Source organism: Erigeron canadensis, chromosome 4, assembly GCF_010389155.1.
Source record: "Erigeron canadensis isolate Cc75 chromosome 4, C_canadensis_v1, whole genome shotgun sequence".
Classification (NCBI taxonomy): domain Eukaryota; kingdom Viridiplantae; phylum Streptophyta; class Magnoliopsida; order Asterales; family Asteraceae; genus Erigeron; species Erigeron canadensis.
Genome location: NC_057764.1, coordinates 6,881,691 through 6,953,524, shown reverse-complemented (window position 1 = coordinate 6,953,524; position 71,834 = coordinate 6,881,691). Strand labels below are relative to the sequence as shown.

At 34.9% G+C, this 71,834-nt stretch overlaps 8 protein-coding genes across 8 annotated transcripts; 4 read left to right on the top strand and 4 right to left on the bottom strand.

Annotated features, from left to right (window-relative positions):
• The first annotated feature begins 6,116 nt into the window (after positions 1-6,116).
• Positions 6,117-9,380, top strand: LOC122594842 (lysine histidine transporter-like 8). Its single transcript, XM_043767148.1, has 5 exons — positions 6,117-6,442; positions 7,745-7,878; positions 7,970-8,403; positions 8,599-8,730; positions 8,812-9,380. The coding sequence occupies exons 1-5, from the start codon at positions 6,150-6,152 to the stop codon at positions 9,298-9,300; spliced, it is 1,482 nt and encodes a 493-aa protein (XP_043623083.1). The 5' UTR covers positions 6,117-6,149; the 3' UTR covers positions 9,301-9,380.
• Positions 9,381-11,863: 2,483 nt separating this feature from the next.
• On the bottom strand, positions 11,864-14,102 carry LOC122598386 (lysine histidine transporter-like 8). Its single transcript, XM_043770981.1, has 5 exons — positions 13,796-14,102; positions 13,455-13,588; positions 12,885-13,321; positions 12,513-12,644; positions 11,864-12,411 (listed from the first exon to the last, which is right to left on the bottom strand). Exons 1-5 carry the CDS (start codon positions 14,059-14,061, stop codon positions 11,923-11,925), a joined length of 1,458 nt encoding a protein of 485 aa, XP_043626916.1. The 5' UTR covers positions 14,062-14,102; the 3' UTR covers positions 11,864-11,922.
• Positions 14,103-22,284: 8,182 nt separating this feature from the next.
• LOC122596542 (lysine histidine transporter-like 7) lies at positions 22,285-24,661 on the bottom strand. The gene is made up of 5 exons (XM_043769141.1): positions 24,317-24,661; positions 23,890-24,023; positions 23,332-23,768; positions 23,011-23,142; positions 22,285-22,903 (listed from the first exon to the last, which is right to left on the bottom strand). Exons 1-3 carry the CDS (start codon positions 24,607-24,609, stop codon positions 23,500-23,502), a joined length of 696 nt encoding a protein of 231 aa, XP_043625076.1. The 5' UTR covers positions 24,610-24,661; the 3' UTR covers positions 22,285-22,903; positions 23,011-23,142; positions 23,332-23,499.
• On the bottom strand, positions 22,418-23,136 carry LOC122596906 (lysine histidine transporter-like 8). The gene is made up of 2 exons (XM_043769551.1): positions 23,011-23,136; positions 22,418-22,903 (listed from the first exon to the last, which is right to left on the bottom strand). The coding sequence occupies exons 1-2, from the start codon at positions 23,134-23,136 to the stop codon at positions 22,418-22,420; spliced, it is 612 nt and encodes a 203-aa protein (XP_043625486.1).
• Positions 24,662-34,759: 10,098 nt separating the features above from the next.
• Positions 34,760-36,525, bottom strand: LOC122596905. The gene is made up of 2 exons (XM_043769549.1): positions 35,268-36,525; positions 34,760-35,181 (listed from the first exon to the last, which is right to left on the bottom strand). The coding sequence occupies exons 1-2, from the start codon at positions 36,523-36,525 to the stop codon at positions 34,760-34,762; spliced, it is 1,680 nt and encodes a 559-aa protein (XP_043625484.1).
• An 8,452-nt stretch (positions 36,526-44,977) lies between these two features.
• LOC122596904 lies at positions 44,978-46,221 on the top strand. Its single transcript, XM_043769548.1, has 3 exons — positions 44,978-45,587; positions 45,747-45,952; positions 46,054-46,221. The coding sequence occupies exons 1-3, from the start codon at positions 44,978-44,980 to the stop codon at positions 46,219-46,221; spliced, it is 984 nt and encodes a 327-aa protein (XP_043625483.1).
• Positions 46,222-46,982: 761 nt separating this feature from the next.
• Positions 46,983-50,901, top strand: LOC122598105 (lysine histidine transporter-like 8). Its single transcript, XM_043770711.1, has 5 exons — positions 46,983-47,309; positions 49,089-49,222; positions 49,317-49,753; positions 49,973-50,104; positions 50,186-50,901. The coding sequence occupies exons 1-5, from the start codon at positions 47,041-47,043 to the stop codon at positions 50,672-50,674; spliced, it is 1,461 nt and encodes a 486-aa protein (XP_043626646.1). The 5' UTR covers positions 46,983-47,040; the 3' UTR covers positions 50,675-50,901.
• Positions 50,902-51,747: 846 nt separating this feature from the next.
• LOC122594902 (GDSL esterase/lipase At5g08460-like) lies at positions 51,748-53,291 on the top strand. Its single transcript, XM_043767192.1, has 5 exons — positions 51,748-51,931; positions 52,077-52,213; positions 52,352-52,573; positions 52,676-52,925; positions 53,039-53,291. Exons 1-5 carry the CDS (start codon positions 51,748-51,750, stop codon positions 53,257-53,259), a joined length of 1,014 nt encoding a protein of 337 aa, XP_043623127.1. The 3' UTR covers positions 53,260-53,291.
• Positions 53,292-71,834: the final 18,543 nt, after the last annotated feature.

The following is a 71,834-nucleotide window of genomic DNA, read 5'->3' as shown; positions in this document are numbered from 1 at the left end:
AATATAGACCAGTTTTAGGAAGGAATTACGGAAGCCTAGAACAGTGTCAACAAATGTACCAAGAATATGCATATGGGGCAGGATTTGATGTTAGAAAGTCTAATAACAAAAAGACTAAAAGTGGGAGGATATGCCAGAAGTGGTATATATGCAGCAGATTTGAAAACCCACCAAAAATGAAAGTGGACACACTAGAATATTGTGGAAAGTCGATTAGGAAAAGCAATATAGAGCATACAGGATGCAGGGCGATGGTGAGATTTGATGCCATAGGTGAAAAAGGGTGTTCCAGGCTCGCTATTTTCGAAGAAATACACAACCACCTAATGGTTCCACCTCAATAAAGACGCCTATCAAAGCAGGAAAGGCAACTCAAATATGCCTAACAACTGTTTGTGTACAATGCATCAGTATGCAATAAAGGACCAACCAAGGCACACCAGCTTTTTAGTATCATGAAAGGTTGTGACGAAAATGTCAATGGAACTGTAAATGATTTCAGGAATTGGTCACGGGACCTGAATATTTCGTATACCTTTTTTAAAAAATTGACAAATATAAATAGATATAAATATAAATATATGATATATTCTGCGAATATAGAGATTAAAAATAAAAACCTTTTGTTGACTTTGACCCGATCCAACCCAATATTTGACCGATATTCCGAGATTTAACTCGATCCAACGATTTTTCCAACGTTGACCAGAGTTGACCCGAGATATGACCCGATCCTAGCATCACGTGGCTCCATTTGAACGCACAAAGAAGCGGAGAAGTAAGTCTTGCACGAAGCAATTAAGTACCCACTTCTTTAGGGAGCCAAGGCATCCCGACTTATACCTCTTTTACAGTTTGTTCAAATGGCTGAACCGGTGTATCTTTTGATTGTGAGACACCAATTTTATTATAACAAAATCGTATTTCATATTTATTAGTCTAAGTTTATTTTTTTTTTCCTTAAAACGATTTTGCATCACCATTTACAATAATAGCAAAATAATAAACTTACTAACTATTAACACTTAATCATTCAACGATTAATGGTGGGCAACCTAAATCATGATCTCTGCGGATTAATGTACATGTTTAAGAATGGTTTCCCCTTCATACGGAAGTAGGACCACATACATCAAGTAACCTTGATTGTGTAAGCCTTTAAACAATGTACAAACATACAATTATCAAATAAAACACATAGTTAAGGGGCTGACTGGAAACTTCCAGCAGCTTTACCACCAGATTTGACATAGTAAACGTCCGAATTGGGGTTAGTACAGAACTACAAAGTTGTAGCCCTATGAGTTATGCATCTACAGTCCAAAGGAGAGTTTCTAACTCATTACGGTTGATTTTATATGAATTCTTTAATGCACTGGTGTCAAAGAGAAAAATTGACAGAAAAATTTCACATTGTCACATAATTATCAAATAATAACTCCTCATTATTGGATCTTTAAATAAAACAACATATATCAATCTATAAGTAATAACCATTAAGAATTTTACATGAATTCCTTATGGTTTTACTTGTATTTAAAAAGTTTAAAAAAAAAGATACAATAACTTACAAATTATCAAATAAACATGCTAATTCACATAATTAAAACTTGCATAGAGAGCTTAATTTAACGTTTACTTTAAATGGTTTTTGTGAAAGAAAAAAACAAAACAAACAAAAACCTTTTTTGTTCCTTTTTAGTCGAACAAAACAAATATATATTTTTTCTTTGATCGAACCAATCTACCAAAACGCTCAAAACCCCCTCAACTTTTAAACTTTGTAACTAAATATATCACATAGTAGGCTTGTGATACCACTGTTAGAATTTAAACAATTTGTCACATACAAATAACACGAGTACGTAGCGGAAATAATTTATGTAATATATAAATTAACAATGTTGTGAATGTGTAACTTTTAACTAAGCTCCAATAAAAATAAAATAATTGTTAGGGTTTAAAGTAAAACCCCTCTACCATCGCACACACGACACCACTATGTATGTATGCTATTACTCGATCACGAATCCCACAACCCTTTGTGCTCCTTGATAAAGTCAAAACCCAAGAACCGAAAACCCTTTAGGTTTGATGTTTTCGGCCGAACCAAAGAGAGAACAAAAGAGAGAATTATTTAGGGTTTTACCTTTCAATTGTTATTCAAATCAATAACCCTTAATCCCTTTATATAGGGTTTATTAATTAGGGTTATCTAAGTTAGTGAACAAGTTTGTGTTGGGTTACAAAACCGGCCCCCTATTAGGACAATTAAGAAACATCCCTAATTCATAATTTTCATTTAAGTCCATTTCTTTTCAAACTATTAATTAATAAACTTATATTTAACTTTTAACAAATACTTATTTAATTATTTCATGACATATTAATTAATATACTAAGTTACCATATTAATTAATTACATAAGGGGGGTGAGAGTGGATACCCCAACCCCAATCTTCCCCAAATTTCCACATCACCATTTTTCAATAAAAACCTTCCACCTCAAACTTCCCCAATTCACCCAAAATCATTCCAAAATGGTGGCGCCACTCACCCCAACCCCAATTTCCACATCATCTTTTTTATTTCCATTTATTTTTACTCTATAAATTTAAAACATTAAAAAACATTTATTAATAAATAAAAAAGTACATAATAATACTTAAAAAAAAAACGACGAAATTAAAAACAAGTCCAACAATTATTCAAATGAAAACATTACACGAACGAAACTAAAAAGGGCATTGCCATCCATGTCTTGCGGCAATTTCGCGTTTCTCGCTAAGAACAATTTCCAACAACACGGGATCGGTTATATGAGCATGCGAGTTGGTGAAAAACAAGATGTCCCGCTGTCTTGCGCGCCTCTCATCCGTCTCGTGTTTTTCATCCAAGTATCTCGTCTTCCTTTTGGCGTACTCGCTAATGTCATCCGCCACAGTTGAGGAGGCGGATCCGGATGCGGATGCCTTCTTTTTTCCCTTTTTTGCTGCCGCTTCCAATGGAGGGTTTGGGTCTTCATTCATGTCGGGAATGAAGTGCCCGGTGCTGGCCGTCTCATATTCTCCAGATTTCCTTTTTGAAGAGTCGCTACGTGAAGGTCCCATGTCTTGGTATATTTGGAAACATTCTTGCTCGGCCCATTTGTCGTGTATCTTCACAACATCCCATGCGGCGTGGTGAGGAAATTCCTTCTTGGTGCGGGTCTTGAAATCCACCATAGCGACTCTCATAATATCCAAGTCGTTGCACCCGCTTCCCTTGGCTTGTTTCTACAAAAAAACTATATAATTATTAACAACTACGAACAAAACTATATAATTATTAACAACTACGAACAAAACTATATAATTATTAACAACTACAAACAAAACTATATAATTATTAACAACTACGAACAAAACTATATAATTACTAAAAACTAAGCAAAAACTATATAATTATTAATAACTAAGCAAAAACTATATAATTACTAAAAACTAAGCAAAAACTATATAATTATTAATAACTAAGCAAAAACTATATAATTACTAAAAACTAAGGAAAAACTATATAAGTAAGAGTACCGCTTGATTGTATAGCCTGTTGAAGAGACCCATGGTGGCGTTCATTTGTTTCCACTTTGGCGTTAACCCATGAATGGTCCGTGTGGTCAGGCCGACAAGTGAGGTGTAATGCTCAAGTACACGACGCCAAAAACCATCCGCTTTTTGTTCATTTCCATATTTTTTGCATTCGGAAATTTGAACCTAAGCTTGTGCCAAAGCAACCTCTTATGCCGGTGACCAATTTTCACGCTTTGTTTTCGTCTTTTTCCCGCAATCTTGGACTTCTTGCACGTCATCATCTTTTTGAACATCGTCTTGTTGGGTTTCCGCTACAATTTCAACTTCTTCGTCATCTTGATGAACATCTTCCTCGATCGGAATAAAATCGTTCATTCTAGCCATGTTTAAGAATTGGGCGTTGGTTTGCGTAGATGGGCTTGAACCGTAGCCAAACATTTGTGGAGACGCCGATTGTGGATAATAAGCGGATGGAGTTGAAGGTTGAGAAAATTGATATGGTGATGGATTAGAATAAGATTGATTTGAAAGAGGTTGAGAATATTGATTTGGAGGAGGTTGAGATGATTGAGAATAAAATTGATTTGGAAGAGAATTATTTGGTGGAGGCATGAATTGATTTGGATGAAAATTGGCATGCATTTGTGGATCAATTAGGCGATATTTTGATTTGTTGAAAGGATTTTTTTTGGTTTTCTTTGGATCCATTGGTAATGGGTGTTTATTTTTTATAAAGAAGAAGTGTTTTTTTTTTTTTATAAAAGTGGAGGCTTTTGGATTTGAAGTTTGTGTTGTGTTATGTTGTTTACAAAAGGTGTTGGATATATATAGTGAAAAGAAAAATGAGTGAGATTTAACAAAAAAAAACAAAAAGAACGGTAACAACATTTAGCCGTTAGCTGGGTCCCATGTCCACGTTGCATCTTTTGGTTGGTTGTTTCAGATCCCATGGGCCCCCCATGATTTTCTCTCTCTTCGCTTCTCTTTGCCCCTTAAGTAGAAGGACAAGAAAGAGATTCTTGGTTTTCTTGCTTCCGCTTCCTCATCTGCGCATCCCAAATTGATCGCTATCCTTTTCTTGCTTTCTTGTTGTCTTGAATTGTTATGCCTATAAAAGCTGGCGAACGCTTCTGTTATGAAGTGAAAAAGAAAAAGCTCTTCCCTATCTACTCAGTGTTCCATCCCCAAATCTGCTTCACCAAACCCCACCCCACACCACCGGCGGCGGTGTTCCCATGCGGGACCGCCCTTCACCACACCCCACCCCGCTTCCACTCCCACCACTCTAACATATTTGTGTCAGTATGTGTAACCCTGTAGGCTTTAACATTTTCGGACATGCATTTATTTAACATGATTATACTCCAACAAGTTACATATTGTGCCTATAGAAGATCCGATACTATATTCTGGGTGTCGTGGTATTAGTTGTTTTTGTTGTGTTCAATGAAGAACATGCTAATGTATATTTTGTATAGCTTTATATAATAAAATGGCAATATAATAAAGAAAAAGAAAAGAAAGAAACTTGGTCACTGCCGCCTTATGCGGGTTTTGAGCCTTAATACGTACCTCGACGGTGTATGGAGAGGTTAAGATGTAGGCAGTCCTTACCTCTACCTAAGTAGAGAGGTTGCTTCCATTTCTACCTAAATGGTAGAAAAGGCCCTCTGATCTTTGCATGAGATGAGGATCGAACCCAAAATGGCAATATGATAAAGTAGTATCTATATTTGGTGTTTAGTATAGTTTCCGTTACAAAGATGGACTCATGTCATATGGTGCACCAAGCTAAGGCCAAAGGAGTGTGAGGTTATGGGATCCCCTTAAACTCATGAAATGTTCTATATAGAATCTCACTCGTCAAGGAGTCTTTCAATAACAACTCACTCCCTTTAGCCTATACATGTCTAAGAAATTGCAAGTTAGCTTGTACACCTTATTGCATTATTATTTTAAAAGTTTTTAAGTCCACATTTTGTTTGGGAAAGGGGTGGTGGTGGTGTTAAAACATTTTTACACTTGGAAGATTAAAAAGCGCTTTAAATACATGAGGTGAAATAATGAATTTGAGATGACATAACGTGATTGGTTGAAAGTAAGAAGTGAGTAGGAATGATGTCAAATCCCTTAGAATGGAATTATAATCGAGATGTATTCTACTTCTCAAGTTTGATTTATCATGAGTTTGAATACCGGTCAAAGTTTGATTTATCATAGTTTGAAAAACGGTCAAAGATACTAATTATATATTTTTATCACATAAAATAGAACCTAAGATGTATCTTTCGAAACGACGACAAACATAAATATAAGTTTCCGCTTTTAATAATATTCGACTATATATATATGGTCTTCCGTTTACCTACCAGTAAAGACTGCCACATAACTAAGTGTTTAATAATGGACGATATATTTATTAATTAAACATTTGAATTGACGTTTATAAGGTGGTTATTGAATCCATTTTCTCTTCAATAATTAATAAACACTATAATCCTGAATCCATCTCCCTTTTTATATATTCCTCTCCAAAGCACACAAAGTAGAGTGGAAGTGCCCGTAAGGACATATATACCAATGGACGAGATGGGGGACGAATGTATTCGAGTTGAAGTCGCTTTCGAGAACAAAATTCATATAGTGAACGATGAAGGCGAAATTGTAAGCAAAAGATTACCAGATAACTACGTGATCTCTGAACCCCTATATACCGAGGAAGACCAAAAGGGAAACAACCAAGAACTCGACGAATGGCTTCCAATTACAGAATCGAGAAGAGGGAATTCATGGACATCCACTTTTCATTTGATATGTTCCGGAATTGGAACCCAAACGTTGTCTCTCCCTCTTGCCTTCGTTTACCTTGGCTGGTAATTAAACGATTCCTATCATTAAACTATATATGTCATTCATGTGAAGTACATATATTTATAATCTTTAAATTCTAAAAATGTGTTGAGTAATAGGTTAGCTGAGAAGTGAGAACTATTTCGAATTATTGAGTCAACTCATTTACAGAAAATAAAAAAGTAAGTACTGCTCAGTGCCGCCTTCTGCGGGTTTTGAGTCCCAATACCTCGACGGTGTATGAGGGAGGTTAAGATGTAGGCAGACCTTACCTCTACCTAAGTAGAGAGGCTGCTTCCAGTTTCTACTTAAATGGTAGAAATGTCCTGCAACCTTTGTTTGAACTTCAGTTTTATATTAAAAGTCACTAAATATGCTAACTAGGAAAACTCATCCGATCCGTTGTTTACCCACTGTGAAAGTGTGAATATATCAAATATATATATCTATGTACGTAATATTATAACCTTCAATTATTTATGAATAGAATCATATAGTATTTATTATAAATTATTATATAATATTGTTTATACATATATTTGGACATTTTAATAAGTTAAATTTCATTTAGATTATTTATATGCAATTAGTTGTTTGGTTACTTGTTTATCTTATTTAATGGTGAATTAACTTCTGGTCAATCAAGCATACAATAATGGAGTGGCTCTTTTATGAGTAGCAGTAGAATTCAAATTCAAATATATACTACAGTAAAAATTTGAAATATATATAGATATAATAATAGATATACTGGGCTGGATGAGTACCACGTAATATAGTGACTTCAAATATGTTTTCAAATAACCCATTTTTAATATGGTGGTGACACACTGACACACATGAGGATAGTGATGGTGATGACACAAATGGTAGGACTATATCTCACGAAAAACTAACATCTTTTTTAAGTAATCTATATTTGAAAACTAAAACACCGTGATTTAAATGTTTTTATTGTGTAATCTAAAAACATATTGTGTTAAGATTTTATATGATAGTGTGTTTTTGATAACGCGTGAAAATCAAAAAAAATTTCAAATACACTGTGATACGAACTTAACACAATGTGTTTTTTAAAAACACATTGTGTTAAATTCAGATCACAGGTTATTTTGGCCAGTTTTTTCTAGTTTTCACGAAATTTTAGTTTTCAAATGATCACAACTCTTCTAACATATAAAAATTAGGAAAATAATAATGACAATTATAAGGGTTGTTAATAGCAATTTATTACATGATTAAATATTTATACATTATATTAAAAAACAGAGTATATGAAAAGATATTTATGGACTCTTTTTTAAAATATATCTTTTTTGTTGTAGGATTTGGGGTGTTATTTGTTTGTCTGTGGCATTTGTGTGGCAGCTCTACACCATGATGTTGCTAGTTAGCCTTCACGAATCCGTCCCAAATACTCGTTATAGCAGATACCTTCAACTTTCCATGGCAGCCTTTGGTGAGTACAACAACACATGATAGATATATATGTGTATTTAACTCTGATATATTTCTACGTATGTGATATGACTTTCTTTTTTTCCGATTAGGTGATAGACTCGGGAAACTTTTAGCCATATTCCCAGTAATGTATCTTGCAGGGGGCACATGTGTGATGTTTATAATTACAGGAGGTGGAACCTTGAAGCTTTTTTCTCAACTTTTCTGTGAAGATTGTTCTTCCAAACATCACTTAACTACAACAGAATGGTTTTTGGTTTTTACTTGTTTAGCCATTTTTGTGTCCTTCTTTTGTCCAAACTTGCATTCTGTTGCATTGGTATCGTTCCTGGGAGCGATCATGGCCATTGGATATTGCACCATTTTATGGGTATTTTTAGTTGCTAAGGGCAGAGTAGATGACACTGTATATGATCCCTCAAAAGCTGTCACATCTAATGTTGGTCAAATCCGAGGCGTATTGAATGCACTTGGGATCATTGCCCTAGCATTTAGAGGCCACAATGTGGTCTTAGAGATACAGGTAAAGTTTTCATTATCTAACATATTGTTAAAAAAATTTAGGTGGTTCTCAAATTTATATATATTGTATTCTTAAAATTTGGCTGGATTATTGGGAATGAAGTTAATAACTTAAGCTAACACAATTTTCGGCAGCCATCAAGCCCAAATTGTTGCAGGGCCTGCTAATTATAGCACAAAACTTTTGTTGTTACAGGGCACCATGCCATCAAGCCCAAATCGTCCATCAATGAGGTTAATGCGAAAAGGAGTGGCAGCTTCATATGCAATTATCGCAGCGTGTTTCTTTCCCGTTGGAATTGTTGGATATTGGGCCTTTGGAAACAAGGTAATTAAAGAACATCATGGATATCCAAATAATATATGAATATAATGTCAGATATATTTAATCTTCTAAAAATGGTTGCAGTTTCCTACCAGCGGTGGAATGATAATGGCCCTCTCAAAGTCCCTACTCCACAAGACATCAAAACCAGTGCTTGGTCTCATTTACTTGCAAGTTTGCTTAAGTTGTTTGACTGCTTTCCAAATTTATAGCATGGTTATCTATGACAACATGGAGCATACATATGCGGATATAAAAAAGAAGAAATGCCCAAAACTGGCCAAAATGGGATTCCGGATTTTTTTTGGATGCGTCACTTTTTTTATATCAATGGCATTCCCTTTTCTACCAAGTCTGGCAGGAATCATCGGAGGAATTGCGCTGCCTTTGACATTCGGGTACCCATGTCTTATGTGGCTTGCCATCAAGAGACCACCAAGAAAATCTTTAAGGTTGTGGCTTAACCTCGGACTTGGTTGCTTAGGCATAGGGTTAAGTGTAGTAGTAATTGTAGGTGCAGTGTGGAATTTGGCTTGTAGAGGTTTAGATGCCAACTTCTTCCATCCACGTTGACAAAGGTCCGGTTCAAGTTAAGTGACAGAATCATGAATTTTCAAATCTAGGCTTGAGAAAAAACAAATATATGAAATGAAGGAAGGGAAATAGTCGCTCATCCTGGTTTGTGTTTACATTTTAGGGGTATAAGCAAATATTCAAACTGAAAGGTCATTTATATCTTACCTTTTAAGAAAATAGTGATCTAGTAAGTCTTTCTTGTGACATCCTAGACCGTTAATAATTTTTTTATGAGTAATAGTTTAAAAAAACTTGTTAACACGAACACGAATAATTAACATAACTCTATAAACAATATATGCATTTGAAAAAGTATTAAACGTTTCATTCTCTTTTAAAAACAACTTTTTAGCACTGTTATATGAACCAAACTGGTAATTCAAATTATTGATCAGGTAATCAATCAATCTTTTATATTGATCAATCATATACTCTGTAAACAAGGGCAATCCAAAAATATATCGTATCCACTAGAACTCGAGTCCAATGCAAATTAATTCAGTTGTTAATGAGTTGTTCGAGGGTGTTTAGGATTGCATTATAAAATGATTATATTACGTTTGTAAAGCGTAAATAGTTTTTAAAAAGATGTTTGTATGAAAAAGTGATTATCTGGTATGAAAACGCAGTTTTAGAGAAACATATGCCTGCATGTTTTTTTCAAAACACAATTTTGTAAACGTATAATTTATTCTTAAAACACAAACTTTGTTTTGTTATGGCAATACCAACACCCCTTAATCTGTTATAGGAAGTAATCTCGGTCAAACAATGTCATTGGCTAATTAATAACAGCCTATGCACATTAGCTGAAAAATGTTAATTCCAATTATGAGATGGTGCAAAACTAATGAAGTTTGTGAAGTTACCTTTATTTCCAATTGTATTCGTTATATGCAAATTCTTGAGTTTACATCTATTCACGAGTAACAATCATTAGAACGTTATCTGGATTTAGACCTGAGTTAATATATATTATAAGACAGTTGAACTAATGACTTATTAACCAATTAAATTGTTCAATTTTATCAAATTGATTTTCGCTTATGTCATCATTTAAATTAAATATAAATTAAAAATCCTAATAATCATTATCCAAATGTATTATTATATTACTATTTATTTTAATTTGTAGAAAAAGTCTCATTAACTTATACTTTTTTGTTTTCCATCAATAATTTACACTTTTTAGCCCTGAATATTTAATTTATTTTTATTTTTAACCATCAACTTTAAAACTTTTTTATATATATAATTATATTAACCATCAAATTGAGAGTTTTTTTTTTGTTTTTTTAGAACAACAATAATTATATACTTAATTATTTAATGTTACAATTGTCACTCAAATAGAGTCCTAATTGTTATCAAAGAATATGAAAACAATCCTAATTGACATATAATTATCATAGGACAGGTGATTGAAAATTCACCTATTCGTGTTACGGCCTATATCATGATCAAATACATATACTTGAATGTCAAGTACAAGATCACAAGCATATTTATATTCTAATTCTTAATTATCTTTCATAATAATATCACATTATGAGTACAACTGGTTTCAAGTAATTCTATAATAAGAAAATTATTGTAGCATATGTCTTGTGGAATGACTACGGCAAACAACTTCATCAATATGTCTTAGCTAATAATGACAGTGATGAACATGTGATTATTCTATTACAACTTGCAAAGTATAACATCTAGAACCGTATATCTTCAAAATTATAAGCTTTTATGAATTAAGTGTATGAAGATCTAATATTGATAATATCGTAACCCCGTGTCCAGTGTTAGACACGGGTCTAAAATCTAGTTCTGTATTATTATAGTGAAGCGTTATTGGATTTAATGTTTATTCAACATAGTTTAAGTTTATTGCCCTATGTTTTTTTTTTTTCTTTTTCTTTCTTTTAAGCCCAAAACTGAAGTTTGTATGTATAAAAAGCCCATTAATATATTTAAATTCAGCCCAATAGATTAAAATTTGAGACAAGCTGGCTATTTGGAGGCAATAGGTGATCACCTAACCCAAACCCAACTACCCTATTTAACCGGCTTTGGGTTTGATAACCACTCGGGATTGGAGCGGAGGTTTGGTTTGCTTAATTCTATCAACCTTCTTTATAAATGCTTTTGTTTTAAAAGACTTTTAACTCATTAAGAGCCTTTGTTTCAACCCCTTTTATATCTCTATACCATATCATGAAATTAAGGATTACTGTTATTTATTACTCGGTAATAAAATTTATAAAGTAATAGTAATATATATACTTATATCTAAAATTAAAATAATAAAAAAATCTTTTTTGACGAACTCTTCCTTTCGTCTATCACAAAGGAAAGGACCTTCGGTGACTACATAAACGGTTGTCAAAATTGACCTGAAATTTTGTTTTTGAGGAGACAATTAAACATCAGATCTTGATTCGTTGATAACCCGAAGACTGAAAATCTAGTATAAGACATACATCGATGTAAATTTGCAACTGAATCTTCTCACATTTATGAAAAGAAAAGGTAATACATAATAATTTGATTAATTGTTAGACTGTAATTGTAATAAAAATAAAGAATAGATTCATGGTTCTCTCGCTCTATTAAACCATACATATGTCATCTTGGATGGAAAAAGTTGGCATCTAAACCTCTACAAACCAAGTTCCATACTGCACCTACGACTACAACAACACTCAATCCCGTGCCTAAACAACCAAGCGCAAAATTAAGCCACCACCTTATAGATTTCATTGATGGTCTCTTGATTGCCATCCACATGAGGCATGGGTACCCGAATGTCAAATGTAAAGCAATTCCCCCGACGAGTAGTGCCAGACTTGGCAGAAATGGAAAAGCAACCGATATAAAGAAAGTAAAGCCACCGTAGAAAATTCTTATTCCCATTCGAGTTAACTTTGGGCATTCCTTGCTTTTTATGAGGGCGTACGCACGCTCTAGGTTGTCAAAGACAACCATAGCGTAGATCTGGAATGCGGCAATACTACTTATAATGACTTGCACGTATATGAGGCCTAGCAATGGTTTTGACGCGTTGTATTCAAGGGTGGATGATAGTGCCGTTAGCATTCCTCCATTGACCGGAAACTGAAATCATTTAAGTAAGTTAGATTGATTAGAAGCTAGTTTAATTGGAGCTTGTATATACGAGTATATATTATTATATTAATGTAATTAGTTTCGCTAACCTTGTTTCCAAATGCCCAATATCCAACAATTGCTAGAGGAAACAAACACATTGCGATAATGACATATGATGCAACAACTCCTTTCCACATCAACTTTGATGATGGGCGATTTGTGGTTGATGGCATTGTACCCTGTAACAATAAAAGTTAACATATGTCATTTTGGATTAATATGATTATATACAACTAAGACATTGAGACTCATAATCGGTGAAAGACAGTATTTTGTGTTACTTTGAATATGATTATATACAAGTGAAAAGTACTAAGACCCATATCCGTGAAATATAGTATATGTTTGGTGTTAATTTGCTTTTATAATTATATAAAGGTAGCATGGTAACCATATATGTGCATAATATTGAAATGTACCTGTATCTCTAACACTACATTATGGCCTCTAAATGCAACCGCAATGATCCCAAGTGCAGTAAAGATGCTTCGAGTTTTTCCAGCTTCTGATGTGACAGTTTCTGATGTATCGTAAGCAACATCGTCTACCCTCCCTTTAGCAACGAAAACTATCCACAATATCGTACAGTACGCAATAGCCATCGTTGCTCCAAGAAATGAGACAAAAGCTACGGAATGCAAGTTTGAACAAAACAGAGACACAAGAATGGCAAGGCATACGAAAACCAAGAACCATTCTGTTGTTGTAAAGCTGTTTTTGGAAGAACAATCTTCGGCACACAAGAGTTGATAGAAAAGTTTCATTGTTCTTCCACCAGTGATTATGAACAACACACAGGTTCCTCCCGAAAGATACATCACGGGGAACAATGCAAAAAGTTTTCCCAATTTAGCACCTGAATAAGTCAATTATAACAAACAAAAAATCATGTTAGTAGCATATACTGTATATGATATACATGATTTTCTTCTTGTATGTTAATTAGAATAAATACTAACAAATTAAAAGATCATAATTAATAAACATACCGAAGGCGGCTATTGAAAGCTCAATGTATCTACTGTAACGAACACCGGAGACAGATTCATGAAGATTAAGAAGCAACCCAATGGTGTAGAGTTGCCATATATATGCAACAAACAAACACACTATGCCCCAAAACCTGCACCAAATAAAACTTATTAATTACCTACTAAGCAAATGTAGCCTATGTTTCTAAGTTGTAGTTATTATGATATTTGGATGTTGATGCCAATGAAGCACATATTAACTGATTGACAAGTCTGTAGGGTTTTTTCCTTTGAATTCCTTTGCCTCAGGCCCAAAAAAAGAATTCTACATAAAAAAGATTGGATGTTGATCTGCTTACCAGCCAAGGTATACGAAGGCAAGGGGGAGGGAAAGTGCTTGGGTTCCGATTCCAGAAGAAAGCAAATGGAATGTTGCGGTCCACGAATTCCCTTTTCGTGATCGTGTAATAGGAAACCAATCGTCTGTTGGTTGGTTGATTGTTCCGACGTTATGGTTTTCCTTGGCTTCTATAGCTGGTTGCTCAGTAATCTCTGGCATTTGCATGCTTACGATATCGCCTTCATCATTAATTATATGTATCTTTTTATTATTATTATTATCCATAGCTAGCTCTTTTAAATGTATATACTCGTTCACTTTTAGAGTGAGATTTGGATGAATGTTAATGAGAAACAATGAAGGCAAATAAGACCTTTTATACCTCTCACCCAACAAGGTTGATGAACAAAAATAAGATGAAAAGGACAAACGGGAAGTTGCTACGTGTGTGTAAAAAGTGATTTGTAGTCTTTGGTCAATTTGAGGCCATGTGTAGTAGAGCAAGTAGTGACGTAGTTAAATTAATTCGTACTAGCTTACGTATTGTAAATATAACCATTAAAATACTATAGTGAGAAACAAAAAGCCACATGCATATTCCAGACAGATTCATTAGTGTACAGCTAAAATCCACTTTTCATTATTTTATATTCTATCTTTTAAGGGAGATGATTTCATTTTATTTCATTTGATTCTAAAAGATTCTCAAGTTTGATTCATGAGTTTGAAAAACGGTCAAACATACTAAAATACTACTCGTACTATATTATTTTTATCACATTAAATGGAACCTTATGGTGTATCTTTCAAAACGACACTAATATAAATATTGGTTTCTTTATTATAATATATATTGGATTTAATCAATCGATCACAAATAAACCTGTTTTGTACATAGTTGTTCAGTAAACAATTTTATTTATATATATTCCCCACAAACTTGTAAATTTGTACATTGTTCATCAATTCTTGATCCGTTACCCTTAATAACCGGTTAAATGCATTTTTAGATTTAATAAAATTATGTCGTGGATATTATATGGAAAAAATAAAAAGAGCTTAATCACTAGATCACCAAAGAACTTTTCATTTTGTACAAAAGGGAAAGTTCGTTCAGTGATTAAACCATATAATATTCGACTATGGCCTTCCGCTTACCTACCGGTAAAGACCGCCACTACTAACTGAGTTTTTGAGGTGGCTGTTGCATCCATTTTTTACCCATAATTTAACTAAGTTTCTAATTAAGGTGGCTATTGCATCCATTTTTTACTCATAAATTAACAAACACTAAATTTCATCCATCTTCCTCTCCAAATTCAAGACACAAAATAGAGTTGAAGTGCCCGTAAGGACATATATACCAATGGACAAGATGGCAGATGAATGTGTGTTCGAGTTGATGAAGTTGCTTTCGAGAACAAAATTTATATAGTCAACAATGAAGGCAAGATTGTAAGCAAAAGATTATATTGCCAGATAACTACATGATCTCCGAACCACTATATATTGAGGAAGACCAAAAGGGAAACGACCAAAGTTTTGATGTTACCATGCTATCAAGCCCAAATTGTCCATCAATAAGGTTAATGAGACAAGAAATGGTTGCTTCATATGCAATTATTGTAGCGTGTTCCTTTCTTGTTGGATATTGGACCTTTGGAAACAAGGTTAGGAACATCTAGGATATCCAAATAATATATGAATTTAATGTTAGATATATTTAATCTTCTAATAATGGTTGCAGATTCCGACCAGCCGTTGAATGATAATGGCACTCTCAAACTCCGTTCTCTAGAACACATCCAAACCAATGCTCGATCTAATATACTTACAAGTTTGCTTTAGTTGCTTGACTGCTTTCCAAATGTATAACATGGTTATCTATGACCACATGGAGCATACATCTATAGATATAAAAAAGAGGAAATGTCCAAAAAGGACCAAAATGGGATTTCAATTTTTTTTCAATGCGTGACCTTTTTCTTTGAGAAATTGTCACAAATGGTCCTTGTAGTTTGTCATAATTGCATTTTACCCCCTGTGTATTTTTTTGTTGAAACGGTCCCTGAACTTTTCAATTTCGTTGTCAGCAGTCTCTCACACTAACTTCTTTTAGTCTAAGGTCGCTAGTGAAGGTATAATCGTCCATTTGCATAAAAGAAAAATACTCTTCTTCTTTCTTCCTTTTTTATTCCTTCTTCCTTCTTCAGGCCACCAACAACACCAAAATCCGGCCAAATATTTGTTTTTTCAGGATCTCCATGTTCTATTCATTCCTGATTTCACAAATCTTAACCTTAAGAATTCCCTAAAATTTCTTTTATTTCTCTCTTTCGAATTCAATTACACAGTCATACATATGGATCTATCTTATATTTATACACATACATATATATAGTATGATCCAAATATATCCCAAACTAAAATACAAACAAAATGATAATCTAAACAATTTAGTAATTAAAAAATATTAAAAAGATAAAATGAATAAAATTACCATTCCATATGTACTCACTCCTCCTTAATTACTTAACCTTTCGTCTCACATGGTTGAAAATGTCACCAAACTTTTAATTTCTCTCTTCTTTGATTCATGTTACAATTGAAAATATCCATTCCTTTTTAGCTTATATGGGGCTATAGATTTAGGTGTAGTATTAGTGAATCGGTCGACTCTGATAAATGGTGATACATGAATGGTCCTGGCCAACTTTAACATTTTCTCTTTTTGAAAACACACACACACATACCATGAAACCTCCATCGAATTCATCCTTCTTAAAAAAAAACTCCATCGCCGCCATTGTACCCACCAGCATCATCCTTCATTTTACCCTCTTTTCCTTAGCCACACTGTGAGAAAAAAGACCTTCAATTTGATATTTTAATGTTTTTATTTAGATTTGATTTTGTTGTTGTTATTATTTCGGAAAAAATATATATCATCAATTTGATTTATTTTTTTTGTTAAAGATTGTGGAGATAAGTTTGATGCTTTTTTTATTTCAATAATTTTGTTGCAAGTGTGTTTGGAAGTGTATAGTTAACAAATAAATTGTTATACTGTATATAAATAGATATAGATATAGATTTATATGTATGTAGGTTAGATTGACTTGATGTTATTATTGTTTTATCACATTTAGTCCCTGTGGTTGGTTAAATGACGATTATACCCTCACGTGATATGCACGTGAAGGGTTTTAACGACGAAATTTAACAGAAATTAGTGTTATTTGTTTCTGGCAACGAAAATAAAAAGTCAGGGACCAGTTACAACAAAAAAAACATAGGGGGGAAAATGCAAATGTGACAAACCATAGGGACCATTTGTGACATTTTCTTTTTTTTTTATATATATATCGGTGGCATTCCATTTCTACCAAGCCTGACAATAATCATAGGAGGAATTGTGCTCTTTGACATTCGGGTACCCGTGTCTAATGCAATGTTTTAAATACGGGCTATACCGGCCGGTAATACAAATACCAGAAGGTACTCCGGTACAACTATCCCGGTATTTACTTTTCAATACCGGTTGTATTTATGGTATTTCCGGTATTATATTCCGGTATTCCCAGTATTTTCATTTTATTATTTTATTTTTTATTTCAATTTTTTAAAAAATTATCTTTATGATACTTTATATTTTAATTTTTTTATTTGTGAACTCTAAAACTTATATTTTGTTATAAAATATCTATCTGACATTATTTTTGAGTGGATTGTAATTGTCTTTCTGACTATTTTCGTTAAATTGTAACAACTTTAAAAAACAAACCTTAAATAAAATTAAACTAGCTGTACCAGCTGGTATTTCTGATTATACCGATAATACCTGTTATATAGGAAAAATCACCACACCGGTACGACCAAAATACCGATTTTTAAAACCTTAGTTTAATGTGGCTTGCCATCAAGAGACCACCTAGAAAATCTTTAAGGTTGTGGCTTAACCTCCAACTTGGTTGTTTAAGGTTATGTGTAGTAGTGATTGTAGATGAAGTGTGTAATTTGGCTTGTAGAGGTTTAGATGCCAATTTCTTCCATCCGGGTTAACTAAGGAGTAAGATAAGTTCAAGTTAAATGACAGAATCATGAAGTTATAATAGGCTTGAGGAAACACAATGTATTAAATGAACGGAAAATAACCATCCTGGTTTGTGTTTACAATTTAGTGATACGGGAGAAAGATACTCACACGTTGCGGCGATAATAGAAATAGTGGCGGTGGTGGTGATGTAATGCCGGCGACGTTGGTGGCGGTGACAGGCGATGGTGGCAAGCGACGGTAGAGGCGGAGATGACAATAATGGCGATGCCGGCGGCGGTAGTGGCGGTGATGGATGGTGGTGGCACGTGACGGTAGCGACGGTGGTAACAGTGGAAATGGGTGGCGGTGGCGGTGATTCATGGTTGGTGGCGGTGGCGGCGAGTAATGGAACTTATTGATGTAACGTGGCTATGATGTTTGATACATCATGCATTAGAATGTGTACATTCAATATTGAAAGTTTAAGTTCAATGTTCAAAATCAAAAGTAGATTTGTTTTATAATATAATGAGAAAAAAGTATATGCGCGTTGCGACGGTGATAGAGGTGACAGCGGTGGAGGTGATGTAATGACGGTGGCGGCGGTGGTGGCGGTATCGGGTGGTGGTGGCGAGCGGCAATGGTGGCGTTGGAGATTGATGGTGGTAGCGGTAGTGGCAGCTATGTGGTGGTGATTATATGTTTGCGTAATGCGATGGCAATGGTGGTGGTGACGGGTGGCAGCGGTGAGTGGCTGTGGCAGTGGCAGCGCTAGTGGCGTTGGCGATGGTGGTGGTGGTGGCAATTAGTGTAGGTTATATATAGTGTATATTATTGAATATTGGATGTTAAAAAATTTAATGTAGAAAAGTAAATTTGTTTTATAAAATAGTATAGAGATAGATAAGCAATTCAGTTTTTTCCATGATTCAAACTGGATGGTCATTCAATGTATGTAACTTTATTTTTTATTTTTTTATGGAATATTGAGTTTATATCTTATGGTTTAAGACTTCAAGGTGGCTTAACCTTTTTGATGATTAAAGACGTAACTAATTTTGTGCTGTTTTTCATAATCTCAAACAAAAACCATTCGCTTTAAATTGGCTTAATAAACGGTGAAGTATAATAAACTGAGATGTTTATAAACGGTGAAGTTAGAAAAGAAAACTTTATTTACTTTTTTAAATGAAAATATCGTTTAAAATATTTTTATAAACTATATTTTTCTAACTTTTTTAAATACAATCTCTTTAATCAAATTTTTATGCTCTTTTCATTAAATAAAACTCTTTCAACTGAAAAAAATAATTAGCCCATTTGATGTTTCCTGTGACATTGTATGCATTTGAAAGCATCAAATTTTTGAATACAACTTTTTAACATTGTTATATGAACCAAAATCCTAGTTCAATAATTGAAGTAAAAAAAAAAAAAAAACCAACAACCCTACTTTTGTATTAATCAATCATATACTATGTAAACAAGGGCAATCGAAACTATACCGTAATTAGGTCAAACTATGTCATTGGCTAACTAATAACATCTTACTATCCTAGGATGGACATCTAGCTGAGAAATGCTAATTTAAATTAAGATGGTGTAGAAACTAACAAATTAAGTTAGTGGAATACCTTAATTTACGATGTTGTTTGTTATATGCTAATTCTTGAGTTCACGTCTGATTCACTAATAACAATCTTTAGACTGTTCTTTGCATATAGACTTGAACCGATCTAAAGAATTCCGTATTACTAGAATGAAACGGCTATTTAACTCTATGTTTATTCAACAAAATAACATATTAGGTTAATTACATAAATCATTCATGTCGTGAACCCCTACTTGCAGCTTTCGTCCTTAAGTTTATTAAATTACAGTTTCGTCCAAAAAACTTTGCTCCGTCAACACTTTTGGTCCTGCCATAAACATCCGTTAAAAAAGAGGTCACATGCCAGGCACATGATGGGTAATCTCGTAAGTTGGCTTAGAGTTTATTACAGATTTCGTCCTTATCTTGAACCACCACTTTCAACTTTGGTCCTTAGGTTTTAATAATTATACTTTTAGTCCAAAAAATCTATAAACACAAAAACAAAAAACATAACTTATTTACTAGATTATCATCATCTTCATCTAACTACAACTAAATTTATATAAATCTAGAAAAATATAAACAAAAAAGAAAATCTTTTCCCAACAATTACTTGAAATAATTTGATTCATAAAAAATCCATTGAACTAAACAATAATATCTTCGATCTATATCTACATCTACATCATCGAGCTATATATATCCGATCTAAATCTATATCTTTTTCATTTCTGTTAACAACTCCAACAAATAAAAAAAACTGGTAGTAGATATACATACAAAATATATACCCCTATCAAATTTTTCTGTATTCCATACATAAAATCGTATCTATATCCATATACACTTCTATATCCATATACACTTTCTACCACTAGGTTTTTTTATGTGTTGCAATTGTCACCAGAAATGAAAGAGATATAGATTTAGATCGAATATATTTAGCTCGATGATGTAGATGTAGATATAGATTGAAGATATTTTGTTTACTTCGATGGATTTTTGATGAATCAAATTATTTCAAATAAATATCGGGAAAAGATGTGTTTTTTTTTATATATATTTTTCTAGATTTATATAAATTTGGTCTTGTAATTAGATGAAGATGATGATAATCTGGTAAATAAGTTATGTTTTTTGTTTTCGTATCTATAGATTTCTTGGACTAAATGTGTAATTATTAAAACCTAAGGACCAAAGCTGAAAGTGGTGGTTCATGATAGGGACGAAATCTGTAATTAACTTTAATCTAGTTTACGAGATTACCTATCACGTGCCTGACAAGCGACATCCTTTTTAACGGATGTTTATGGTCAAGACTAAAAGTGTTGACGGAACAAAGTTTTTTGGACTAAAACTGTAATTTATTAAACTTAAGGACGAAAGCTGCAAGTGAGGGTTCACGACAGAGACGATTTCTGTAATTAACTCTAACATATTTATTGTGGTGCCTTATGTTTATTCATTTAATCATTTTAAGCCCAAAATTAAAATTTCGTATATAAAAGTCCAATAATACATTTATCTCAGTCTTATAGATTAAAATTTGAGAATTGCCTAACCCAATTAACCTATTGGACCGCTCTTGGTTTAAGTTATATAAAAATACTTAGAGGTTATTTGGGATTGCGTTATAAAGTGATTACCTGATTATTGCGTTTGTAAAACGCAAATAATCTAAAAAAGTGTTTTAATGAAAAAGTGATTATCGGCTATGAAAACGCAGTTTTGAAAAAGCATGTACCTCCATACTTTTTCAAAAAACCGTTTTGAAAACGCATAATCTATTTTCAAAACGCAAATTTTGTTTTAGAATCGCAATACCAAACACCGGCTTAGATAGTCACTCGTGGATCAATCTGGCCACCCATGGGAAACTTGTGACAAACTGTCAAGATGGCTAAAGATAACTAATCTTGAACCTTATCAGATGAGCGATTGGTTGAATTCTATTGGGTGCATCAAGAGATATAGGCTCGTTATTCAACGCAATATTTTCATTTGGTGGTTGTAAGTGCACGTTTATGTTAATAGCAGTCTAGATTGTTTGGGCTTATTTGTAATATGTCTTTGTCATGTGATTGTCATTAATGAACTTTGTATTATACATAGAATACTATATTAAGTTTAAGTATTGAATGTGTAATAATATTCTGCTATGTGAAATACGACCTCGTATTTACAGGGTCAAATACGAGGCAACTATATGGGAATACGACCCCGTATTTGTAGGGACAAATACGAGGCCAATCACAGAATACGACCTCGTATTAATGACGGGCTGGGCTGGGCTGGATTTGCGAGCTCGACTCGCTGAAGTCCAATCGGGTGTTTTCCTATAAATACCGAACCCTAACAGAGATTAGGGTTGAACATTTGTCGAATTATCAACCATATATTGCAGGTTAATAGGTCAAAGGATTGTTCCGCTAGCACGAAGAAGATCTGTGAGGCAGCAGGTGATCTAGGAGCTTCGTTGTGAATCACCAAGTTATAGAGAGGGATTCCGCACCTCTGGATAACTGGAACAAACTATTAACGATCCGATTCAAGAGGACTTACAGTAGTGTCTCCTTTAGAAATACGGGACCATTAATGGCCACTTTTCAAATGGAGTCTAACATCAGTAATGAGATTTAACAAGCAGTAGTGACGCCTTCTTTTAATTTTGTCGACATCCTTTTTGTGTACTATTTTGTTGATAAAACAAAAAAGTCATCTGATGACAACAAAAGTGAGCGTCAAGATTGATCGTGAAATTTTTGATTTTGAAGAGACAAATTCTCTTAAACATCATATTTTCATCCGTTAATAACCCGTAGATTAAATGTATAAGACAACATCGAAGCCAGTAAATTTGTAACTGGAACTTCTCACATTTATAAAAAAGAATATGATTCGTTTTATACTCGTATATAATACATATTTGGTATTTAATTTGTTAGACTTTAACTATCTATAAAGAATAAAATCATATAGGGTTCTGTCTATCTATTGAACTATATATGTCATCATGGATGGAAAAAGTTGGCATCTAAACCTCTACAAACCAAGTTCCACACTGCACCAACAACTACAACAGTACTCAATCCCGCGCCTAAACAACCAAGCACAAAATTAAGCCACCACCTTACGGATTTCATTGGTGGTCTCTTGATTGCAATCCACATGAGGCATGGATACCCGAATGTCACATGTAAAGCAAGTCCTCCGGCAAGTAGTGCCAGGCTTGGAAGAAATGGAAAAGCAACCGATGTAAAGAATATAAAACCTCCGTAGAATATTCTGATTCCCATTCGGGTTAACTTTGGGCATTCCTTGCTTTTTATGAGGGCGTACGCACGCTCTAGGTTGTCAAAGACAACCATAGCGTAGATCTGGAAAGCCGCGATGCTACTTATAATGATTTGCACGTATATGAGGCCTAGCAAAGGTTTTGACGCGTTGTATTGAAGGGTGGATGATAGTGCCGTTAACATTCCTCCATTGACCGGAAACTGAAATCGTTTGGAGTATGTATTAAGTAGGTTAGATTAGAGATATATATAAGTTTAATTTATTGTAGGTTGTAAGCTAATTAAATAAAATCATTAGTTTCACTAACCTTGTTTCCAAATGTCCAGTATCCAACAATTGCTAGAGGAAACAAACACATTGCGATAATGACATATGATGCAACAACTCCTTTCCACATCAACTTTGATGATGGGCGATTTGTGGTTGATGGCATTGTACCCTGTAACAACAATAGTTAACATATGTGTCATTTTGGATTGATATGATTATATACAACTAAGACATATTGAGACTCATAATCCGTGAAAGACAATATTCGGTGAGATTTTTTTTTTACGGTTATATACACCTAGCATATATAATGTCCACATATATGTGAAATTGTGCATAATATTGAAATGAATAGTACCTGTATCTCTAACACCACATTATGGCCTCTAAATGCAACCGCAATGATCCCAAGTGCAGTAAAGATACTTCGAGTTTTTCCAACTTCTGATGTGACGGTTTCTGATGTATCATAAGCTACATTGTCTACCCTCCCTTTAGCAATAAAAACTATCCATAATATCGTACACTATGCAACAGCCACAGTTGCCCCAAGAAATGAGACAAAAGCGACCGAATGCAAGTTTGAACAAAACAAAGACACAAGAATGGCAAGACATACGAAAACCAAGAACCATTCTGTGGTTGTCAGCTGGTTTTTGGAAGAACAATCTTCGTCACACAAGAGTTGATAGAAAAGTTTCATTGTTCTTCCACCAGTGATTATGAGCAAGACACAGGTTCCTCCCGAAAGATACATCACGGGGAGCAATGCAAAAAGTTTTCCCAATTTAGCACCTGCACAATTCAATAAGAACGTAACAATTAATCATGTAAGTTAATTATGCATATACATGATTCACTTCTTGTGTAGTAAATAGTAACGATAATTAATTAAGATCATAATTAATAAACATACCGAAGGCGGCTATTGAAAGCTCAAGGTATCTACTGTAACGAATACCAGAGACAGTTTCATGAAGATTAAGAAGCAACCCAATGGTGTAGAGTTGCCATATATATGCAACAAATAAACACACTATGCCCCAAAACCTGCACCAAGAAAACGTTATTATTTACCTAGTAAATAACAAGAGTAACCTATATTTCTAAGTTATAATAATTAAAATTTTGATGTTGATGTCAATGAAGCACAGATCAACCGGTAAATGTCTGGTGACTGTGAGGAGACTTCATTGGATTTTACCCACATGTTTTAGGTTCAACTACTCCTTGGAGTGACAAGTCTGTGTGATTTTTCCCAGAATTCCCTAGTTGGGTTTATACTCTCCCAGACTCAAAAATTGAATGTCACATCAAAAAAATTTGGATGTTGATTTGCTTACCAACCGAGATATACGAATGCAAGGGGGAGGGAAAGTGCTTGGGTTCCGATTCCAGAAGAAAGCAAATGGAATGTCGCGGTCCACGAATTCCCTTTTCGTGATCGTGTTATAGGAAACCAATCGTCTGTTGGTTGGTTAATCGTTCCGACGTTATTGTTTTCCTTGGCTTCTATAGCTGGCTGTTTAGACTTGATAGTAATCAAGTTGTTCTGCAGCATTTGCATGTTTATGATATCGCCTTCGTCATTAATTATATGTATCTTATTATTATTATTCTTATTCTTATTATCCATAACTCTTTGAAATGTATAGACTTGTTTATATTAAGAGGGAGATAGATTTTGATCGATGGATGTTTTAATAAAAAAAAATGAAAGCAGGGAAGATCTTTTATACCTCACCCAACAAGGTTGATGATGACATAAAGTAAAATGAAAAGGAGAAATTGGAAGTTGCTACATGTGTGTAAAAGCTAAAAAGTGATTTGTAGTGTTTGGTCAATATGAGGCGATGTGTTCTCAAGCAAGCAGTGACGTAATCAAATTTGTACCAGCTTGATGTGATGTGTATAGTAGTTGAGCAAGCAGTGACGTAGTCAATATTTACGTGTTGTAAATATACCCATTAAAATAATATGTTTAATAAGCCACATGCGTATTCCAAACCGATTCAGTTGAACAGCTAAATTATATCCACATTTCATGATTTTATATTTCAAATTTTCAATGTTTATTCTAAATATATTGCGTTATATATTATGCTAAATATATTTCTTAGATACAGAAATGATTTCATTATCATTATTCTAAATATATCTCGTTCTATTGTTAATTAAAAATTTTTTTTCTTTTTTTTTTATTATTATTCTCATTCTATTGTTAGTTTAAATCTTTTTGTTTTTGGTTTTATTACTCTTCTCGTTTCATTTTTAACTTGATTAGACCTCTCCGATGGACAGAGACACCATAAATAAAATTAACTACTAATTACTTATTATGAGCGTTATTTTATCAAATGATAAATAAAATCTTATGTACGACCAAATAAATCTAATAAAAGATATTAGGATTTAACACTTTATAAAACTTTATTGTATCAATTACCCATATATTTTACGATAAAACCAAAAGGTTTTTTAATCATATTTTTATTATGTATGTAAAATTTGAAAGAAAACATAACTAAGTAGATAAAAAAAAAAAAAAGTAGATATAAAAGTGAGAGAGGAAATATAAAATGAATATAAAAAACATGTGTATTAAAGTATTAAATTTAACATTGTTATTTTACCAAGGTATGATAAAATACCAAAAAATATATATCTTACAATATTATCTGTTAGTAAAATATTAGAGGTAATTATCAATATAATTTAAATTTATATTATATTAAAGTAAATAATATTCCAAGTTAAAGATAATTATATACAAAGAGATCAATTACAAAGATTGACAATTATATTATAGATGTCTTTTAATTAGTTTTAATATCACTGAATATCTATCGTAGTTTATAAAAATAAACAAATATTAAGTTAGATCAAGTGATTTGTGCATTATAAAAAAAAAGAAGTGTTTTGTGCATAATATTAAAAATTAGAAGTCATGAGTTCTAATCTTGTATTTAACTTTTTTATTTGATATTTTAAAGTGTGAAAGAAAATGTCACATAAGCGAAAAGCTTAGTTGACACAAAAAGATAAGTAACACATAGGAAAAAACTATACTCTCTTAGTTATATAGAGATGTCTTAATTTCATTTTTTGCATATTTCTTTTTTAACGTAAACATTTTTGTTTGTGTAAAACATCATGCTATAAAAGACTAGATTTTAAATATATATTTTTTATATATAGTTTTATCAACTATTTCTATATGTAATAAAAGAAGATTCTATGACATAAACATTTTACAAAAATAGCTTACGTGTCACCCTCACATTTTTTCTTAAAGTTTATTTTTTTTGTTTAATTTACTTATGATTTCATAAATAGTTTCCTTCTTAAAATTTATTTTATTTTTATTATTAAATGATGTAATTTTTGTATGACAAATGTTTTTCGTTTAAAAAAAAACTCTAATAATTTTATCACAACTATAATCGTGATGATGAATTTTTTTAAACTTTTTATAAATATGTTCGGGTTAAACCTGGGTTGATTAGTTAGTTATATAATATAAAAAAATATTTACGTCCAACATTATAATAGTAAATTAAAATAAAACATCTTGAACAGATAAAAGAATAGTTTTAAAGTGTCCTGATACTACTTTTGATAAATGACTTTTTTAATTTGTTTCAATCTTGAACTCCAATTTAATATGAATAGTAATGTGTTCATCTATATGTTTGTGGGTTTAATATAGTTGATAAATGTTTCATGAAAAAAATCTAAGATTCAAATTTCAAAAAAACATATAAACAAATTGGTAAAAACAGTCTATATCAATAAAACTTTCATATTTTTAAAAGTGTGAATAAAACTGTTCAGACTAATAAGCGTGTACCCCATCATATACTTAGGGTGGACGGAGTGGGTCTGGTACCGGTTGGCACACCGTGCCGACCCTCCGGTATCGGTGGGGTGGGGATGGAAATGGGGAGGGTGGTGCCGGTTTTGCTGCCGATGTTGTGAACGTTACAAGTGACCGTTGGTTCTGTTTTTTTTTTTTTTTTTTTTTTAAACAAGCTGCCATTTTCATACATATATACACATTTTTGTATGTAGATGTTGCAGGAGAAACAAGACAGACGCCCCACATGTCCATCAGTACACTATTAATATTAATTAATTAAATTCAATTTTACAATTTATATCCTAAAGTTTAAACTATTTGTAATATTGATTCAAAAGTCCTTTTTGTTTTTATTTTTGTTTTTTATACATTATATTATTATTACTACTATTATTATTATTTAAAAATAGTTTTAGTTAATATTTAAAATAAAAATAAATAGAAATTAAATTAAATAGAAAAAGATGGGGAGGGGAGAGGAGGGGTGGCGAGGTGTTCCTAGCAAGGGGGGGGGGGGAGGGGAGGAGAAGAAAAATCGGGGAGGGGAGGAGTGGGGAAGCTCTCCCCCCACCCTTATAAGTGTGATGATGATTTATTCACGGGTGATTTCTATACACAAGGCAAGTGCATAAAAATCACCTTGCAAATAAATGATCTTTATGTTTACAAGCGTGTATAATACTCTACACACTATTAATGTGTAAAATTTTTTCGCGCATGTTTCTGACACTATTTAATGTAGATTATTTGTACATCAAAGGAAACCTTCCTAAGGATACGCTATCACTATGTAAAAGAGTTTAGCTTTAAGTCGACTCATTATACTAGAAAGAGCAAAAGAATTTAACTCATTTTGAATCTTATGAGCAAACTTCGTGATCGCCTAGCCAGTAGGGACATAAATTTGTCTCGTATACATCTTAGGTCATGTTTGTTAAGGACTTAAAAGGACTAAATTAAAAAGTATTTAATCTATTAAGTCATTAAAAATATTTGTTGATGGTGAAGACGTTGGTGGCAGAGACAGGTGGTAGTGGTAGCGGGGACATTATTAAAAGCAATTGATATAAAGGGGCTAATGTATTTATAATAATGATCAAAGGCTTGAAGGATATTTGTAATAAATAATTTTATTAAGACTATTATGAATATAAGCTACATGCCTGCATGATGCGGTGGTGTGGTGGCGATGGCGGCGGTGGTGGCGGTGTCTGTAACGATGTGGTTATTAATGTAGATATAAAAAGATGTAGTTCAGTTATTTTAAGTGAATGGGAGAACGTTGTTGTAAATAATTTTATTAAGGGTATCATATGTATATTATGTGAAGACATTCAAATTATTTCTTTTTTGAAAAAATGGGAGGGGATCAAATGCTTTATAAAGTAACATAGATAAATATATAACTAGATTAATACCCGGTCGGTGACCGGGTTACCAAGTAAACTTAAAAACCTTTTACTCAAAAATCAAGTTTATTATGAAATCGAGCATAATGTGAAAATAAAGTTTTAAATCTTGTACACTTTTCAATGTAACATAAGTCGGTTTGATATATATTAAGATTGTCAATACTCAACCTTACCCGAAATTCGACTTCAATCCGACCTGGGAAACTAACTTAGGGTTGTGAAATCTCAACCCGGTAACCCGCCAACTTTTTTTTTTTTTTGTCGGGGTCGGGTTGACCTTTTGGGTTAATAACTCAACCCATGAACCCAAAAGTTTTTAAATTAATGTTTTTTATTAGGTTGGCCCAACTCATTTGATCTGAAAACTCATAACCCATTTGATTTAAAATCAACTCATCAACCCATATAACCCACCAACCCATTGAACGCGCTAACCTATCAACCCATGTGATCTGAATCGACCCACCAACCAATTTAACTTGCTAACTCGATTTTTTGGGGATTTGTGGTTGGGTTCGGGTAGACGGGCTGGCAGGTTTTGTTTGAGATTTCCACGTCGATTTTGATATCAAGTCGGGTTCGGATTGGGTATTTTTAACCCATCAACCCGAACCTGTAAGTCTAAACCCGTTTTAATTATATTATAATTATACTTTTAGGAATTTTAGTTATTGTTCTATATAAAGTTATCTACCCGTGCAATGGAAATTTTAAAGTCAATGATTGATGAAGTTGATTGTCGCCACCCGTTTTCACAAATATTACCTAGATAAGCCTAGGAATAATAACTTCAACATCTATAATGCATTAAACTTTTAGTGAGTTGTGTTAATTACAATTAAAGAGTTTCAACCCAACAACCCCGTGTCAACATAACATGATTGACATCCCTATCATATTTGATCTTAATCACTAGTATAAGCATTTTACTATATTACCAGCCAACCCCCCCCCCCCCCCCCCCCCTTTCTTTTTCTCTTTCCTTTCTTGGGTTTTTATATTCATGTTATTTATACAATTTAAATTTACATGATAATTTTCATTTTTAAATATTTCACCCATAAATATCTATCAAAGTCCAAAAATAACGATAAAGTCGGTCACAATAACCTATTTAGTGCAAACAAAACTAACATTGATAGTTTTGATATAAACTTGACATGATATGAAGAAATTTAATTTTCTTAATTTGTATAGAAAAGTTTAAAATGTAAACTCGGATAATGATTTTTTCTTGTGACTGTCAATCTGATCTATTTAATTAGTCAACGTCAACTCTCTTCACCCAGAACAACTCATTTGACATATTTGAATAAAATTAACCGACTTAGAAGCATTAAAATTAAATTAAATTGACTCAAAACCAACCTATCTATACTTCTATATTTATACTATATTATAAAAAAAATAGCCTCATGTTGAAAGTTACATGGGGAAAAATGTCTAATATACTCTTAATGATTCAGTCACTTATCTTTTAAAATATTTTTATTAACCATTTACATCGTCCCCCACCATCACACCGCCGCACAGTGCGGGTGTCGTGCTAGTTTAAGTAAAACAAAATTTAATATATTTATTGTACATAAAGAATTTATAGTTTTGTTAATGTTTGGTGTAAAATGATAATGACATTAATTAAGTTGATCATTTATTTAAAGAAAGGCTAATATGAGACGGTATTTTATTAGAAAGTTAATTAAGTATATGAACTTGAGAAACAACAACCCCAATTTTTAAACAGTACACTGTCTTGGTAACTTTTTTTAAATGATAATTAAAGCTTGAATATGTAAGCTCCTCGCATGTTAGTTTAAAACATGTACAGAAGTTGTTTTTAACGTCAATATATTTAAACATCAGACAACTTGGAACTAGGTTAATTTTAGTAAGTTTGATTTTTAATTTAAAAGGCTAGGATTGTTTTGTTCAATCAATTTCAATGGTTTAGATATAAAGTTCAATTATTTTTTTCTCTTATCTCTACCAACAATATATATACTAGATTAATACCCAGTCGGTGACCGGGTTACCCGGTAAACTTATTTTTGTACATCTTTTGATATAACATATATAGAGTCGGGTTGTTATATATTAAGATTGTCAATACTTGATCTTACCAGAAATTCGACTTGAAACCGAATCAAAAAACTGGGTTAAGGTTGTGAAATCTCGACCCAGTAACCCGCTAACTTGATTTTTTTGGGCTGGGGTCAGGTTGAATTTTTGGGTTAAAAAGTCAACCCGTCAAATCAAAAATATTTAAATTAATATGATACTGGTACCGACCCATTTGACTCACCTCACCCAAAATCAACCCATTTGATATGTAAACCACCCAATCTTGACCCATTACTAAGCCATTTTCTCACACCCCGCCAAATCATTTTGGTGAGTTATGACTAATGCGGAATCATAACACAAATTGTACAATAGAACGACCACTAAACGTGTCGTTTTTATTTATTAAACATAATAATGTCTTTAAAACGTAACTTCTACAATAATAGTAATTTCAAATTACATAGGAGCTTATTTTTATTAACTAGTGCCAGACTCTTGAACGATCCATACGAGTTTCTTACTTTGCTCCATGATAATCCAACATACTAGTTACCTGAGAAATACATGCTAAAACGTCAACATAAAGTTGGTGAGTCATAGGTTTATCATATCAACATAGTTTATGGATCACAAGGTTTCCATAATATATATATATACTATAGCACTGAGCTCCCAATACCGAAGCTACGCGACAAAGAGCAACACCCTTAGATTAGCTAATTATTATGGCCATAGTGATGATGATTTAATAGTGTTTTGGGGATGTGGTTATTCTGATCTCAAACTAGTAAGAAGATAAAATTATGACTTATTTAAATGTGTTCAAATAGATAGATAATATATCAGTACAAGAAGATGTGGCTAAATGAATAAGACTATTTATAGATGAAATATAGTGTGTTGATGGGGGAAAGGAGCTGATTGACCAGGGGTGTAAGGAGAGTTTTGTCATCTTTTGCTTGTCTCCTATCACTAATTCCCTAGTTCCTAGATTGTGTCATACTACCTCTATCTAGACTATGCTGATGGACTATAACTATCACAAGTAAAGAAAGATCTTAGTTACCTATAATTGGAAAAACCTTCATGAAGTTTGCCTATCTTATTTGTTCCCCTCCACATGTACGGTTAGGAAGATGAAGAGAAATATTGGTGTCATGTCTTTTGTCTATAGCTCATAAATGTCATTTGTCTCAACACTCTTGTTCCCTAATGAGGGTTAGATACTTATACAAAAATGGAAGAATCTATATCTCCAAGGATGGAGGAGCTTGGTTGTAAACTAGTCAAAAGTGTATATTCTTTTTTTTCTCCATCTCGTTTCTTAACCAAGAAATTGAAGAGTTTTTGTTGTTTCATGTACCACTAGTTTACAAATATAGTGAGGTAGAAAGATGAAAGTAAGTGTTTGTATCAAACTAGATAGAACCTTGTATATAGTTATAAAAGTTTCTTGACTAGTTTCTTCATTTGGATATCATATTAAAGTAAATTCCCTTGACTTATTTTATGCCATTTCGTGAGTATTTTACTATGGTTAAGACCATATGGTCGATTTGGATAACAAGGGAAATGGACTTTGCATTTTTAATAGAAAGGCATATAAACATATATATTTATATATATAAACATGAGAAATTTGCGAATCACAACTCAATATAATTTACTAAATGATTTTTATATAAAATGTTGACCTGAAATTTGAGGGTTGTTACAGTATCTACTCGTTAAAGGAACTTTCGTCCCGAAAGTTATGTTGTGGACTCTGGAGAAGTTGGAAAAAGATGAGGATATTTCTGTTTCATCTGATCCTCACGTTCCCATGTAAACTCTGGGCCTCGCCTAGAGTTCCACCGAACTTTAACTATTGGGATGCGACTTTGTTTCAACCTCTTGGTTTCTCGGTCCATTATCTCCACCGGCTCTTCAATAAAATGCAATTTGTTATCCAATTGGAGTTCCTCTAGAGGAATAACCAGGTTGTCATCAGCTAAACATTTCTTCAAATTAGATATATGAAAAGTGTTGTGAACACCACTAAGTTCTTGTGGCAACTTCAACTTGTATGCTACGGGGCCAATTCTTACGATAATTTCAAACGGTCCGATGTATCTGGGATTTAGCTTTCCCCGTTTACTAAACCTTATCACACCTTTCCATGGTGACACTTTTAACATGACTTTGTCACCAACATGGAATTCCAATGGTTTTCTCCTAACATCAGCATAGCTTTTCTGGCGGTCTCTTGCTGCTTTCAACCTTTCTTGGATTTGAACAATCTTCTCAGTGGTTTCATGTATAATTTCGGGCCCGGTTATTTGACTATCTCCGATTTCAGTCCAACAGACAGGCGATCGACACTTTCTCCCATAAAGTGCCTCAAACGGAGCAGTCTTAATGCTAGTATGGTAACTATTGTTGTATGAAAACTCTGCTAAAGGTAAGTGCTTATCCCAACCATTGCCATTGTCGATCACACATGCTCTGAGCGTGTCTTCTAGAGTCTGAATGGTCCATTCACTTTGACCATCGGACTGGGGGTGATAAGCGGTGCTCATATCCAGTCGAGTTCCTAGACCTTCTTGAAGTGACTGCCAAAATCTAGAGGTAAACCTACTGTCACGGTCGGAGATGATAGAAATGGGAACCCCATGCCTTGAGACAATTTCCCTTAAGTACAATTGGGCTAGTTTTTTCCATTTTGTCAGTCTCTTTAATTGGCAAGAAATGTGCTCACTTAGTGAGACGATCTACTATCACCCAAATAGTGTCGTAACCTCCTTGTGTCTTTGGCAACTTCGTTATGAAATCCATGGCTATACCTTCCCACTTCCACTGCGGAATCTCAGGCTGTTGCAATAGTCCAGACGGCTTTTGGGTCTCTGCTTTTACCTTAGAACATGTGAGACATTTACTAACATAGGTGGCGATGTCGGCCTTCATATTAGGCCACCAATATAATTCTTTCAACCCATGATACATTTTATCAACTCCAGGGTGAATTAAATATCTTGTTTTATGTGCCTCATCCATTACTAACTTTCTTAGTCCCTCGAAACTAGGTACCCAAATTCGATTCATAAAATAACGGCTTCCATCTGCTTTGATTTCAAATTGGTTGTCCATTCCCCTCAAAGCTTCACCCTTTTCATTTTCTTTCATTAATGCCATAAGTTGTATATCTCGAATCTGAGAAGTGAGATTTGTACGAATTGTCATATTTAGTGCCCGGACTCAAAGTGGTTTGGTTCTTTCTTTTCGACTTAAAGCATCTGCAACCACATTTGCCTTCCCTGGGTGATAACGGATTTCACAATCATAATCATTTAGCAACTCTACCCATCTCCGCTGCCTCATGTTTAGATCTCTTTGATCAAAAATGTGTTGGAGGCTCTTGTGATCTGTAAACACTGTACACTTTGTTCCATAAAGGTAATGCCTCCACATTTTTAGCGCGAACACTACGGCTCCTAACTCCAAGTCATGGGTTGTATAATTCTTCTCATGTACTTTTAGTTGACGGGATGCGTATGCAATAACCTTCTGTCTTTGCATTAATACGCAACCCAAACCTTGGTGCGAGGTATCACAGTATACCACAAAATCTTCCGTTCCTTCCGGCAGTGATAGAATTGGTGCACTGCAAAGCTTTTGCTTCAGTAATTGAAAAATTTCCTATCTTTTTGAGTTAGTGAGGTTAAAGGTTGGGCTATTTTTGAAAAATTTTCTATAAATCGTCTATAATAACCCGCGAGGCCTAAAAATTGTCGAACCTCAGTTGGAGTTCTTGGTGCCTCCCAATTCTTAACAGCTTCAATCTTAGCAGGGTCTACATGGATACCTTGACTGTTGACTACGTGATCCAAAAATTGCACCTCTTGCAGCCAAAAATCACATTTTGATAATTTAGCATATAGTTGCTCATTTTTCAACAACTCTAAAATCATTCTCAAGTGTTGTTCATGTTCATCTTTGCTTTGAGAGTATATTAGTATATCATCGATGAACACAATGACAAATTTGTCAAAATATGGCTTGCACACTCGATTCATGAGGTCCATGAATACGGCTGGTGCGTTGGTCAAGCCAAATGGCATTACTAAAAATTCGTAATGACCATAACGTGTCCGAAATGCTGTCTTTGGGACATCCTCATCCTTGACTCGTAATTGATGATATCCAGACCTAAGATCAATCTTAGAGTAACAACTAGAACCTTGCAATTGGTCAAACAGATCGTCGATCCTCGAGAGAGGGTATCGGTTTTTCACGGTTAACTTATTTAATTCCCTATAATCTATACACATGCGAAAAGAGCCATCTTTCTTTTTCAAAAATAACACTGGAGCTCCCCATGGTGAGGAACTTGGTCGTATAAAGCCTTTATCTAATAGCTCTTGTAATTGACTCGATAACTCCTGCATCTCCGAAAGAGCTCATCTATATGGGGCTCATGCAACTGGATTGGCTCCAGGCACTAAGTCAATGCCAAACTCCACTTGTCTCGATGGAGGGAGTCCAGGTAAGTCTTCAGGGAAAACCTCAGGGTAGTCGCGTGCAATGGGCACGTCTTCAAGTCGTTTTTCATCCAGCTTCTTCTCTTTTATGTGTGTCAATATCGCATGATTCCCTTTTCTTAAGAACTTTTGAGCCTTCATGCACGAAATGATGTTCAATTTCGTGCCGCTCTTTTCACCTTGTATTATTAGTGTTTCACCATTCGAGAGAGGAATACGAACAATCTTCTCATGACAAGAAATTTCCGCACGATTACTTGCTAACCAATCCATCCCAACAACTACATCAAAACTTCCAAGTTCTACCGGTATTAAATCTATCTTAAATGGTTTGTTTGCCAAATCTAAGGTACAACCTTGAAATATACTATCCGTTTTTATTAACTTACCATTGGCTAGTTCTATGGAGTACTTAACATAGGGGAAATATTATTTAATGTACTGAATTCCTTAGCTATAAAACTCTTATCAGCACCAGTGTCAAATAAGACAGAAGCATAACAGTTGTTCAGTAAGAACGTACCCGTGACCAGATTGGGGTCCTGACGGGCTTCTACCGCTGTGATGACAAAAGCTCGCCCACGAGCTGGGCCAGCATTCTTGTTTTTCAACTTTGGGCAGTTGGGCTTGAAGTGACCCATTTCTCCACATCCATAGCATGACCCAGGGGTCACATTCTTAACCACTCCACTTCCTCCAGCTCCTTGTGCAAGAGGACCTTGTACAAGATTACCTTGTGCAGGAGCTGGACTCCTACAGTTTCGTGCCATGTGTCCCATTTTCTTACATCTTGCACAAACTATGGTACATGGACCAGTGTGGTGTTGATTGCATTTATTACAATAGGGGTGGTTTCCAGTGTACCCCTTTTTCACATTGGGTCCAACATTATATGCCCTGACCACATCTTGTCTCTTATTGGGGAAATGTCCAAAGTTTCTCCTATTATTTCCAACATTTCCTTCCCACTTCCTCTTTATCTCAACATTCCTCACTTCTGACGACTTCACTGTTGTTCCCTGGCGGATAATTTGTTCCATGAGGTCATGAGCCATTCGGACAGTACTTTGTATGTTATCTGGTTTTGAGGAGGTCACCATTCCTTGAACTGGTTGTGGAAGTCCCCATATGTATCGCTCGATCCTTTTATACTCTGGACTGACCATGGTGGGACATAAAAGAGCTAACTCATTGAAGCGGTTTGTATACTCCTGCATATTTGTACCTTTTACCTTCAGATTCCAAAATTCTACCTCCAACTTTTGGATTTCTGTTCGGGGGCAATACTCCTCAGTCATCATTCGTTTTAAATCTACCCACGGTGTTTCATAAGCAGCATCAATTCCCATAGTTTGGGTATAAGTGTTCCACCAGGTTAGGGCACCGTCTAGTAGGGTACCAGTAGCATACTTAACCCTATCTCCATTTGCACAGTTACTTATGCGAAAAACAGTTTCCATTTTCTCAAACCACCTAAGCAACCCTACTTCACCTTCTGTTCCATGGAAATTTTGGGGCTTGCAATATTGAAAATCTAGGAAACTACAATTCTGTGATCCATTGTTGAGCCTTGCGGGGGTGCTGCCCGTTCCATTCTGACTCCCTGATCCAATCTCTCTAGCTGCTTCTGCAGCTACCAATGCTTCAGCTACGCGTTGAGCTATCAATTGCTCAATTCTTGCAGTGCTCATGGGTGCCATTTTCTTCAAAAATTAAATAGATGAGATTTTAAATAAATGTAAGGAGAGTAACCAGCTTCTATGTAATTTCTGATGTCCTTTATTCCTTGATGATATGATTATATTATATATATATATATATATACATATTGTTAAATTTCACTACTAATATGTGCATCTACTCCTAACGTGAGGGAATAGAACTGATGCAAATGAATCTAAATCATACACCGTATAAGTACTCATATAGTTCCGGTTATTTCACTACTTTTGTCAGTAACTCTTCGCAATATGTCATCCTAGTAGGGATTAGTTAATCTATTCTTATCATATGACTATGAAAGATTACGACCTATCTCATGATCTAAGAGTTAGATGTACATTTAACATGTAAGTTCTTGGTAAAGTATTTTCTACTGTGATAAAAAAAAAATTAGTCATAAGGCTTTAACTAGACATGAGCATATATTGTTTAACTTGAAGTGCTACAATTCCTTGTCATATTCTTATCACATGTAGTCATGACTAGTTAACTGGACTCTTAAATTATAACATTTGAACTTGTCATGCTACTTGGAAGTTTTCACCTACATACATCCCAACAATGCTATTCTAATTAAACATGAATTATACTATCATGTCTTTCCCAAACCAGCCCATATTATGATATTCATTACAGTTTTGACCATAAAATAAGGCATCATGCGACATATAAAGTTGGTCATTTCACCATTAGTCACATATGCTGATCAAATTAAATCTTTAAGTAAACCATTAAGGCTTTACTTCTAAATACCATGTATGAAGACAATTTAATCAAAACGAGCTATTATAACTCAATTATTTCATTTTTAGTCAAGCTATTGTCATGAGGAAATTGTTGTACATTAAGAGGTCAACTTTTTGTGCAGCCATTTTAACCTTTTTATGACATTAGGTTACATCGTATTTAGGCAAGCCTATACCTTCAGGTTCTTCGAACTGATTTTTTTTTTTTTTTTTTCAGATGATCCTAACAGTTTTACAGGTGACAAATACATTGATCTCGTATTACCAATCAACCTTTATAAGGATTAAGTAACTCAAGATTCAATTTATGGCAGTTTGTTCTTCAATTATCTATAGTACAGTTTATTAACCATATGCTGTTAGAAAATTTTAATCTCAGGTGGCTTATATAACACTTGTAACATTAACTTGACAATATTTATTCAAAGATTTTTCCAAGCAGCTTAACCTTATGCCTATTATTTGTGAGTAGTTAGATAAGCAGAATTCTCACAAGTCATAAAAAAATTACTCTTGCGAAATTATCATATCATGGCTTGCAAGTTACACGCATTTAGATATATGATATCACAGAATATAACCTTCTCATCAGTCATAATACAAAACACAATCTGATTCATAATACATGATTCATAAGGACAAGTAATTGACGAAAAGGTTTTCTACTACAACACCACAGAATTACGTCCAGATTTCATACATCATTGAAACTAGTTAACGGCAATTTCCTACGCACACAACTTAGCCAGAACACGAGTATATAAAATAAGAAATAAGTTATTGGAGATTTTCCTACAACTACTTATTTTGAGTACTGAGTGATAGTGCCAAAGTACTTTTAGTCCTACATCATTCTTGATCCTGCTGTGTTCTTCTTCTACCTCCCATTGTACCCCCTTGGAACCACATCCCATGCATGGAGGAACTCTTCGAGGTCTCAAAAATTTGTGCTAAGCTGCTCCATCTGTTGCTCTGCATTCCGAATTCTCCAGTCCATTTCTGCTGCCCTTCTTTCCTCCGCAATCCTCCTGTTCCTCAACATCTCCACATCATTCATGTTACGCATTAGGCGTTCATTGGTAGCCGTCAGATTATTTGAGAGTTCTACTTCTCTATTGATCATATTATTTGTTGCCTGCTGGTACAACCCAAGTCTCTTTTCCATGGTATTGGTTCGACCCTCCAAGGCATGCACCTGGTTAGCGACGTGCTGCAGTTCTCCATATCCCGTCATCGCCATCATTCCCAGCTCCATGTGATCCATCCGCCGCTCCTGCTCATGAGCTACTGCCGCAAGAAGGGGCAATGTATGGTGTGGCTGTTCTTGGGTAAGCGGGTAAAGATTTCGGGTGTTGGACGATTCGCCATTGTCAGAGGTAGGAGCTGGCAGGTTAAGAGCGGTTCGCCATTCACTTATGTACTTTGGGATTTTTGTACTCCAATCCTTGTTAGTCTGTTTCCATTCCATTGGCTGCATCGGAGGAGGAGTTTGATAGCCTGATTGTTCTTCAACGGGCCAGAAGTAAGACCCGTTTGGGAGCGGCTCGGGTAATTGGTCTTGCACAATCTCCTTGTGACGCGGCTGTATCACACTCATTCGTGCCGTGTGGGTAATACGGGTTCCTGTTCTTGTTGGAACAGGAGGTAATGGCGTCACCTCGGGTACGATTGTAGGTTCATCCTCCGGGAACTCTTCTGGATCAGACTCTTCTTCGTAGAATCCCATTATGGCTTCTCCTTGCTGCTGTCCTGAATGGTGTGATTCGGCATCCGAATGGTTCATTGCTATGGGGTTTGCTTGGTGTTGTTCGTCAGAATCAGTTAGTATAACGTAAGGATCCATTGCTGTAAGAAAGATGTTAGTCAAGAATTACATCGATTTAGTACATAATCATGTTATAGTTCATGTTCAAGTTACGTTAATTCTTATATAGGTGGTGATACAGGCTCCTTCCATACAATAGTTAGGTAATTCGATGTGTTATAGATGTATATTGTGACTTAGATTAGACACAATATTCAGAATAGTTATGATACATTTTACATGTCCATGACATGTTCTAATACTCTGCTATAAAAAAAATTTCTATCAATGTTGAATTATAAAGTGACCATGTATCTAATAAGAACATGAGAGTTGATTTATTACCTGATCTCGTTTAACAACTAATCCTGTAACTAAAATAGTAGTTCATCATGAGTTCGAAATATATATATATATATAAATATATATTGTAGTAACAGCATCATGAAACTATACCTATATCGAAACAAAAATCTTTTAGTACTATTTTATAAGTGTTAATTTTCTACTATATTTTTGTAAAATTACTACAATTGAGCTTATCAGAGTGTTTATATTATGCTTATTTTATTTTGGTAGTTTAATTAGTATCTACCCGTTAAAGTTCACATCCAAATTCCTATCAAGCATTTTTTTTAAGAGCATCTACATGAAGTCATCTTATTAGGAAGTTCCGTTATAGTCTAGGTCTACTAATGCAATCCAACCAAATAAATTCTTAGACCCCACTAGTGCAACCTAGTTCTCTATAACAACCTGGCTCTGATGTCAATCTGTCACACCCCGCCAAATCATTTTGGCGAGTTATGACTAATGCGGAATCATAACACAAATTGTACAAGAGAACGACCACTAAACGTGTCGTTTTTATTTATTAAACATAATAATGTCTTTAAAACGTAACTTCTACAATAATAGTAATTTCAAATTACATAGGAGCTTATTTTTATTAACTAGTGCCAGACTCTTGAACGATCCATACGAGTTTCTTACTTTGCTCCATGATAATCCAACATACTAGTTACCTGAGAAATACATGCTAAAACGTCAACATAAAGTTGGTGAGTCATAGGTTTATCATATCAACATAGTTTATGGATCACAAGGTTTCCATAATATATATATATATATATACTATAGCACTGAGCTCCCAATACCGAAGCTTAACAATGATAAAGTTACCCCATGCGTAATACTTTCATCCTCAAGTACTATGGATCAAATAATTGTACACCCGTTTGATCATGCCGATCAAGTTAGTGCTACTAACTCGGGTGGGGGTGTCAAACCCAATAGATCTATTCACAACTACTCGCGCTTAAGTCCATAACTAACGGTATTCAAATAAGGGATTTGATAGGATGAGAAATAACTAAGGCAATATATAGTAACAAAATACTTGTGTCCAATCTTAAAACAAGTAAAAGTAATGCATGTATTCTCACCCCAAAATGAAATATTTAAAAAGGGGCTATGAACACACCTTAGAGTGGTAATGAGATTATGACGGTATCCGAGTTACGAGCTTCCTAAATAAACCATACAGTTTTTATTAATTATAATATTTACTTGACAACTTGCCATGCTAGATCGTTTAAGATTTATAGATTATAGGTCGACTGCCACTTTGTCTAGATTCTACATCTTTCATACATTTTTTATGTAAAATTGGAAGGTGTCTATTTATACAAATTTACGACAGAATATACATATAGAATCATAAGATTAGCATTAACTAAGAAGTCCCAATTACTTGCATTTTATCATCCTTTCTTTTGAGAGAGTTTACCACCACATATACTTCATGCTTCTTAGTGTAAATATGTTTATATATATAGATGCCACATGATATATGTATGAAAATATATTCATGTTCAGTGGTTTTATATGACATACAGATCGATACTACATTATGCATATCATATATTTATTCATCTAGAATCTATAATAGAAGTAGCAAAGTTACCCCATGTCTGAAAATCCATAAGGAGGTTTTAAAGAGCTTTACTTCATTTAGTTACTGATTGTATGTCAAAACTAACCCTTAGACATTATTTCATTTAGTTTTCTCTAGCTCGCTTAAGGTGTTGAAATGACAATATTGTGACACGATCGACTTTAGGATCAGGTTATCAAGTGAAGTTTGCAGTACTTGCAGTAAGAAGGGTCGAAAAGCGCGAGGGTGACGAGTCAAGCTCCTGAACAGTGATGTTCGAAATGGTACTACTAGTGAACAAGAGAAAGAGGTTCGAGTTTAAAAACACACTAAGAACATGCGAGAATTTGAAGGATGCAGAGCATGAGTTTACTTACATAAGTTTAGTGCTATTAAACCTCTAGATTACAACCCGAAACCGCAGCTACGCGACAAAGAGCAACACCCTTAGATTAGCTAATTATTATGGCCATAGTGATGATGATTTAATAGTGTTTTGGGGATGTGGTTATTCTGATCTCAAACTAGAAAGAAGATAAAATTATGACTTATTTAAATGTGTTCAAATAGATAGATAATATATCGGTACAAGAAGATGTGGCTAAATGAATAAGACTATTTATAGATGAAATATAGTGTGTTGATGGGGGAAAGGAGCTGATCGATCAGGGGTGTAAGGAGAGTTTTGTCATCTTTTGCTTGTCTCCTATCACTAATTCCCTAGTTCCTAGATTGTGTCATACTACCTCTATCTAGACTATGCTGATGGACTATAACTATCACAAGAAAAGAAAGATCTTAGTTACCTATAATTGGAAAAACCTTCATGAAGTTTGCCTATCTTATTTGTTCCCCTCCACATGAACGGTTAGGAAGATGAAGAGAAATATTGGTGTCATGTCTTTTGTCTATAACTCATAAATTTCATTTGTCTCAACACTCTTGTTCCCTAATGAGGGTTAGATACTTATACAAAAATGGAAGAATCTATATCTCCAAGGATGGAGGAGCTTGGTTGTAAACTAGTCAAAAGTGTATATTCTTTCTTTTCTCCATCTCGTTTCTTAACCAAGAAATTGAAGAGTTTTTGTTGTTTTATGTACCACTAGTTTACAAATATAGTGAGGTAGAAAGATGAGAGTAAGTGTTTGTATCAAACTAGATAGAACCTTGTATATAGTCATAAAAGTTTCTTGACTAGTTTCTTCATTTAGATATCATATTAAAGTAAATTCCCTTGACTTATTTTATGCCATTTTGTGAGTATTTTACTATGGTTAAGACCATATGGTCGATTTGGATAACAAGGGAAATGGACTTTGCATTTTTAATAGAAAGACATATAAACATATATATTTATATATATAAACATGAGAAATTTGCGAATCACAACTCAATATAATTTACTAAATGATTTTTATATAAAATGTTGACCTGAAAATTTGAGGGTTGCTACACATTTGATATGCTAACCTACCTAACCCAACAATAACACGTTTGACCGATTTGACCTAAAATCAACCCACTTAACCCAAAATCAACTTATTTGACCTCTCAAATAAAACTACAATTTAAAGTTTTCTACAATTTAAAGTTATTTTTAAAAATTGTCACATAGGTTTTTATCCTATGTGGCATCTCTATATATTTTTACAATATATAAATCTACAAAATTATATTATCTAAAACTATTAAATCAAATAAAACTAAAATTTATATATAAACAAAATCTTACAAAAATAAAAGTAAAAAATCACATTCTATATCATAATAGAAACCGTATGAATTTAAAATCTATTTTTAAAATTGGAAAATATTTAGTTTTCAAATTATTTATTTCTTAATTTTACTATCCAATATAACCAATATTATATATCACATTGTAATATAGTTTTTTATCCTTTTCGCGGTGGCGATTTTACGTTTTATAAAAACTATTATCAATTACTAGGTGAATTCAACGTAATTTGAATCATAGGTTTGTTCTTTGTAATCTAATTATAATTTGGATTTGGTTTCTAACTATATTTAATTAAAGCTTTTCAACTTTTACGAATTTTATTATTTGATGAAGTAAGTTTTATGAAACTATTTTCTTTGAAAGAGTGTGATGAAATTCTAATAAGTCACATATCACTTTGCAAAAAAATAAAAGATCGTTATGATTTTACATTACATTTACATTTTAACTTCATTTTATGTTCATTAGTATTGCATGAAGTATAATATGTGATAGTTAATATGAATATTTGATAATGTATGTTTTTATATAAATGCAAAGATTTTCATAAATAATAACAGTTATATTTTGAATTTATCTATTTCAATAAATATAAAAATTTCCATTTAATGATAATATAGATTTATATATACATGCCTAAATAATGTATAGTTGTTAAAAGCTATTATAAATATTCATATAACTAAAACAATATTTTTAAATAACCGCACATCGTGCGGGTAAAAGACCTAGTAAATATATAATTATTTAAGTGATCGAGAGATATTATTATAAATAATTTCTTTAAAAGTATTATCAGTATATTAAAATGTGAAAATATTTAAAATAGGAGCCTTATTTAGATTCACAAATCTAGTCGAGTTTAGTATTAGAAGTTGATCATATTAGACTTGAACCGGATCACTTAGCCCAGTTGATCGCTTTATTATAATGAGTTTCATATTGGGCTTGATCTTCATAACTTTTGATTTAGATCACTTATGCTCGGCTTGAATTTAGAATACTTTTTGGTGGGAGAAATATAGAGAAATGAAATAAGTTAGAATTGACCTATGAAATTACACAAAAAATCAATTTCTATATTTGATAAATAAGAAACAAAGAAATGAAATCAAAAATTTAAACATGACAATGTAATCAATATTATATATAAGGGTTAACAACGATGCTTCTAGCAGCAGCCTACTTCCAGGAGTTTGTGAGGAGGATGATTTTGTATTTACACATGTGCTTTTCGGGGAGAGGGGGGGGGGGGAGTTTGTAAGGGGGAAACATATCTTCTATGCTTCTAACAGCATATTGGTTTTTCCCTTTATTTAATTTTAAAATTGGCACAAATTTCTAATACCCATTTGAGATCTCCTCCCTCACGAAGCAAACCCGGTGACTTGAAATACGATTGAGATGAACTTTTGATCACGAACCATAGCTGGATGAATGGAAAATACACCTCCGGTCAATCCTGGCAGGTGATGTTGCTTTTAAGTTTTCGAATCGTCAGATCGCTTCGAGAGTGATATGGGACAAAGCTGTACACATTTTCTATTTTCTTTTTGGCATGTGGAAGTCACATGACTTTAGCTTTTATACCCTTTATTTTAAGAATGAAAATACAGGGAAACTCATCTTCCGTGCTTTTTATTTTTGCCTTAAAATGTAGAGAAATGCTTTTCTTCACAAAAAGTGAAGAAATTAGTTTACATACAAACGCTTTTCTCGTGAATTTGAACTCTCCGTGTTTCTATTTCTTTAGATGTACAAAACGACTGAAAGGAAATCTTTTCCTTTTGTTTGGTTTCATCTCCCTTTACCAAACATACCCTTAGAGGGGTGGGAGTGGAAGTGGGGTGGTGAACGGTGAAGCCCGGCCCCGCGTGGGAACACCGCCACCAGGGGGTCGGGGTGGGGAAGAAAGGATCGTAAACGGGGTAGTGAGACCGATGAGAGAGAAACGAGTGTGGGGACCGCGCGCAAGAAACAGACGAATGGTGGCTGGACACGTGGCGAGGGGAGCGGGGTAGAGAGCCGTTGGGTGTTTTATATTTTTATTTTTATTTTTTTTGTCTTTTACCTCTTTCTCTATATATATACACTCTTTTCTTCCCAAAACAACACACAAATACTCTCATTTTCACTACATTTTTATAAAATTCAAACACCCCAACCTTTTCATCACTAATTTCTTACACCCAACACAAAAAATATGGCTTCCGGTAATTTGGATAATTCGAGCGACTCTCCCGACGAATCAAACGATAGCTCTATGGAATTCTTTCTTAACGCGTTACACTTTCTTGAAGATACGACAAGTTCTAGTGCTCCTCAAACTCGACTGTATACGGACCGGCGTCGGGAAATTGGTCTTGCCACTCTTTTGAATGATTGGTTCGTTCAACAACCAAAATACAAAGACGATTACTTTCGAAAGAAGTTTCGAATGGACAAGACCATGTTTTTAGATATCGTGCGCGACATTGAAGCAAACTTCTCGTATTTCCAAGAACATTACGATGCAAGAAAAAGAAAAAGTTTTACGGCGATACAGAAATGCACATCCGCCGTTAGGCAACTCGTGACGGGTAATGCACCAGACGAGTATGACGAGTACTTGTGCATGGCAGCCAGAATCGCACGTGAGACCCTTGATTATTTTTGTGACGCCATCATTCGGTTGTATAGCCTAGAGTACCTACGCAGGTCGACGTCACACGACGTTGCACGCATCTTCGAGGCCCACGAGCTTCGACATCATATGCCTGGGATGCTTGGTAGCATCGATTGCACACATGTCGAGTGGTCGGCATGTCCTAGATGTTTGAGAGGGCAATACACGCGGGGTGACCACAACGGTCCAACTATTATGCTTGAAATCACCGCGTCACAAGATTTGTGGATTTGACATGCTTTTTTCGGTGTCCCGGGGTCGAACAACGACATTAACTTGTTGAACCAATCTGATTTGTATGTCACAGCGCGTAACGGAACGGCTCCGGATTCTTCATTCCGCGTGAATGGCCGAGATTATAAACATGGCTACTATCTTAGTGATGGGATCTACAACAAGTGGTCAACACTGGTTAAAGCATACCCGTATCCAACCGACCCTAAGGAAAAAAGATTCAAGAATTGCAAAAGGCGGCGAGAAAAGATGTCGAGCGAGCTTTTGGTGTCCTCAAAGGTAAATGGAAAATTTTTCAACGACCTCTTCGACCTCAAACGAAAGACAAAATGGGAAAGTATGTTCATACATGTATTATTTTACACAACATGATCATTAAGAGGGACGAGAGGGCAATCTCACCGGTCCATACAATGGACCCGCCAGTGCAACCGGTGTTCGATGAAAGTGTGTATGCGGAGTTGATAGATGAAGAAGTTCACCATCGCCTTCGATATGATCTTACGGAGTATGTATGGGCTCAAGATTTGGCGTATCTCGATGATTAGTTTTTTTTTTAGTATTATGTAATGTTTCTTTTTTTTGAAGTATTATGTAATGTTTCTTTTTTTTTTAAGTATTATGTAATGTTTCTTTTTATTTAATATAATAAAAGGGTATGTTTTTTAATTTTAATATAATTTGTGATTTTGTTAAGTAAAACTAAATGGAAATAAAAAAAATGATGTGGAAATTGGGGTTGGGGTGAGTGGCGCCACCATTTTGGGATGATTTAGAGTGAATTGAGGAAGTTTGAAATGGAAGATTTTTATTAAAAAATGGTAATATGAAAATTTGAGAAAGATTGGGGTTGAGGTATCCACTCTCACCCCTTGTATCAATTATAACAACTCAAATTTAAGTAACTCAATGGTGACTTTTTTGTTTGAAGATATACTAATAACCAAGTTTGCTCACGTGTAGATGTCCAACAATGATTGATTATATGGTAGCATTTTGTAGATTTTGGGAAATAATTTATACGCATGTGAAAACAGATTTTTATTTTTTTATTTTTTTATTTTTGAAAGGAAAACAGAATATTCTTATGGTGCATAATTGGACACGAACTATTCTTTTCATTTTCTCAATGGTCTTTTAATATGTTATTTTAAGTTGACACTTGACACAAGAGTACTAGACTTCATTACTCTCTTCCAACATTCATATAACTTTTTAGTAAGTTGACTAAGAACAATTAAGAAGCATGCTTAGGTGAATTATATAAGATACATTTTCCTTCACTATTTTTTTAAAAACACCCATTTTCCTTCACTATTTTTTCAAAAACACCCATCCAATTGTATATCCAAAGACACATAGTTAATATGAGTGAAGAAGTTCCCTTAGAGAATAGAATTTTCACTATGAATGATGAAGTTGACATTATTATATCACAATGTAACAACTCAACATCAGAATCAGGAAAACCTGATTCCAAAGAGATCCGGAATGGAATCAACACACCACTAGATGATTGGCTTCCCATCACCAAATCAAGGAAAGGAAATTTATGGGCCACAATGTTTCATTTGCTTTGCTCCGGAATTGGAATCCAAACACTCGCTCTTCCCCTTTCATTCGTATACCTCGGTTGGTTAGTTACACTAATTACTTACACATCTCTTTGTTATAAATATGAATATATTACCGAAAATTCCGAAAAAAATTTACTAATATATTTATATAAGTTTTACATTCCGAAAAATGTAAAATTATTTAACAATGAAAAAAGCATAAGTTTAAAAATTAAAAAAATAATATATTTTTAAACACTAAATTTGGTTCCTCAAGATAATATTACCTTCTTGTGGAATTTTTCGTATCAATAATGAAAAAAGGTTACTCTTTGGAAATTACTGTCTTGATAAATATGTAGTCTTGATACATTTGACTACTTTTGATTTTAAAACCTTATGAGCAAAATTCTTACTTGACTAGCCAATATTTTATATATATAAAGAAGACTTGGATTTGACTCTTATTCATCTTCGTCAACTAAATAAACTTATATTTCAACTACCGCGCTATAATAAAAACAGATTGAACCTTTTTTTAGTTGATATATAAAACTTCCTGTTAATCATACATATAACTTTTAATTGATACATAAATTAAAATTTTTAATTTACAACTATAACAACTAATTAAAAAAATAATATGATAAAAAAATAACAATACAATATTATTTGATTATTATATACCTCATCTATCTTCATAATAATGGATTAGGGATAGGCCACTGTGAGACTTTTGTCCCCTATCGATCCTGGTATCAATGGTACTGATCGTGAAATTGAGCAAATTGGATACTGATCCCACTCCCATATTAGTCAAATACAAGATCGTTACAAAATCGTTAAGGGACCCGGATTTTGGTAATGAATTCCGATTAGCACCGAATATTAGCTAACAAATAGCTAATTATCTATACTATTATAACTAAAAAAGGAGACTGAGATACATTTGCACCCTTAAAGCTCTTTTTAAGCCTAAAACTCTCTTTTAATTACTCTAAAGCTTTCAACTTTGTACAAGATTTTTTGATTTTTGATTTGCTTATTAAATAGATAATTATATTTAAAACTCTATTATAAATATTTTTCTACTGAAACAAAACTTTTTAAATTTTAAAGATATATATAATATCCTTAAAGCTCTTTGAATAAATTATATATTATTATATATACAACCTAAACTTTTATTGATCATTCTCATTCGTATTATTACTCTCTTTTCTATTTTTAATAGACAAATCAAATTCAATAAATTTTTCGAAAATAAAAACATACGGTTTTTTTTATATCACTTTAATTTTAGTTTTGGTATTTTGTTCATGTTTGTTTATTATTTGGTATTAAATTGTTATCATGTGAATTCTTTAGGTAATTGGGCCTATGTTATTGTCATTTTTCATATCTTTTAATTTATGTTTGTTGTCCATTGTAATTTAATTATGGCCTTTTCTACTACAAAAGGATTTATACTTTTAAATTTGTTTTGTTATTTTTTACCTGTTTTGTTAGTTCCCTCCGTCCCATTTTAGTTGTCATGTTGACTAACTTTGACCGTAAATAACTTTGGTTGTATCATATAACACTTGATATAAAATATATGAATGGATTGGGTTTTTAATGTACTTTTCGTTCATATAAGTTTCATCAACTATTATATAGTACAAACAAAGTTATTTACAGTCAAAGTTAATCAACATGACAACTAAAATGGGACGGAGGAGTATTATTTTGATATTTACCTTATATATATATGTACAAAAATCATTGGTCCTAGTTGGTCCTAAAATAAGAGGTGGTCTCAAAATATCTCACCCCTATATATATATATATATTTTAAGACTATCAATCTATTTGTGTAGGTTTCGGGGAATAATGTGCTTGTCTGTGGCATTTTCATGGCAGTTATACACGATCTGGTTGCTAGTGAGCCTTCACGAATCCGTCCCTGATACTCGTTACAGCAGATACGTTCAACTTTCGATCGCTGCTTTTGGTAAATACCTTAAAAACTAGAGATTTCTTTCATTTACCACAAGAAATAAAAAATTGATAACATTTTTACCCTTTTTGAATGGCTTAATCTGTAGGTATAAAGTTGGGAAAACTTTTAGCCATATTTCCAGTAATGTATCTTTCTGGGGGCACATGTGTTATGCTCATAATTACTGGGGGCGGAACAATGAAACTGTTGTATCAACTCTTGTGTGATAATTATTCTTCCAAACACCCCTTGACAACCACACAATGGTTCTTGGTTTTCATTTGTTTAGCTATCCTTATTTCTACCCTTTGTCCTAGTATGCATTCACTGGCTTTGGTCTCTTTCCTTGGAGCGACCATGGCCGTTGGATATTGTACAATGTTATGGATAGTTTTTGTGACTAAAGGAATGATACACACGACGACTTCTCACGATCCAACAGAAGTTTTTAAGTCAGAAGCTGGTCGAATTCGCAATGTCTTGAATGCTCTTGGAATCATTGCTCTTACATTTAGAGGCCACAATGTTGTCTTAGAGATACAGGTACAATTCATTTATTTGTATGCGCGACGCGTGATATCCTATTTTTTTGGTAAAAAAAATGCGTTCTTGGGCTCCCTGCATTATATACAGAGCCAAAGCTCCAAGATGGCTGGACAGACCCAAACACCCACCTAAAACCAAGTGATATCCTTTTTGTATATATAATTAAAGGACATCTTTATTAATATATAACCAAAGATTAACAATGTTTATTAACAGAGTACAATTCCGTCAACTATGAATTTCACATCATCAAAGATCATGTTGAAAGGAGTGGCAGGATCAAATATTATTAGAGCAATGTGTTTCTTCCCCTTAGCAATTGTTGGATACTGGGCATTTGGAAACGAGGTTAGCAAAATCCGTAAGTTCAAAACTACATGTAACCTAAAACATAACAACTTATTTAATTCTGTAAAACTACTATTCTAGATTCCAACCGATGAAGGATTCCTAATCGCTCTGTCAAGCTCACTTTATCACCACATGTCAAAACCATTGCTCAGCTTGGTATACATTCAAGTTGTGATAAGCTGTTTGACGGCTTTTCAAATCTACAGTATGGTTGTCTACGATAATTTGGAGTCTGCATACGCAAACAGGAAAAGCAAGAAATGCCCAAAGGTTGTGCGTATAGGAATCAGGATTTTCTTTGGAGGTTTGACGTTTTTTATATCCGTCGTATTCCCATTTCTACCAAGCCTGGCACTAGTTATTGGAGGGATATCGTTACCTTTGACGTTCAGCTACCCGTGCCTCATGTGGATTAGGATCAAGAAGCAAACGACGAATTACGGGTGGTGGTGGATTAACCTTGGACTTGGTTGTTTAGGCATAGGCTTAAGTGTGATACTGACAGTTGGGGGAGTGTGGAACTTGGCTTCTAAAGGTTTAGATGCCAACTTCTTTCATCCACATTAGGATGGAAATCACTCTAATTCAAGGGCGGAGCTTATTTGGGGCCCCAGTGGTCGTCCTGGTTTTTTGCATACTGAAATTTTTATACTGCTTGTATTAAGACGATCCCCGATTCTTTCAAGCCCCATTGGCCCTTTTAGTAAACTTTTCAAGCTTAGCCACTGCTCTGACGAGAGAGTGTGTAACTAAATTAAGAAATCTAAAGTTAATAGAAAGAAACACAATTTGAATAATTAAACAAATACGGCCACTCTGGGCTCTGGCTCTGTCTTGGGCTAGAGCTTGAACCTCTTTAAGCACAAGCAAAAGGTTTAAACAATATTCAATTTATAAATGAAATAATAATCTTATTTGATTGAAAATTCATCGAACAATCAGAGGTGCAAAGCTCCAACAAACTTAATATATCTAAACATAAATAACCAAATACGACCTGGTCAAGATGGAAAAGAAAATCGATAAAAGATTAATTAATATAAATACGTTACGTTTAACCTTCTAATATTAGACGGCAAATATGGAATGTCCTAATCAAACTTACTTCACTTTTTAACCTTTTTGTTTTTCTTATTAGCCGACTATTTAATTGCAGTATTAATTGTTGATAAATTCTTGATGTAGTCGTCTAAAGAAGAAGAGAAGGATTTGCCTCAAATTTGAACATTGACGTGTAATTACTTACTTGTAGATAACTAACTATAAATAAGTTACATTTATTGTTAAAAAAAAATCAATATTAATTACTTTTGCAAACATACTATAACATGAAAATATATATAGGGGTGATTTTGGATTCTTGCATTTACCATCAATTGTACGATCTATCTTAAACACATTGTTTACTAGTTTCATAGATAATTTCGATGTTCATTATGGAGCCATGTATATGTCGTATCATTGATCGATATTTTTATATATAAGTTAGCATTTTGTTAATATTCTTAAAACGTACTCCTAATCTCCATTGGAAACTAATTCTATTGTGTTACATTCCAATGGAGAAAATGTATGCCATTTTTCTACTTCTTCTTACGGGAATTTTTCTTGCCACTCCTCAAATCTCAAATGCTACGAAGATGAATCGCAGTGCTACGCCACCTTCCATTTTTATATTTGGAGACTCAACGGCCGATGTTGGAACAAACTCGTTCTTGCCCAAAAGCCAAATACGAGCCAACTTTCTTCCCTATGGGATTGATTTTATCCATTCAAAACCTACAGGACGCTTTAGCAATGGCTTCAATAGTGCTGATTTTCTATGTTAGTAACTTACTATATATAACTTACGACCATACATCTTTTTTAAAATTATGTAGATATTTGATGCAAAAGTCCTAAATGTGACTGATTTCCTTCAGTTTTTTCTAATTAATTTTATGTTTGGTTTTATACGGGCCGAATTTAGCTATTCTAATGGGGCATAAAAGAAGCCCACAACCGTGGCTGTTCTTTCTAAAAACAGGCCTCAATACTCGGATGTTTAGAGGCATAAACTTTGCATCCGGAGCAGCAGGTCTTTTAGATGTTACCGGAAAAGCCCTGGTAAGACTTATAGGAAATTTCTTAGAATTCAACCTTATATATAGTTACAACATAAACGTCATGCGGTAATATGACCATATATGTCATTGACGATTTTCATTTGTTTCCTCATGACATGATCGATCAAACTGTGAACAGAACATTGTATCTATGTCGGAGCAAATCAATCAATTTCAGAGCGTTTGTGACATGTTAACATACTTAAAGGGTCGAGAAACTGCTAAAAATCTACTTGCAAAATCCATGATCGCAATTAGTATTGGTAGCAACGATATTTTTGACTATGTTGCAAATCGAAGCACAGTTGATCCTGTTGTGTTTATTGATTCTTTGATGACATCTTACGAGGGTCACATAAATGTAAGTACTTCACGCAACAAACACTATATATTGTTTCAAAAACATTGAACATGTATCATATGGCCATCACAAATAAAACTAAACACCCTTTTGTTTCTATAGAAATTATACAACCTTGGAGCACGAAAATTTGGGATCATAAGCGTTTCACCAATCGGATGTTGCCCGTCACAGAGGATTTACAATGCCACGGGTGGATGTTTGGAGATTGAAAACACTCTTGCTCAAATTTTTTATTCGTCACTAGACGCTTTACTAAAGAAACTCACTTGTAAGCTACCTGGAATGAAGTATGCACTTGGAAATTCATATGAAATGACCATCAATGTTATCAATAACCCTCAACTCTTCAGTAAGTACACAAATAAGTCATTTTGGTTCACTCTTCATTTCATTTGCAACACAAGAGAATTTTTCGTGACTATAACTTTATGTACATTCGCGATTTTCATTTGATTCTTGCAGATTTCACATCCATCGACACAGCATGCTGTGGTGAAGGATGGCTAAATGCAGAAAAAAATTGTTCTCCGCTAGCAAATTTGTGTTCAAATCGCAACAATTACCTCTTTTGGGACTTGTACCATCCAACACAATACGCTTCGCAGCTTGCAGCTACAACTTTATACAATGGCGGACTGCAATTTGTAACTCCCATCAACTTTGCTCAATTGTCAGCATATTGATTAATCTGTCTTGGATGACTTTTGTCACGATTTTATACTTCATTTATATGACATATGATTATATGTTCCAAAATAATAGATTAATAGTTTTAGTCTTTTATTAAGTGTAGTACGCAGAGATAATGTGTTTGGGCTCGAACCTGGCACCTGCTATTTGTGACAAAAATGTCTACCACATATTATCAACTTTAGGGTGCCTTTATAAATATTTATTGTAGATGATATGAATAATGGCTTGTGTGTTTTTTTTTTAACTATTATTTGTTTTTTTAATCATTAACTGAATTGATAAAGTGATTTAATAATTTAATAATATCTATTTAGATTAAGTTAATATAGTTGTTTTTTTGTTTATTAAGTCAAATAAATAAACACTTTTAATGATTTAATGGATTAAGTACAAACACCACCTAAGAGTCTATATCCCCCTAATTCCTTTCATTTTGCAATGGGTGACATTATCTATTACGTTATAAAGAATTTGTTCCCGTCAAAATTTTTCAATTTTTTAACTTTTCAACATTTCTATCTCTCTCCTCAAATCTTAACCACTCTTTTTTTTTTCTTCTCCATAAATCATTTTATTTCTCTAACTCATTCAAATATTTTTATCTCAAAAACCATACATCGATAAATTATAAAAATTATATGGGTGTTTTTAAAATTTCATGTTCTTTCATTAGAGAGGTCATTCGATATACTTTCAACAAATTTTTAAATTCGAGAGTAGAGTCCGTACGATTAAGACATTTGGCTATCACACTTTATGACCTATCACCCCACCATCTCACTATCACAACGCGTAAGTACTTTCTCTCGTGTATATATATATAGTAGAATCTGTAAGAACAAATTGTAAATAAAAAAATAAAAAGATTAAACGATTATAGATGGCGAGGAGTGTATAGTTTGAATACCTACCTTGCCTTTCCTAAACCATTTTTTAAATTTGGATATATTTTTAGAAATACAACTAGTTGAATCTCAAAAGTTTTATTCATATTTACCAAAAGAAGCGGTTCACACATCATGATAGGAAAATTATCATGATAGGAAATCACACATACCATATGAGCCTTTGAAAATTATCAATCTTCATCTTATAGATCTTTTAATTAACGAACACGGTACTTATATAATGCGGCGACGATATCTGTAACAGGTCAAATGATGGTGGTGTCGAGTGTGTGGGTTGATATATAGGAGATCATGGAGATATTTTAAACAAAATAAAAGTTTATGGTGTAAAATATTAAGATAAATGTTTAGGTTGTAAATTTGTTAATTTAAGACAAATTGAGTAATTTTCCTATAATTCATTCCAAGCAAACTAATATTTTTATACTATTTTTAAAAATATGAGGAAGAATAATTTTTATACAATAATGTAGAAATATAGAAGTATGAATAGGTCTTAGACCTTGAGGAAATTCACTAGGGTTCAAATCTCACTTTCTACATTTGTAGGAGTAGATTATTGGGGGTTCGAGAGTCATGTGTTTCATTCTAGACATGCGTGTTTCGAGTTTCGTATACAGCCCAATTGAATGTTACTGTAGCGTCTCGAATGTTAACTATTAATTACTAACTACTGATCGCTGTAAAAAAAGTAGGGGTATAAATTATGACACTATCTATATCTATACAGAGAATATATAGATCTAGATACAGAGAACTATAAATTTAAAAGATATAAATTTAAAGGAGAAAGATCAGAAGAATTGTATATTGAAAAAAAGACATATATGGAGATACAAATTATAAGTTTAGGGTTTAGGAAGAAAAAAAAAGGAACATGAGAGGAGTATAGAGAAGGTATATAAGAAAATATTTGTGAAAACCCGTATGTCAGGGCAAAAATAAAAAAATAGAAAAAAAATATAAAGGATTAATTAAAAAGCATAATTAGATTAAAGGAGGGAGATTAGGGGTGTTAAGTGTACTCTCAACCTCCTCTTTTAGTTATATTGATATAAATAAAGGTAATTGTTCATTTGAATCCTTAATTTTTCATGAATCCCAAGGAGCAAATCCTAGCCATTTGATCATCTCAATCAATGGCTAGAAATGGTTAGGATTGATACTTCTGCCTTAATTAAAAAAAACACAGAGGGGCATATATGTAAATTTGCTTAACAAATTTTTTTCCCCCTTTTCTCCTCCTGGTAGAAACACACACACACACACACACACACAAACAAACAAACACACACTCTCTCCCTCTCTTCTCCTCCTTGGACGGTGACCACCACCACCACCACCATATCCGACCGCCGCCACCACCACCACAATCTGGATCTTCATCTCAAACACTAGCAACAACATCAACAAGTGGAAGATGATGTTTAAGATGTTATTAGAGTGATATTTTATGTAGTTTATGTTTTTTATTTAAAAAATGGATAAACAAACCATTTTTATCCATGATTTGTAGTTTTTTTCTCTTATTTTTGTTTTTTAGATGATAAGAAGTTGTATCTTTGGTTGTTGTTGTTTAAAATTTTTATAATGAGTTTTGCCCACAAAGTGTTTGATGAAATGTCTAAACCAAAATGTATGTACTAAATCAAATTTGATTATATACGTATTTACTGATTGTACAACCAATCATACTTGATTGTACATTATTCTAAATTTTGAATTTGTTAAATTTATGTATTGAGTTTTTAGTTACCTGTGTGTTTGTGACTATAAGTCTATAATCAAATTTGATTATGTGTTGATATTTTAGTGATTTCTATTTTTGCAACTTAATGTCTAGAATCAAATTTGATTATGTATAAAGATTTTAGAAATTTTGATTTTGTAACTTTGTTTGTATTGAGTTTATAGTTACTTGTGTGTTTGTGACTATATGCCTACAATCAAATTTGATTATGTATTTATGTGTTGATATTTTTAGTGATTTCAGTTTTTACAACTTTATGTATAGAATTAAAGGTGATTATGTATAAAGAATTTAGACAAAACCAATGAGTTCCATATCAAAAAACCATTCAAAATCAAATTTGATTTTATGCATATGACGTCAAACTTATACAAAATCAAATTTGATTTTGTGCACACATTGAGACAAAACAAATGAGTAAAAATCAATAATGATACACATTGAGAATGTAACACCCCGCTAAAGTGGAATATACGGGATGCACAGATAAGCACAATTGCACACAGTACAAGTTCCAACACAACCATTGATCATTAAAGGACAGAAGTACGAAAGTTATTACAAAACATAAAATGTACTCAGAATAGTTAATGAACCAAAGACAGAACAAGTTGTCTTTAAGTACCAAGTCTTGAACAGAATAAACAAGGGAGGTCTTCACAGCTCCAGATCTTGCACGTTCGAACAATCGCCAAAAGGATGAGCTTAGAAAGGAAGACTCCTATGCTAAGAAGTATGAACCTAGCCTGAAAAGCATGTAAGTTCAAAAGGTCAACTACAAAAATAGTTGGTGAGATTCACATAATGTATGTTTAGTTCACATATACGTATATATGTATAATAAGAACAAGATCATAAGTTTTGTACGTTGAACCATTGTACTTTGTAATGATAAGAACTAGATAAGGATCTGCACGTTGAACATAAGTACTTTATAATAATATGAACTAGGTCAAGAACTGCACTTTGGACATAAGTACTTTATAATAATATGAACAGAACAAGAACATATAATGAGCTTTAGTTATAAGTTGTCACTGCTAAACCGATTGGCCAGAACTGAACTTTAATGTAATAGTATGCTCATATAGCTCAAGTACTTCAAATAAGGTCTATGTCAGAACAATGACATGAGCAAGAACAAGTAATATGCATCCTCCTGAACTGTGGAGGATGAGGGTGGGCCTACCCTAAACAGCGCTGTCCATAATTACCTACGGTTCATTCCCTGAATTGTGGGAGATGAATTGATAGTAGTGAACAAGGACTTAACAAGTACATGTACGAACTAGAACATGGTAAAGATCAAGTACAGTAGTATAGATGTATTTAAGATCCTGCCCATTCAAGATTTAAACACTCTGTAAATCAGTTTCAAAATTGTATCATAAGTAGTCCAAGATCATAAAATAGTACGTAAGACAGTTCAAGAACATAGGTACTAGTACAAAATAGTTTTCATGCTTTTCAGTCCCCGATAAAGAGCTTTGAACAAAATGTACGAAAGGGGGATTAGTGAACTCACAGTGATCTGGTACAAGCACAAGTAGTATTAGCACAGGGAACAAGCACAAAGATAGATAAGTATATCTATCGTAATCCAAGCACGTCTTGATGGATGCCTAAGTACATATTGATCATAAATAAGTACATATATTAGTTCATGTGATTAATTAATCACTGAAATGTCCCTGATGAACTGATGATTTGGTCCTTTGAAGATCTTTGAACGTTTTGACTCAAAAGAGCTGAAATAAACTTTAAGTGCATGAACTGTACTCGAACTGAACGTCTTTGAACTCACACTTAAGTACTTATCGTGTTAATGAGTTGAACATGTCTTTAATAGTGAACTTTAGCCTTTAGAACTTGATTTAATTGTTCGTAGAACTCGTACTTTAGTAATCAAGATAGAATATGTCTTAATTGTACTTAATTAGGGTTTACACTTTGTGCGTTGTTTTAGATCGAATCGTGAACTAGCCTTGATGTTAAAAGTAGCCTTTAATGTGTTTAATCAAGTGATAAATGATGTTATGAACTGTTTTGATGATTAAGGATCAAGTGTGGTATGATATAGAACAAGTACAAGTTGGTTCAAGGTTGCACAAAGTCGTCCTAGGGTTTTAGGATGTAAGATCATCCTGGGTGACCCTTCAAGATCGTCCTAGGTAATTCAAGATCGTCCTACAGGACCTTAGACCAGGTCATTTCAATTGCCTCATTGTACAAGATCGTTTCACAAGTTAAGGTTCAAGATCGTCTTAGGTGTACAAGACCTCAAGGTCGTTTTAAGGAATCAAGGACTCAAAGTCGTCCTAATGGACATGAACAAAGTCGTCCCAAGTGTTCAAGGATAAGAACAAGTCATATGATCAATTGATTGAACAATTGTTTGAGCTAAACCAATCCCAAGGATCGATTACCCATTATACGTACCAACAACACCACACGTGATCGAATTGAACATGTACCATAGAACATTGAGCTGCTTAGGACGATCTTGGGGACCAAGATCGTCCCAAGTGCCAAACGGCTGAACAGGGCTATGAACATCACGCCAAGATTTAGATCGATTCCGGGACTTGTTAGAACATAGAACTAGTACATATATGCACAATAACATTAACCATTAACACTTTTAACGATTTCAAGACCATCTATAACATGAACAAGGTGTGACACATCAAGAACAAGTTTTCTTTCATTTTCAAAAAAATGGGTTTTGTAGATTAAAGCATGTTATGACCCAAATTTGTTCACACAAATGATATTAAACACATTTAGACACAAACCCATTAATCATTAACACGATTTCACATCAAAATTGGACCAAATCATCAAGAACATAAACTTGAAAAAGTTCACTTTTAAATTGATCAAAAACTCATAAATTATTGTTGTTACCTAAGATTTGATTCCGGAAATATGTTTTGATTATCACAAGGATGCTAAAAGTACAAATGATTTTGGCTTAACAACACAAAATCAAAAGATGAATTTAGTGTGTGAAAATGTGGCTGCACTATGTGTTTCTAGAGTGAGAAAGAAGAAAGAAGAAGAAGATGGAGTATGTTTGTTTCTCCCTCTAGAGTTCTCTTCCTTTTCTTTATATACATTACCATAATAAATGAACTCCATAAATGCAAGGACCATTTGCGAACATTTTGAACTAGAACTTTAATGAACATGAACATTTATGAACCGAACTTTAATATTTCATTGCACATAATTATGAACTCGTCATATCAATCAAGATTTAAGATCAAATTGACCTTCATATAAGCACATAATTGAGGTCTAAGGCACGTCAAGAACTTAATCAAATTGAACTGTCTCGCCGTTTTAGTGGCGAAAGTACGTTTCAAGAACTTAATTAGAACATTTCTAAGACGGTTGTTACATTCTCCCCCACTTGGAGGATTTCGTCCTCGAAATTAGGAGTCTTGCCGATCAAAAAGATGAGGGTAATTCTTCTTAATGAAGTCCTCGCGTTCCCAGGTATCATTATACCCATATCTAGCACTCCAACGTACACGAACTAATGGTACTCTGCTCTGTCTAGTCTGTTTAGCATCCCTATCAATGATCTCGATGGGCTCTTCAGTGAACTCGAGCCCTTCGTCTATATGAACATCCTTAATAGGAATGACGGTCGGGTCGTCAGCCATGCACTTTTTAAGATTGGACACGTGAAATGTATCATGAACATTGCTAAGCTCTAACGGTAGTTCCAGTTTGTACGCTACTGGTCCCACACGTTTAATGATCTTATAAGGTTCAATGTACCGAGGCGCTAATTTGCCTCTCTTGCCGAACCGGGCAGTACCTTTCCATGGGGAAACTTTCAATAGAACTTTATCGCCTACCGCGATCTCTAGAGGCTTACGGCGTTGGTCCGCATAGGACTTTTGTCTGTCTTGAGCAGCCTTAAGCTTTTCTTTGATAACAGCTATTTTGTCTATAGTGAACTGTACGACTGGGAGCTTCATCCAACTTCTTTCACCGGCGTCAAGCCAGCAAAGTGGTGATCTGCACTTACGACCATATAAGGCCTCGAACGGTGCACACTGTATACTAGTGTGGTAGCTTTTATTGTACAAGAACTCGATCAACGGAAGGTGTTTATCCCAACTTCCTCTGAACTCTAATGCACAAGAACGAAGCATGTCCTCCAAAGTCTGAATAGTACGTTCGCTTTGCCCGTCCGTCTGTGGGTGATAAGCGGTGCTCAAGTTAAGTCTAGTACCTAACGCTTCTTGAAGTGACTGCCAAAAGTCGGATGTGAAGCGTGGATCTCGATCGGACACAATCGATAAAAGGGACACCGTACTTGGTCACAATATCGTCTATATAGATCTCAGCAAGTCTCTCCAGTGAGTAGTCATCACGAATATGAAGGAAACGAGCTGATTTAGTCAGTCTGTCTACGATAACCCAAATAGAGTTATGATTGTTCTTTGTACGAGGTAGTTTCATAATGAAATCCATAGTAATATCTTCCTACTTCCACACCGGGACTTCTATTGTTTCAACAAACCGGAAGGTTTCTGATGTTTGATCTTAACTTTAGAACATGTCAGACATTTGCTGACGTACTCGAAGATTTCTCTCTTCATCCCAGGCCACCAGTAGTCTAGTTTCAAGTTCTTGTACATTTTGTCTGCACCCGGATGAATCGAGTACCTTGAACTGTGAGCTTCCTGCATGACAATCTCTCGAACACCATTGACTGCAGGGATCCAAACTCGGTTCTTGAACCTCCTGACTCCCTCATCATCAATTTCAAGCTCATGAGCGATTGGGCCTAACCGCTCTGCCTTTATGTTGTCCTTTGATCTCAAGCCGAACTCTTGGCCTTCGATCACAAGTTGTCTTAAGTCCGTACGATCTGCCTCCTTAATGGATAAGATTTTCACTCGTTTTTTTCTGCTCAAAGCATCAGCTACTACATTCGCCTTCCTGGGATGGAACTTTAATGAACATGAACATTTATGAACCGATATTTAATATTTCATTGCACATAATTATGAACTCGTCATATCAATCAAGATTTAAGATCAAATTGACCTTCATATAAGCACATAATTGAGGTCTAAGGCACGTCAAGAACTTAATCAAATTGAACTGTCTGGCTGTTCTAGTGGCGAAAGTACGTTTCAAGAACTTAATTAGAACATTTCTAAGACGGTTGTTACAGAGACAAAACAAATGAGTAAAAATCAATAATGATACACATTGAGACAAAACAAATGAGTAAAAATCAAATTTGATTTTAGGCATAAAGTGTAAAAAGCTATACAAAATCAAATTTGATTTTATGCATACATTTTGACAAAACAAATGAGTTTCATACCAAGAAACCTACACAATACGGTTTCAAAAACCTATACAAAATCATATTTGATTATGTAGCACAATGAGTCAAACCAAATGGCTTCCATATAAAGAAATTTATTCAAAATCATTTTTGATTTTACTCATAAAGTATGAAAACCTATTTGATGGTCCACGAATGCACAACTTATGTTATATTTAAATTAGACAAGAAAGTAAATAAGCAGATAATAACAAGAACAATAACAAGTTCAATTGTAATAAATCAATGCAAGGATAATCATATGTATCATTGATTAAACGATGAATACATGGTTGATCTTACACACTTGAATTACAAGAATACAAAAGAACAGAGGTAATTGCTAAGTCTAGACACACTAAAAACTTGAACAATTACAAGTGATACACACTTTCAAGGTGACTAACACACTTGATACAATGCGGCTGTGTTGCCTTTTATAGAGAAGGATTAGGGAAACACAACCTTCTTTGATGGTGACTTGATGGTGGTTGTCGACATCCCATTGGCTCATGGTACTTGAATCATGTGCCCTTGTCTTCTTTACCAAATCGGGTATGAGAGAGAGAACTCTTGCTTTGGTCCCAACATGTACCTTTGCCATTCAAGGAAAATTACAGTTGGTTAACCACCATGTGACTTCTTATCTTCATTTGATTTGAATTCTTCCCGCCATGACCAACATGTTGGAGCATTCAACTTGCTGAAGAGGTCACTTCACCTGCTGATGACTTACTGAATACTTGTTGATGACACTCGTCAGCGAGCAAGTCTTCTTCAGCAAATCCCAGACTTAACAATCTCCCCCTATTTGCTGAGGATACTTGCTGAATGAATAGTTCTTAAGACATACAAATGAGGGAAGAGAAAAATGTCTTTATTTCACATTAAAAAAAATGTTACAAGCAATATACATTAAATATTAAAGATATTTGAGGCCATTGCTGCTTCTATTTCAAAAGCTTCTTCTTGCTTGGCTATCCTCAGCACCGGATCATCTCTTCTATGAGGCTTAGTCAGCTCCTCATCTATCATGCTGATGACCGATCTGGCACTCGACACTTTGACAAACCTTTTCCTGAGGCCAATCAGAAATCCAGTGGATGCCTTTTCCATTTCAGCAATGCGGAAGAAGAGTTCATCATTTTGAAAGTTGTTGAAGAAGATGCCAGCAGGTTGTTCAAGAACTCTTCCTTCTTCAAAGAAGGCTCTGGGAGGTAGGTTCAGGTTCAGACCAGCATCAGTGGGGTCCCAAAGATCAGCAAGCAAGAGTCTTTCAGCATGCTTCCTTTTAGGTACACGCTTGCCTGCTAACAAGGTAATAGCTGCTGGGGTCCCAAAGAAAGCTCTCAGTAATGGGAGGTCTGCCTTAAACTTTGTTTCAAACTTCAGAGCTTTATCAAAATATTCTTTCAGCATCTTCTGAAGGTGTACATAACTGGCAGCCTTTTTGTTCTTTATCAGCATATAAATTTCAAACCATTCTGACGCTCCAAGGTTGGTGATATTCACATCTTCAATTCTTGTTGGCGCAGTGTCCCCTTCCCTTACGAACTTTAGATTTGATTTGGTTCCCAAAGCTGCTTTGTGAACTTCAGCAGCAGTTATTCTTTCCTTCCTCTTTCTATCATTCATGATCTTTATCCACTTGGCCTTCTCTCTCTCAAACTTTTCTCTTTTCTCTTTCAATCGTTGCTCTACATCAGCTTGTTTTTGTCTATAGAGAGCTTGAGGCCCACAAGTGGTCAGCAACATCTTTTGTTCAGTATCCATCTGATCCTTCTCGAAGAGGGCCAACTGGGAAATAATTGCAGATTTTTCCTTTCATTTTCCTGGTTCAACTTTATTCTGTCAAGCTCCTCCAGTGCCTCTTCTTTAGTTTTTCCCTCGGCAGTAAGAGAGAGAACATCAATCGCCTGAAATTGATTGCCTGAAATTGATTGCCTCTACAAGCTGCTGCTTTCCAGCTTTAGTTATCTGAGTAACTTGAGCATTTGCAACATAGCGAGGATGAAAGATAGGGAGCATCTCTCTGGATCTATCCGTCTCCATTTCCTGAATGCGAGCGGCTTCCCATCCTGCTTTTAATGTTTGAGGACTTGCTTCCTTTTCTTCATTAAGCACGTTTTGATCCTGAGGAGCATCACTAATAGCCAATGACTGCTCCCCCTAAGCATTTGCACCTGTCTCCCCCTCAGCTTCAGTAGGGGGACTTGTTCCTTCTACAGCCACTAATGCTCTTTCTTCATTTGTTGTTTCAGTGGCTGTAGCATTATTATCATCTTCATCAAGGACCTTGTCAGCAGTTTCTTCAAACATATTACCCACTGCCTTTTTTACTGCTTCAGAGACAAGATCCAAGATGACAGCATCAGCTTTCTCCCCCTTGGAGGTTGTATTATTAATAACAACCTCCACAGTTGCTGTCGGGGCATCTTTCTTGTTGAGAAGTTGGGTGAGCAAGTTCTTAATTTCCCCAACTTCGACCTCTAGCTTCTGTTGGCACTTACGATCTTCCTCAATGAACGAGACTTGAGGAGGAGGAAGACTGGCCAATTGTGTTTCCAAGGCACTGATTGCCTTAGAATTGTTCTCAACCTGGGTGATAAGGGGAGACACCAGGTCAGCAAGTTTCTTAACCTCAGCAGCAGCAACTTTACTGCTAGAGGATGCCTTTTTTACAAGCATTCTGGTGACATTACCAGTTCTACACAGCGATCGAGTCACTCCCCGGATGGCCTGCTGATCTCTTCTAATAGAGGAGGAAAATATGCGCAGCTTTGTTTGATCAGTAGCCATGGAGATAGATTTGTCTTTGATCTTATCGATGCTGGCAGAGTTTTCTTTCTGCATGATGTACCAGCTTTTTAATGTATTCACCAAGGCATCGTCTTCAACATCTTTCAATTTAATTGCAATAGAAACAGCCTTGGTGAGATCATTTAAGTTTTCTTCTATTCTGGCAAGCCTGTCAGCAGAGTTGGTATTGAAGGACAGTCCCAATTCTTTGGCAGTTAATGGAACATCAGCAGGCTTTCCAGAGGTACATCCAAAAGCACTAGAGAACGAAGAAGGCATGCCAAAAGAGGGCATGCCCAGTGCTTGTACATCTACTTGTTCAGAAGTGGCTGCTTGTTCTGCTATATCAACAATTTCAGTGCGAGTATCAGCAGCAACATCTTCAAGATTTTCAGTGACTGTTGCACTATCATCAGCAACAGTTTCCTTATCAGCATCCTCCTCCATATCGCTAACTTATACATCAGCCTGGGTGGAGAAATCCAGTTGGGAATCCTCAACCATAAAATCATCCAACTCTAAATCACTCTCTTCATCATCAAACTCAATATCATCACCAACATCAACACCACCACTTTCCACAACATTACCGACCAATTCATCTCCAGCACCTTCAGTAAGCACATTTTCTTGTTCGTTTGAGACCTCATTAGCACCAGACCCCACCACCACATTCTCAACATCCTGAATACCAACTCTTGCTTCAACTAAAAAATTTAAAGGGTCAGGGGAACCGGGTGCCTCAAAGTCAGTGTGTTGTTGCACCAACTCATCATCAGCCGTAGAATTTGCTGACTCTAGCAACACCTGTGATCTGGCTGCTGTCAGCGACTCAGAAGGTTGAGAAGAAGGGGGAATTATAGTAGTGGTTGACTCAACTCTAGTGGGCTGGGGTGACCCATGTTCTACACCAACCTCGCCTACAGAAGTTTGAGGTGGCTGCTGACGGTTTCCCATATTCTCGTCAGCAGTCTGTTGGGAGACTGCTGATGGGCTAGCTGGGTTTCTAATGTCCTTGGGTCGTGAGGACTTCCTAACCATAGTGGTTGGCCCCTTTGGTACTCGTTGCTGCTGTGTTGGGAAAGCAGTAGGAGGTGAAGTGGAAGAAAGAATTTTTAATTTCCTTAATTTTTTGGGTTTCTTGTGAGCTTTGGAGGCTGCTGGGGGGATTTCCAGCACACCAGCTCCAGAAGGGTTTGGTGCATATTGTTCAGGAAAAACAGTGATCAGTACCTGATTCATTACTGGAGTAAGCTCAGCGAATCTTGCTTCAAATTGTTCTGGATCACATGCTGGAGTCTTATATACAGTATTGGCAATTCTGGGAGACAACATGTATTGAGCACCAGGAGGCATGTACTTCTCCTTTAATTCCTGTTTAAAGATCAGTGAGAGAAATCTTGCAAATGGCACTGAACTTGATCTATTCTTGATGGTTACTTTCCCTTTAAGAACTTCAAAAATGACACTGGCAAAGTCAAGGAATCGACCATTTGCCAGTGCATATATCATCTGCATCTGACCAGCAGTGGCTTGATCAAATGATCCACTATTGCTACCAAGACATTGTATTACATGAGTGAACAGCAACCTCCACACCCCTGTCAAGAACTTCTTTTGGGGGTTGCTGTGCACAGCTTGCACAGGTTCAACATTGGTGCCATATCCAATGGTAGCCAGCCATTCCTTCCATACTTGGGTGGATACCAAACCAACAAACGGACGCTCAACAGATTGTTGAGGAGGACGAAGAGCACACCTCAACGAATCAACAGTCATAGATATTTTGTGTTCCCCCTTCATCACCGATCCAGTGATGACATCATTGACCTTGTCATAGTCACAAGTCTACCAAAACTCTCTTAAGAGATGAAGAGGCATTTCCTCAGGATCTGTGTAAATCGTCCTTCTGACGTCACACCCTTTGATGAAGTCTAACATGGAGAAGTATCCCTCTACATTTTCTAGGATACTAGGAGAACCAAGATAGTTGTTGGCCTTAATAATGAGTTTAGAGGCCTGGAATGAAACAAGATTAGAGGAGGGGATCCCTTCTGGATCATATTTCTCAAAGATGAGATATGTTGGAGTGATTTCTTGTTGAGAAAAGGAAGCCATTTGGTAAGTTTTAGAGATGATTGGAAAGTTCAAGAGATGTTTGAAAGATTTTGAGAGAGAAGTTTGAATGATAAGAGATATTTGAAATTGATAGAGAAGAAAAATGAACGTAAAAGATGGAATATGGAAGGGATTGTGAATATATATGGCATGGATATGGGCCCCATAAATGCAAAAAGTGAGTCGTCACATGTACTCTCTTTCATACGTGGCATAAAAATATTGTTTTAAATTATAGGACACTGTATATATGTACGTATGAGAGAGGTATGATGTGACTATATGAACCACGATTTCAACTGTACGCGAGTTCATACGGCGCGTACAGTGTACAAGTTGCCCATTTGGGAGAAAATCGAGGTAACCGTTTGAGATATATGTAATAAAATATTAACAATACGTAGTGGAATACACTCAAATAAATTGAGGTATCCACTGATGAGTTTATTTTATTGAAAGGAATGGTTACCAAGTTTTAATCAGCACCATAAAGAAAGAAAGAGTGGATGCTGATGAGCATTAAACAATTTTTGGCAAATTGTCAGCCATCAATGGATTTTAGAAGTCTTTACCAGCAGCCGTTTGCTGCTGGACTAGATAGGGACTTTCAGCACCCTATTACTTTTATTATGCTTTTTCCTAAAGCATCAGGGATCAACAGATTTTAGTTGTCTTTACCAGCAGCCGTTTGCTGCTGGACTAGATAGGGACTTTCAGCACCTTATTACTTTTATTATGCTTTTTCCCAAAGCATCAGGGATCAACGGATTTTAGTTGTCTTTACCAGCAGCCGTTTGCTGCTGGACTAGATAGGGACTTTCAGCACCCTATTACTTTTATTATGTTTTTTCCCAAAGCATCAGGGATCAACGGATTTTAGATGTATTTACCAGCAGCCGTTTGCTGCTGGACTAGATGAAGACTTTAGGGCTCTTCATTGCCTCGATTTATAGCAAGTAAGACACACTTGAACTTGCTGAGGATCTTGATATAAGTCAAGAAATTTTAACTTACAAAAGATGTGTAAGTTAAGTAGCAGACTCACCATTTAGCATTCCCAACCTGCTGACGAGATCCTTGAATCTCTTTTCATCTAAAGGTTTAGTGAAGATGTTAGCTAGTTGGTCATTAGTGGGGATGAAGTAAATTTCAACATCCCCCTTCATGACATGATCACGAATGAAGTGATACCTGATGTCAATATGCTTAGTTTTGGAATGTTGAACAGGATTGTGTGTGATAGCAATAGCACTAGTGTTATCACACATGATGGGGATCTTAGAGAAATCTAGGTCATAGTCAGCAAGTTAGTTTTTCATCCAAAGTATTTGTGCACAACAACTTACTGCTGACACATACTCTGCTTCAGCGGTGGAGATGGAAACTGTATGCTGTTTCTTACTAGACCAACTAGTCAGCCTTCCCCCCCCCAACAATTGACATCCACCACTGGTACTTTTCCTATCTAACATGCAACCAGCATAGTCAGAATCATAGTATGGAACTAAGTCAAATTTAGAATCCTTGGGATACCAAAGACCTAGAGAGGAAGTCCCTTTGAGATATTTGAAGATACGCTTGACAGCGAGAAGGTGAGACTCCCTGGGTGATGCTTGATACCTTGCACAAAGACAAGTAGCAAACATAATGTCTGGACGACTCGCTGTAAGATACATCAGTGAGCCTATCATCCCACGATAAAAGGTGGGGTTCACATGCTTACCATGAAGGTCAGCATGGAGATTGTTTGGAGGAGACATGGGAGTAGGCTTTGTGGTGATATTAGACATATCAAATTTGGCTAGCATGTCTCGTACATATTTTTCTTGGTTTATAAAGATGCCATCAGTAAGTTGACGAATTTGTAGACCAAGGAAGAAGGTTAGCTCACTCATCATACTCATTTCAAAGTGAGAAGACATTAGTGAGCTAAACTTATTGCAAAGTTTCTTGCTGGAGGATCCAAATATGATGTCATCGACATATATTTGCACATATAGAACATGAGCACCCTTTCTATAAATAAAGAGGGTGCTGTCTATAGATCCTCGCTGAAACTCATGAGAAAGAAGAAATTCAGAAAGAGTGTCATACCAAGCTCTGGGAGCTTGTTTAAGACCATATAATGCTTTATAAAGACGAAAGACGTGGTTTGGCTTGGTTAGATCTTCAAAACCAGGTGGCTGCTCCACATAAACTTCTTCTTCGAGTTTTCCATTTAGGAAAGCACTCTTGACATCCATTTGATATACAGTGAAGTTTTGATAAGCAGCATGTGCCAAGAATAAGCGTATTGCTTCAAGTCTAGCCACTGGAGCAAAGGTTTCGTCATAGTCGACACCTTCTTCTTGAAGGTAACCTTGAGCTACTAACCTAGCCTTGTTGCGTATAACAACACCATCTTCGTCCATTTTATTCCTATAAACCCATTTAGTTCCAATGGGTTCTTTGCTAGGAGGAAGAGGAACTAAGAACCAGACATGCTGTCTTTGGAATTGTGTTAGTTCTTCTTGCATGGCTGCAACCTACGATGGGTCAACCATGGCCTCTCCAATATTCTTAGGAGTAATCATTGACAGGAAATTAACATATAGACATGTGTTTCTAGTCGCTGATCTAGTCACTTAAATAATTTGGTGAGTAGGATGACTTGAAGTCCATTTAAGTGATGAGACATTTGATGAACCTAGAGTGGCAGCGGAAGACATTTGTATGGGATCAGCAAGAGAAGAATAAGAGGAGAAATCAATGGTAATTGAAGGATCAAGAGGAGTTTGATCAGTGAAGCCATTTGACTGATTTGAGTTATCAATGATGGGATCATCAGCAGACTCCATGTCTTCAGCATTAGCTGAAGCATCATGAAACTCATCATCAGCAGAGTCATCAACTTGCACATCATCAGCCAGTGATCTAGGTTTGGCTGATGCAGCATGGATTGACCTTAATTAAGATAGGCTCAATTGGCTCAATCGTATAGATATGAGCAGCAACTTGTTCCAGCTCAGGATCTGCTGAACTGTCCTCAATGAGTTGCTGATCAAGAGGAGATGAGCAAGAAACATCAACAAATGAGTCAACATCCTCCGTAGGAGGATTAGTGAACTCATTGAAGATCTCTTTAAGAGCAGAAGAGCTTTTATCAAAAGTGACATGAATGGATTCATCCACTTTTTGAAGTCGAGTATTAATACTCTAAAAGCTTTGCTAATGGCAGAGTATCCAACAAAGTAACTATCATCAGCTTTAGGATCAAATTTGCCTAGATGATCCTTATTATTAAGAATAAAGACAGGACAACCAAATACATGGAAGTATTTGATTTGAGGTTTCTTTCCTCTTAACACTTCATATGCTGTCTTGTCATGTCTTTTAACAATGAGACATCGATTTTGAGTGTAACAAGCAGTGTTGACTGCTTCAGCCCAAAACCTACTGGGAAGTGAGGACTCACTGAGCATCGTACGTGCTACCTCAATAAGAGTTCTATTTCTCCTTTCAGCAACACCATTTTGCTCAGGAGTTCTAGTAGAAGAGAAGTTTTGTGAGATCCCTTGATCAGCACAAAAAGATTCAAGAGTGTGGTTTCTAAACTCAGTGCCATGATCACTTCTGAGTTCTTTAACCCTTATGCTGTTGAGATTTTCCATTTTCTTAATGAATTTGATAATTTCATCAGCAGCATCACTCTTAGAATTAAGAAAAATTGTCCAAGTGTATTGTGAATATTCATCCACGATTACTAAAGTATATCTGCTACCCTTTAGACTTTGGACATTCACTGGACCAAAAAGGTCCATGTGAAGAAGGTGAAAGCAACCCTTAACAGAATTTGCTTGTTTTGTTTTGAAAGTAGCTCTATGGCATTTGCCTTTTTCACAAGCACCACAAAGTTTATCTTTTTCAAAGGACAGAGGAGGAAGACCACGAACAAGGTTTTTTTTGGCCAGTGAGTTTATCGTTTTAAAGTTCACATGCGACATACGCTTGTGCCATAACCAATTTAACTCGGATGCTGACTTAGCAAAGAAACAAGTCTCACTATCAGTCTTGATAGGAATGAAGTCTACAAGATATACATCTCTTTTTCTTGGTGCAACCAAGACGACTTCCTTGTTGATGTTTACTACAGTGCCTTGATGTTTATCAAGGATTACCTTGTAGTCAGCATCACATAGTTGACTTATGCTGATGAGATTATGCTTTAATCCATTTACATAAGCAACTTTTGAAAATTTTATGAGGCCATTAGAAAGAAGACCATACCCTTCAGTCTGTCCAGTGGAGTTATCACCAAATACCACTGTAGGACCAGGTGCCTCTGTAAAGTTATCCAGCAGGGACTTAGAGCCAGTCATGTGTTTTGAACAACCGTTGTCCAAATACCACACCCCTTTTCCTAGCGAGCCCTGCATGGATGAAAAGAAAGGATTTAGGGTTCACTTTGTTCATCCATTGCTATGTCAGCAAGATTAACTGAAGGTACTTCAGGGGAGGATATTGGCTCTTCAGAGAGAGCCTCCTCAAGAGTAGTGTGATTTCCCACAGAGACAGGAGTAGTGTTATCTTCATTGGAGGGCATTATGCTGGTTTCATTACTATGAAGATATGCATAGCTGCTCACTACATCAGGAGCGCTATACTCAACCAGCATTGAAGGTTGCCCCCAAACATTTGAAATAACCCTCTGAGAATGGGGAATTTCAAAGCGCTGAGCTGCAATGTATTCAGCAATGCTTGCATTTGTGACAGAGGAGGTGTCACTGATAACTGGTTCAATAGAGAGGTTCTCACTGATCCGTATAGAGGAAGAAGATGTTTCAGTAGATGCAGAGTTGTTTGGTTGAAATACAACTGCTGGAGCATCTCTTGGGCTGAATAAAACACATTCAGAGGCAACATGTCCTCTGCTGCTACAAAGATAGCATTTTTTGTCAGAGGGGTTGCCTTGATTCTGAATGAGAAAGTCCCTCAGCCGAGAGGAAAGATCATTCACTCGCTGAGTAAGTTCATTTATTTGAGGAGAAGAGGAAGAGGAAGCCTTGCTCTTTTGCTTAGACCTGGATTTATTCCTTTGTCTAAGTTTAGGAGGGGGCAATTGAGGAACAGGACCAAGAATGGATTCACCATGATGATTTTGAGGATTTTGATATCCTCTAATCATGGTCCATGCTTGCTTTCCAGCAAGACAGGAAGAAGAGGAACTCTGCTAAGACTGATTCACATGGTTAGGAGTTGTGGATCTGACTTGACGTTTTGGAGTCACTGACCTCATTTGCCTATGAGGTAGTTACTTCCTGTTAGAGACTGAGGATTGACTGTGCTGAGAAGGCACTTGTCCTCTTAGTGGAGTAGTAGGTCTCATTTGTTGATGTGGCAAATGTCCCCGCTGAGGAGTTATAGGCCTTACCTGCTGATGTGGCAAGTGTCCTCGCTGAGGAGTGGTAGACCTATTTTGTGAAGGCAATCTTCATCGTTTAGGAGTGATATGCCTTAGATTTGATTTTGAAGGCATAGATTGAGATGCTATATGAGTTTGAGTATCAGCAGGTACAGCCTTTGTGGGAAGTACTTGCTGATGTCTTGTATCAGTGAACCTAACCCGTCTGTTCATTAGATGATCATGTTCAG

Coding starts and splice junctions, on each gene's coding strand:
- LOC122594842 (XM_043767148.1), top strand. CDS start 6,150: ATGGACGAGATGGGGGACGAATGTATTCGAGTTGAAGTCGCTTTCGAG. Junction 6,443..7,744: donor GCCTTCGTTTACCTTGGCTG/GTAATTAAACGA, acceptor TTTTTGTTGTAG/GATTTGGGGTGTTATTTGTT. Junction 8,404..8,598: donor ATGTGGTCTTAGAGATACAG/GTAAAGTTTTCA, acceptor TTGTTGTTACAG/GGCACCATGCCATCAAGCCC.
- LOC122598386 (XM_043770981.1), bottom strand. CDS start 14,061: ATGGATAATAATAATAATAAAAAGATACATATAATTAATGATGAAGGC. Junction 13,589..13,795: donor GCCTTCGTATACCTTGGCTG/GTAAGCAGATCA, acceptor TATTTGGTGCAG/GTTTTGGGGCATAGTGTGTT. Junction 13,322..13,454: donor GCTTTCAATAGCCGCCTTCG/GTATGTTTATTA, acceptor TGACTTATTCAG/GTGCTAAATTGGGAAAACTT.
- LOC122596906 (XM_043769551.1), bottom strand. CDS start 23,136: ATGCCATCAACCACAAATCGCCCATCATCAAAGTTGATGTGGAAAGGA. Junction 22,904..23,010: donor ACTGGACATTTGGAAACAAG/GTTAGTGAAACT, acceptor AAACGATTTCAG/TTTCCGGTCAATGGAGGAAT.
- LOC122596542 (XM_043769141.1), bottom strand. CDS start 24,609: ATGGATAATAAGAATAAGAATAATAATAATAAGATACATATAATTAAT. Junction 24,024..24,316: donor GCATTCGTATATCTCGGTTG/GTAAGCAAATCA, acceptor TTCTTGGTGCAG/GTTTTGGGGCATAGTGTGTT. Junction 23,769..23,889: donor GCTTTCAATAGCCGCCTTCG/GTATGTTTATTA, acceptor TGAATTGTGCAG/GTGCTAAATTGGGAAAACTT.
- LOC122596905 (XM_043769549.1), bottom strand. CDS start 36,525: ATGGCACCCATGAGCACTGCAAGAATTGAGCAATTGATAGCTCAACGC. Junction 35,182..35,267: donor TTTTATAGCTAAGGAATTCA/GTACATTAAATA, acceptor GTATATTTCAAG/GTTGTACCTTAGATTTGGCA.
- LOC122596904 (XM_043769548.1), top strand. CDS start 44,978: ATGGCTTCCGGTAATTTGGATAATTCGAGCGACTCTCCCGACGAATCA. Junction 45,588..45,746: donor GTGGTCGGCATGTCCTAGAT/GTTTGAGAGGGC, acceptor TGTATGTCACAG/CGCGTAACGGAACGGCTCCG. Junction 45,953..46,053: donor AGCTTTTGGTGTCCTCAAAG/GTAAATGGAAAA, acceptor ATGATCATTAAG/AGGGACGAGAGGGCAATCTC.
- LOC122598105 (XM_043770711.1), top strand. CDS start 47,041: ATGAGTGAAGAAGTTCCCTTAGAGAATAGAATTTTCACTATGAATGAT. Junction 49,754..49,972: donor ATGTTGTCTTAGAGATACAG/GTACAATTCATT, acceptor GTTTATTAACAG/AGTACAATTCCGTCAACTAT. Junction 50,105..50,185: donor ACTGGGCATTTGGAAACGAG/GTTAGCAAAATC, acceptor CTACTATTCTAG/ATTCCAACCGATGAAGGATT.
- LOC122594902 (XM_043767192.1), top strand. CDS start 51,748: ATGAATCGCAGTGCTACGCCACCTTCCATTTTTATATTTGGAGACTCA. Junction 52,574..52,675: donor CTTACGAGGGTCACATAAAT/GTAAGTACTTCA, acceptor TTGTTTCTATAG/AAATTATACAACCTTGGAGC. Junction 52,926..53,038: donor CAATAACCCTCAACTCTTCA/GTAAGTACACAA, acceptor TGATTCTTGCAG/ATTTCACATCCATCGACACA.